Here is a 72,089-nt window from a genome sequence, read left to right as displayed (position 1 = left end):
GAGTTTGATGGATGAATGTGTACAGAGACTGACAGAAGTATGTGTATAGAGAGTAACAAATGAGAGTGAATATAGACTGAAGCAGCCTGATGGACGAATATCTACAGGGACAGAAGGATGATCTACTTTGCATCTTTCCTCCCACCCATGTCTGGCCATCCGTTCCTTGGCGCAGACATGCTCATATAGCTGTTCCCTAACCCTCAGAACCTCAGGTGCCCTCGGTGGGGGAGAAGCAATAGGCACTGTCTCCTTTAGCGCACTTCCTGCCTCCCTCGTTTGCTGCTTGTGCACCGGTGCACGAGTGTAGGCACTGTCACCTTCAGCGCCCCTCCTGCCGCCCTAGTGTGCTGCTTGTGCACTGGTGCACAAATGTGGTTGGTGTGGGCACTGTCACCTTCAGCGCCCCTCCTGCCGCCCTAGTGTGCTCCAAAGGTAAGCCCGTCTACGCCCGTCCGCGCCGAGACCGCGCCTAGCGCCAGACCCCCTGGTCCACGCAATGCCCAGCCCTCCCGAATTACATACAAAGCAACCACCCTCATAGCCCTTAACCCCGGCCGCCACCCCAACTGCGCACAAGCCGCTCCTGGACTCACCCATGGACCCTTCTCCTGCTACTCCTGCAAGTTCGACGGCACCAAGAACAACTCCTCATCCTCGAACACACAACAGATAGCTGATTCCAACCACCTAAAATGCATCCTGCTGAACACCCGCTCAATCCACAGACACGCCATCGACCTCTGGAATCTACTTGACACCATCTCTCCCGATGTCGCCTTCCTAACAGAAACATGGATGAACGCCTCATCAGCCTCAGACATCACCATTGCCATCCCGGAAGGATACAAGATCATCCGTAAGGACCGCACCGATCAAACTGGAGGAGGCATCGCCATCATCGATAAGAACTCCATCCGCATCTCTACCAGCTCAGACGTCAACCTTGCCAGCGCCGAACACCTTCACTTCCAGATCCACACCGACCCCAAGACCACACTCAGAGGCACCCTCCTCTACCGACCTCCAGGATCCCGCGCACAATTCAGTGACGACATCACCTACTTTATCACCCCACACGCCCTCCCCTCCGAGGAATACATTCTACTGGGAGACCTCAACTTTCACCTGGAAAATAGCAATGACAGCAACGCCACCACCCTTTTGGACAATCTCGCCAACCTCGGACTCAAACAACTTGTTAATACCCCCACCCACATCGCAGGTCACACACTCGACCCTATCTTCTCCTCCAGCAAACATATCTCCTTCAGTCACACCACAACTCTACATTGGTCGGACCACAGCTGCGTTCACTTTACCTACAATAAGGCCACAACTCACAACCTTCCTCAACCTACTCTACGAAGAAACTGGAACAAAATCACCGTCGACCAGATCTCCCCATCGCTGCTTCAAAACCCCTTGTCCACTCCTCAAACCCCGACCAAGCAGCCATTAACCTCAGCGCCGACATCCTAGCACCGTTGAAAAAACGTCAAACCATACTCGGCAGCAAAAACGCCTCCTGGTTCAACGATGATCTTAAGAAATCGAAGAAACTCTGTCGCTCCCTCGAGAAGGCCTGGAAAAAAGACCCAAACACTAGCACCAGGGACGCCTTCAAAAACGCCACCCGCATACACCACCAACTGATCCGGACTGCAAAGAAAGCCGCACTCAGAGACCGACTAGATAACAACGCCCACAACAGCAAGGAATTATTCAACATCGTCAAAGAGTTTACCAACCCCTCAGCTAACTCCAACGACATCACCCCCTCTCAAGCCCTCTGCGACTCCCTAGCTTCGTTCTTCCACAACAAAATCGCAGACATCCACAACAGCTTCGACAACCAATCCAGAGACCAACCCACCCAACCCTCTACAGGACCTTCACCCCCCTTGAATATCCTTAATGACTGGAACCCAATCTCCACTGAGGCCACCATCCGCCTGATGAACTCCATCCACTCAGGATCCCCCACAGACCCATGCCCTCACCACATCTTCAACAAAGCTGATTCCATCATAGCACCACACCTCCGAGACGTCATCAACTGCTCCCTCAACTCCGCCACCTTCCCAGAAAGCTGGAAACACGCCGAACTCAGCGCCCTTCTGAAAAAACCCACCGCTGACCCCACCGAACTCAAAAACTACCGACCCATCTCGCTCCTACCATTCCCGGCCAAAGTCATCGAGAAAGCCGTCAACAACCTTCAAATGGTCGAAACCAACAAATCCCTCGACCCCTCACAGTCCGGCTTCCGAGCCAAACACAGCACGGAGACCGCCCTCATCGCCGCAACAGACGACATTCGAACTCTACTGGACAATGGAGACACAGTCGCCCTCATCCTCCTCGACCTCTCCGCAGCCTTCGACACAGTCTGCCATAACACCCTTCTACAGCGCCTCAGAAACATCGGAATCCAAGGAAAAGCACTGGAATGGATCACCTCGTTCCTCACCGGAAGAACCCAGAGAGTCCTCCTCCCACCATTCAAGTCAGAGGCCACTGAAGTCATCTGCGGCGTACCACAAGGATCCTCACTCAGCCCCACCCTCTTCAACGTATACATGAGCCCCCTCGCAGCCATCGCACGCCAACACAACCTCAACATCATCTCCTACGCTGATGACACCCAACTGATCCTCTCACTCACCAAAGACCCTAATACCGCCAAAACCAACCTACATGAAGGAATGAAAGAAGTAGCCGAATGGATGAAGCATAGCCGCCTAAAACTTAACTCAGACAAAACAGAAGTCCTTATCTTAGGAACCTCCCCCTCCGCCTGGGATGACTCCTGGTGGCCAGAGGCTCTTGGAAATGCACCCATCCCGACGGATCACGGACGGAACCTGGGCGTCATCCTAGACTCCTCACTCTCGATGTCCAGACAGGTCAGCGCCGTCTCATCATCTTGCTTCAACATTCTTCGCATGCTCAAAAAAAATATTTCGCTGGATCCCCACCGAAACCAGAAAAACGGTCACCCATGCACTGGTTACAAGCTGCCTGGACTACGGAAACACCCTATACGCCGGTACCACCGTAAAACTCCAGAAAAAACTCCAACGCATCCAGAACGCATCAGCCAGACTCATACTAGACATCCCGCGTAAAGACCACATCTCCAGTCACCTGAAAAAACTCCACTGGCTCCCCGTCAATAAGAGGATTACTTTCCGCCTCCTAACCCACGCACACAAAGCACTTTACGAACTCGGACCCGATTGCCTCAACACACGACTTTCCTTCTACACCCCCCCCGCCAGCTGCGATCCTCCAACCAAGCCCTTGCTACCGTACCTCGCATCAATAAAACCACCATGGGAGGTAGATCCTTCTCCTACCTGGCAGCTAAAACCTGGAACTCACTCCCCACTCACCTTCGTCTCACTCAGAACCACCTAGCATTCAGAAAGCAACTTAAAACTTGGATATTTGACAAGTAATTCCCCACCCTTCCTCAAGCGCCTTGAGACCCTCTGGGTATGTAGCGCGCTATATAAATCCATTTGACTTGACTTGACTTGACTGACGCCCTCGTGGTGCACAAGTGTGGGTGGTGTGAGCACTGTCACCTTCAGAACGCCTCCTGCCGCCCCAGCCGCCCTCGTGTGCTGCAGGTGCATGAGTGTGGTTAGTGTGGGCATCATCACTTTCAGTGCACCTCCTGGCGCCTTTATGTGCTGCGTTGGCACCAGTACACAAGTGCAGGTGGTGTGGGCACTGTCACCTTCAGCGCGTCTCCTGTCGCCCTTGTGTGCTGCTTGCGCACCAGTACACAAGTGCAGGTGGTGTGGGCATTGTCACCTTCAGCATGCCTACTTCCACCATTGTGTGCTGCTTGTGTACCGGTGCATGAGTGTGGGTGGTGTGGGTACCGTCACCTTCAGCGCGCCTCCTGTTGACCTTGTGTGCTGCTTGTGCACTGTACACAAGTGTGGGTGGTGTGGGCACTTTCACCTTCAGCGCACCTACTGTTGCCTTTGTGTGCTGCTTGGGCACCGGTACATGAGTGCAGGTGGTGTGAGGACTGTCACCTTCAGGGCGCCACCTGTTGCCCTTGTGTGCTGCTTGTGCACCAGTGCATGACTGTGGGTGGTGTGGGTATGTCACCTTCAGCACACCTCCTGCCGCCCTCTTATGCTGCTTCTGCACCGGTGCACAAGTGTAGGTGATGTGAGCACTGTCACCTTCAGTGCGCCTCCTGCTGCCCTTGTGTGCTGATTGTGCACCAGTGCACAAGTGTGGGTGATGTGGGCACTGTCACCTTCAACATGCCCCCCGCTGCCCCTGCCACTCTCGTGTGCTGCTGGTGAATGAGTGTGGGTGGTGTGGGCACCGTCACCTTCAGCGCACCTCCTGTCACCCTAGTGTGGTGCTTGTGCACCAGGACACAAGTGTGGGCGGGGTGGGCACTGTCACTTTCAGCGCACCTCCTGCCGCCCTTGTGTGCTGCTTGTACACCAGTGCACAACTGGGTGGTGAGAGCACCGTCACCTTCAGCACACCTCCGGTCGCCCTTGTGTGCTGCTTGTGCATCAGTACACATGTGTGGGCACTGTCACCTTCAGTGTGCTGCTTGTGCACTGGTGCAAGAGTGTGGCTAATGTAGGCACTGTCACCTTCAGCATGCCTCCTGCCGCCCTTGTGTGCTGCTTGTGCACCAGTACATGAGTGCGGGTGGTGTGGGCACTGTCACCTTCAGCGTACCTCCTGCTGCTCTTGTGTGTTGCTTGTGCACTGGTGCACAAGTATGGGTAGGGTGGGCGTGGTCTCCTTCAAGGTGTGCGCCTCCTGCCACCTTTGTGTGCTGCTTGTGCACCAGTACATGAGTGCGGGTGGTGTGGGCACTGTCACCTTCAGCATGCCTCCTGCTGCTCTTGTGTGTTGCTTGTGCACTGGTGCACGAATGTGTGCGGGGTGGGCACTGTCTCCTTCAGCGCGCCTCCTGCACCCTTGTGTGCTGCTTGTGCACCAGTACAAGAGTGCGGGTGGTGTGGGCACTTTCATCTTCAGCACGCCTCCTGTCGTCCTTGTGTGCTGCTTGTGCACCGATACACGAGTGTGGATTGTGTGGGCAGTGTCAAATTTAGCGTGCTTCTTTTGCCCTTGTGCGCTGCTTGTACACTTTTGCTTTTCACACTTGGGTGTTGTAGGAGAGTAGGGTCTGCAATCCTATGATCACCCAGATTTTTTGCTTTTGTTTCACTGGTTTACGACTTTCTCTGGCTGTGGGCCTGCCAATCAGACCCACAGCCTGGCTGTTCTCTCTCTAAATTATGACATGTACCCTAGGTGCATTTACCAATTGGTACTGGGCCACCTTATCAGACCCTGTAACTCAGGGCATAGGTGTACCTAGGGCCTACCAGGGGCTGAAGCATGTATTATGCCACCCCTGGCTGGCCTCCTAAATTTGACACAACTGGCTGCATGACAGCTGGGGCAAAGTCGTGTAGTCACCCTTTGCTATAGATATAGTATACCTATATCTAACCCTAGAAATGGACACACAGATTCCTATCAGTCACTCCTATGGCAGGCCTTGACAATCCTGAAGGCAGAGTGCTTTGAATCGTGTGAAATGGTGCTCTGGCATGAGCTGAGCCCGTTTGCAGCTTGCGGAACCAAGTCCTAATAGCTGTTCAATGATAACGCATACCATATACTCTTAAGTGCATTATAATCCTCGCGGTTAAATGCTATCTTTGGTATTGCTTTATCAAAACATGTCGAGTAAGGTGTCATACGAATTGGAATACTAACCCCTCGCCAATTCTGGCGACGGGGTTAGCATTCCACCCTTCTAGAGGGACACGACATGTATGTAACTGTGAACCCCGGTTAAAGTTAAACGAAGCCTCAGCTCCACAAAATGGATGCTGCCACCACAGACACGAGTCTGACCTCCTGCTGCTGGGAGTCCTTCCAGCGAGGAGAGCTTGGACAAAGGGTTTCCTGTCCGGGGTGGTGCTAGCACCATCCCAGACAGGGTTTTGTGTATCCTGGGTAGGCAGGGCTTTACAGGAAGGTGACTGCTGAGTGGCATCCCGGTGCTCACTACGCATAGGCCGGTCAGAACCAGTTCCAGGGGCACACCAGCCCCGGGCCTGGGGAAAGTCCGGCATGGGAGAGGGGTGTAACCACCCCCCTTCCTAGTCCCACCCATAGGCAGGACCTAGTCACCGGGTCAGCCCCTTTTCTTAGTATAAAGATAGGAGCGGGCCCCCTGTTCAAATTAGATCATCTTTGGAATCAAGACACGACTTTCTGCGAAAGGACATCAAGATTTCTTCTTCAAGATTCTCCCTTGTGACTAAGGAGTAGTCACCCTGCATCCGCAGGCACCATCTTAAGAACACTGCGGTCTGCTGCAAGTCCTTCCTCAGGAATCCGACGACACAGCTCGACGAGACCCGGCTTCCCTGGCACCTCTGACCTCTACTCACATCTACAGCCAAGCTGAGAACCGTGAGTGCGACGAGACCTCGAGGGACCGACGATCGCCAAGACTGCACGACTTCTTTACAGCAAGCCCACCGAGTGTTCCACTGGTGAGTGCTTTGGGGTCCGAGAAGCCCCAACCCTGAGCAGCTCCAGCACCGAAGATCAGCCCTCCAGCATCTCCACGATCTGCGTGGGGCCCTTCTGCTTTCTGCTGCTCACCGCGTTGTTTGGCTACTAGCCGGCTGGCTTGTGGCCTTCTTCACGACGCCCGACGACATCACTGCTGCTGGTCTGGTTGCTCCAGACTGGCCCTTGCTTCCTTCCAAAAGAGAAGCGTCCCGGACCCTCCTGGTCCACTCCAGACGCCATTTTAGGTCCACCGCGTGGGCTTGAATTTGCCAAGGCTTTGTTGCCCAATCCTGGGTCCAGCGACGCCTACAGCTTCATCCATCGTGGGACAGCTCGCTCCTCCATCCTGGTCGCCGACAACGCCTCCTGGTCCGTGAGATCTGTAGAGCACAGCGTCACCCACTCACCTAGTCGAGGTGACTACCATCCGGTGCCCTCCTGGTGCCACCTGACTACTGGCTAGTAGTCACGAACTTGGTCCCCTCTGTTTTCAGGTGTCATCTCTCTTCAAGATCCAGGCTTGGATCACTTCGAACTCTCTTCACTGGTCGCCTGCCAGCATCTTTCTTCCAGGCTCCTGGTCCGTCTACGAGGATTCCCGACGTCTTTTGAGACATATGCAGCTGCAGCCCCTGGGCTAGGTAACTTCGGCATTTCGGTGCCCCAGCATAGCCTCACTATCCAAGGGTCAGAATCCACTTTCGTTTTCCTCCTACCAGGTCGGGTTCGCCCGAGAACACTAACATTGTCTTTACTAGCTACCATAGACTTTGTCCCGCATCCCGCGTGAGAGTGCACACACTGCACCCGAGTCCCCTAGGCCTCCTAGAAGTAATCTGAAGATTCTAAAGTCAAGACCTAGCGATTCCAAAGCCTATTAGTACTGTACTTACCTGCTAGTAATTTCGCATTCCACTTTCAGAGTATATGGTTTTCCGTGCCCCTCAAGCATTTGTATATACTGTGCTAACTTAAGTATTTTCATAAGAGTTTTGTGTTGTGCTTAGTACCCTGTCCTCATAAAGAGTACAGGGCTGTTGTGATTCTAATAAATACACTGTTTATTTTCATAACACTTGTGTGGTGTCCTTTCACTTGGTGTTCAAGGGGTATATGTGTTGTATAACAGCTGGCTTAACACGCCCTCTCGAGTCTTTAGCCTTAGACTGCTCGTATCCACGCTACTAGGATAGCTGGTCTATAAGGTTGACTTACAACCAATCATCAATAAGGGTTGTCTGGACTGATACATAGTGTTCACTAGAATAGTGAGCACTGCATAGCAGGCCAACTTCTCACATTGGTGAGCAGCGGTTGGGATTTGAGCTTGCTGTTGTTTTACCACACGTATCCTAAGAATATCTTGTTGAAAGATCACATAAGTACTTTAGGTACATATAACTTAGCTTAGAATACTCTGAGTTCTACAGAACCAGCTGTTGCAGCTCCTCAAGGCTTAGCACACCTTGGCTGCAACTCTTAGCAAGGGATCAGTAGGCAAACACATAGTGTAGGTAGGTGCATCACTTACACCACACTAGAAGCATGTCTAACCTCGGAGAGTCTACTGAGACCCCTCTGGTGTTTGAGGACCCTCCACAGGCCTCTTCTAGATATGCAGCCCTTAGCTTCCAGGAGATGAGACAAGTGTGTACCTCCAGGAAGCTAAAACAGGGGTCTAACCCCACAATCCCATTTCTGATTGGTCTCTTAGAGACTTATGATGCCAGAAAAGCTGAGAAACTTCTTAGCTCTTCTCATCCAGAAGGGGACATGCCAGCCCTAGAAGGAACCAGGGGTGACCCAGATCTCATCCATCTCTCAGGCGAGGAGGATGATGATCAGGAGACATCTGGGGATGAGGCAGACAAAGGTCCAGAAATAGTTAGTCAGCTAACTAGGGACAACTTAAGCAGGCATGAGAATGGTACTAGGAGACCCCTGGGACCCCTCTCAGGCCAGCTTAACATTGGGAGTGGACGAGTTAGGTCTCTATCAAGAGGCTCTAACAGATCCATTCAAACCAATGGCTCTCATGCATCTGCTCTGAGGAGGATGACCTCCCCTCAGAGGAGAGTCTATGAAGCCAAGGAAAGGGAAGTCAATCTGAGGATTGCAAGGGAAGAACTTGCCCTGGCCAAAGAAAGACTTGCCTTTGCTAGAGAGCAAGAATTGAGTGGGTCAAAACCCACTGGTGGCAGCATTATACCTAGCAATAGGGAAAGGAGTTTTGATACAAAGCACCTGAATAAGATAGTGCCCCCCTTTAAGCAAGGGGATGACATCCACAAATGGATTACTGCTTTGGAGAGGGCCTGCACTGTACAGTGTGTCCCCCAGAGTCAGTGGGCAGCTATCTTGTGGCTCTCCTTTGAAGGTAAAGGTAGAGATAAGCTCCTCACTACTAGAGTGGAGGATGCTAACAATTACCAAGTCCTGAAGAATACACTGATTGATGGGTTTGGCCTAACCACTGAGCAGTACAGGTTGCTGTTCAGGGATACCCAGAAAACTCAGTCTCAGGATTGGTCTGATTTTGTAGATTGTGCCACTAAGGCTTTGGAGGGCTGGTTGCTGGGCAGTAAGGTACTGATTACACAGGATTGTACAATTTGATCATGAGAGAACAAATTTTAAACAATTGTCAGAACCAGTTGTTGCATCAGCATCTTGTTGACTCAGATCTGACCTCTCCCCAAGAATTGGGAAAGAAGGCAGACAGATGGGTCAGAACAAGAGTTAAGCAGAACCAGGGCCAGAACCAGGGTGGTCAGAAGAAAGCAAACCAGAAGGGTAAAGATTCTAAGGGGGAACAAAATGACCACAAGTCTTCGTCAGGTCCCCAACAACCCAAAGAGGGTGGGGGTCAGGCTCCCCAGAAAAAGAAGAATCAAGAAGGCCAGTCAAAAAGGTGGTGCCAATACTGTAAAAGTAAAACTCAATGGTTTAGTGAGTGCACCAAGAAAGGAGGAGGGCAGACTCCTGCCACTGCAGCCCCTAAGGAACCTGTGCCCCCTAGTACAGTCAGCAGTGGTAGTGCACCTCCCAAGGGTTTGGTTGGGTTAACCTTGGGTTCTGAGGGGTGTGACAACTTAGTTGGCACACTCACTCAGGCTGTTCTTGTCTGTACAGGGGATGTGGATATGTCCCCTGATGTCAGTCCCAATACTTTGGGCAAATACAGACAGACACCTTTAATAAATGGAAGAATGGCTCAGGCCTATAGGGACACTTGTGCCAGTGTCACAATGGTGACACCTAACTTTGTGGACCCTGGACAGATCATGCCAGGTACAGATTTCCTGGTGACCAATGCAAGCAATGTCACTACCAGTCATAGTATGGCAATTGTTGCTTTCTCCTGGGGAGGGGTAAATGGCCAAAAGAAGGTTGTTGTTAGTTCAGACCTCCCAGTGGATTGTTTGTTGGGCAATGATTTGGAGTCATCACAATGGTCAGAAGTGGAGCAGAGGACTCACATGGAAATGTTAGGCTTGCCAGCACATGTGCTTGCTGTGACTAGGTCACAGGTCAGAAGATGCCCCACTGAACAGGTGCTGGATCCTGGAACAATGGACCAGACACCTCCCAAGAAGAAGAGCAGTAGGGTTAAGGCTGTGCCTTCCCCCTTGCCCCAGGTTGTGGATCAAGTCTCAGAGGAGGCTGACCTACAGGAATTGAGGGAAACTGAGCCTAAAGAGTTTGAACTTGATCAAGTTGAATTCCTGGGCTCAGGGGGACCCTCAAGGGAGGACCTGGGGAAGGAACAATTAGACTGCCCTTCCCTTGAACCCCTCAGACAGCAGGCTGCTGCTGAGGCTGCTGGGAACGCCACAGGTACCCACAAGGTATACTGGGATGATGGACTCCTGTACACTGAGGCAAGAGACCCCAAGCCTGGCATGACCAGGAGGCTGGTTGTACCCTTGACTCAGAGAGGTTTCCTTCTAACCTTGGCCCATGAGATTTCCTTAGCAGTTCACTTAGTCCAGACAAAGACTTAGGACAGGCTTGTCTCACACTTTCACTGGCCTCACATGAATGAGGATACCAAGGAGTTTTGTCGCTCCTGTGTCACTTGCCAAGCCAGTGGTAAGTCAGGTGGCACAACAAAGGCCCCCCTTATACCAATGCCTGTGGTGGGGGTGCCCTTTGAAAGAGTGGGGATTGACATTGTTGGTCCAATGGAACCCCAGACAGCATCAGGGCACAAGTTTATACTGGTGGTAGTGGATCATGCCACCAGGTATCCTGAAGCTATTCCACTTAGGACCACTACAGCACCTGTAGTGGCAAGGGCCCTAGTTGGAGTGTTCTCCAGAGTGGGCTTCCCTAAGGAGGTTGTCTCTGACAGAGGTGCAAACTTCATGTCAAGCAACTTAACTGCTATGTGGAAGGAATGTGGTGTCAACTACAAGTTCACTACACCCTATCATCCACAATGCAATGGGCTTGTTGAAAGGTTCAACAGGACCCTAAAAGGGATGATTCATGGACTACCTGAAAAGCTCAGGCGTAGATGGGATGTCCTGATACCCTGCCTTCTGTTTGCTTACAGAGAGGTCCCACAAAAGGGGGTTGGCTACAGCCCTTTTGAACTTTTGTATGGGCATCCTGTGAGAGGCCCCCTGTGTTTGGTGAAGGAAGGATGGGAGAGACCTCTCAAAAAGCCTGCAACCAACATAGTGGACTATGTACTTGGTCTCCGCTCCAGGATGGCTGAGTATATGGAGAAGGCATCTGAAAACCTTAAGGCCAGTCAAGAACTTCAAAAAGCTTGGCATGACCAAAAGGCTGTCCTGACTGTTTACCAGACTGGACAGAAGGTGTGGGTGTTGGAGCCAGTGGCCCCAGCAGCACTCAAAGACAAATGGTCTGGGCCCCACACAATTCTTGAGCAAAAGCGAGAGGTCACCTACCTGGTGGACCTTGGAACTCCCAGGAGCCCCCACAGGGTACTCCATGTCAACAGACTCAAAGCATATGTCGACAGGAAGGACATGAGCTTGCACATGGCCATTGATGAGGGACAGGAGGAAGAGAGTGACCCTCTCCCAGACCTGCTCACTCAGAATCCTGATGATGGATCAGTGGATGGTGTTGTCTTTTGTGGCAGCCTCTCTGAACATCAACAGAAAGACTTTAAACAGGTTCTTCAGTCTTTCAGACATATGTTCTCTCTAACACCCAGTCAGACCAATTGGTGTACCCATGAGGTTGACACTGGTGACAGCTTGCCAGTTAAGAGTAAAATCTACAGGCAGCCTGATCATGTTAGAGACTGCATCAAAACTGAAGTGCAGAAAATGTTGGAGTTGGGAGTCATTGAACCCTCAGATAGCCCTTGGGCTAGTCCAGTAGTTCTAGTGCCAAAACCTCCCACCCAGGGTGGTAAGAAAGAGATGAGTTTCTGCGTAGACTACAGGGGTCTCAATGCAGTCACTAAGACTGATGCCCACCCAATACCAAGGGCAGATGAACTTATAGATAGATGGGCTTCTGCCAACTACTTAAGTACATTTGACCTGACAGCTGGGTATTGGCAAATCAGGTTAGCTGAGGATGCCAAGCCCAAGACAGCATTTTCAACCCCTGGTGGGCATTATCAATTTGTGGTAATGCCCTTTGGTCTGAGAAATGCACCTGCCACCTTCCAAAGGTTGGTGAATCATGTTCTCACTGGGCTGGATGACTTCTGTGCAGCATATCTAGATGATATTGCTGTCTTTAGCTCCACCTGGGAGGATCACCTGGTCCACCTGAGGAAAGTGTTAGAGGCTCTGCAAGAAGCAGGCCTCACTATCAAGGCCACCAAGTGCCAGATAGGGCAGACACAGGTTGTATACCTGGGCCACCTTGTGGGTGGAGGCCAGGTTCAGCCACTGGAGAGCAAAATACAGTCAATCAGGGACTGGGCTCCTCCAACCACCCAGACTCAGGTTCGAGCTTTCTTGGGCCTGACTGGTTACTACAGAAAGTTTGTCAGGAACTATGGATCAATTGTGACTCCATTAAATGAACTGACAAGTAAGAAAATGCCAAAAAAGGTTCAGTGGACAGCAGGCTGTCAAAAAGCATTCGATGACCTAAAGCAGGCCATGTGCACAGCACCTATCCTCAAGAGTCCAGACTACTCCAAACCATTCATTGTCCAAACAGATGCTTCTGAGTTGGGTGTGGGAGCTGTTCTATCTCAACTGAATTTTGATGGTCAAGACCAGCCCATTGCTTTTATAAGCTGAAGGCTGACCCCCAGAGAGAAGAATTGGTCAGCTATTGAGAGGGAGGCCTTTGCTGTGGTTTGGGCCCTGAAGAAGCTGAGGCCATACTTGTTTGGCACTCACTTCAAGATTCAGACCGACCATAAGCCCCTCTTGTGGCTAAATCAGATGAAGGGTGAAAACCCCAAACTGCTTAGGTGGTCCATTTCCCTACAGATATTTCCACTTAGAACAAGAAGACTCACCTGGTCAAGGTTAGCTTATTGTCCCAAAGTTTGGGGGGGGGGGGTCATGTAGGAGAGTAGGGTCTGCAATCCTATGATCACCCAGATTTTTTGCTTTTGTTTCACTGGTTTACGACTTTCTCTGGCTGTGGGCCTGCCAATCAGACCCACAGCCTGGCTGTTCTCTCTCTAAATTACGACATGTACCCTAGGTGCATTTACCAATTGGTACTGGGCCACCTTATCAGACCCTGTAACTCAGGGCATAGGTGTACCCAGGGCCTACCAGGGGCTGAAGCATGTATTATGCCACCCCTGGCTGGCCTCCTAAATTTGACACAACTGGCTGCATGACAGCTGGGGCAAAGTCGTGTAGTCACCCTTTGCTATAGATATAGTATACCTATATCTAACCCTAGAAATGGACACACAGATTCCTATCAGTCACTCCTATGGCAGGCCTTGATAATCCTGAAGGCAGAGTGCTTGGAATCGTGTGAAATGGTGCTCTGGCATGAGCTGAGCCCGTTTGCAGCTTGCGGAACCAAGTCCTAATAGCTGTTCCATGATAACGCATACCATATACTCTTAAGTGCATTATAATCCTCGCGGTTAAATGCTATCTTTGGTATTGCTTTATCAAAACATGTCGAGTAAGGTGTCATACGAATTGGAATACTAACCCCTCGCCAATTCTGGTGACGGGGTTAGCATTCCACCCTTCTAGAGGGACACGACATGTATGTAACTGTGAACCCCGGTTAAAGTTAAACGAAGCCTCAGCTCCACAAAATGGATGCTGCCACCACAGACACGAGTCTGACCTCCTGCTGCTGGGAGTCCTTCCAGCGAGGAGAGCTTGGACAAAGGGTTTCCTGTCCGGGGCGGTGCTAGCACCATCCCAGACAGGGTTTTGTGTATCCTGGGTAGGCAGGGCTTTACAGGAAGGTGACTGCTGAGTGGCACCCCGGTGCTCACTACGCATAGGCCGGTCAGAACCAGTTCCAGGGGCACACCAGCCCCTGGCCTGGGGAAAGTCCGGCATGGGAGAGGGGTGTAACCACCCCCCTTCCTAGTCCCACCCATAGGCAGGACCTAGTCACCGGGTCAGCCCCTTTTCTTAGTATAAAGATAGGAGCGGGCCCCCTGTTCAAATTAGATCATCTTTGGAATCAAGACACGACTTTCTGCGAAAGGACATCAAGATTTCCTCTTCAAGATTCTCCCTTGTGACTAAGGAGTAGTCACCCTGCATCCGCAGGCACCATCTTAAGAACACTGCGGTCTGCTGCAAGTCCTTCCTCAGGAATCCGATGACACAGCTCGACGAGACCCGGCTTCCCTGGCACCTCTGACATCTACTCACCTCTACAGCCAAGCTGAGAACCGTGAGTGAAACGAGACCTCGAGGGACCGACGATCGCCAAGACTGCACGACTTCTTTACAGCAAGCCCACTGAGTGTTCCACTGGTGAGTGCTTTGGGGTCCGAGAAGCCCCGACCCTGAGCAGCTCCAGCACCGAAGATCAGCCCTCCAGCATCTCCACGATCTGCGTGGGGCCCTTCTGCTTTCTGCTGCTCACCGCGTTGTTTGGCTACTAGCCGGCTGGCTTGTGGCCTTCTTCACGACGCCCGACGACATCACTGCTGCTGGTCTGGTTGCTCCAGACTGGCCCTTGCTTCCTTCCAAAAGAGAAGCACCCCGGACCCTCCTGGTCCACTCCAGACGCCATTTTAGGTCCACCGCGTGGGCTTGAATTTGCCAAGGCTATGTTGCCCAATCCTGGGTCCAGCGACGCCGTCAGCTTCATCCATCGTGGGACAGCTCGCTCCTCCATCCTGGTTGCCGACAACGCCTCCTGGTCCGTGAGATCTGCAGAGCACAGCGTCACCCACTCACCTAGTCGAGGTGACTACCATCCGGTGCCCTCCTGGTGCCACCTGACTACTGGCTAGTAGTCACGAACTTGGTCCCCTCTGCTTTCAGGTGTCATCTCTCTTCAAGATCCAGGCTTGGATCACTTCGAACTCTCTTCACTGGTCGCCTGCCAGCATCTTTCTTCCAGGCTCCTGGTCCGTCTACGAGGATTCCCGACGTCTTTTGAGACATATGCAGCTGCAGCCCCTGGGCTAGGTAACTTCGGCATTTCGGTGCCCCAGCATAGCCTCACTATCCAAGGGTCAGAATCCACTTTCGTTTTCCTCCTACCAGGTCGGGTTCGCCCGAGAACACTAACTTTGTCTTTATTAGCTACCATAGATTTTGTCCCGCATCCCGTGTGAGAGTGCACACACTGCACCCGAGTCCCCTAGGCCTCCTAGAAGTAATCTGAAGATTCTATAGTCAAGACCTAGCGATTCCAAAGCCTATTAGTACTGTACTTACCTGCTAGTAATTTCGCATTCCACTTTCAGAGTATATGGTTTTCCGTGCCCCTCGGGCATTTGTATATACTATGCTAACTTAAGTATTTTCGTAAGAGTTTTGTGTTGTGCTTAGTACCCTGTCCTCATAAAGAGTACAGGGCTGTTGTGATTCTAATAAATACACTGTTTATTTTCATAACACTTGTGTGGTGTCCTTTCACTTGGTGTTCAAGGGGTATGTGTGTGGTATAACAGCTGGCTTAACACGCCCTCTCGAGTCTTTAGCCTTAGACTGCTCGTATCCACACTACTAGGATAGCTGGTCTATAAGGTTGACTTACAACCAATCATCAATAAGGGTTGTCTGGACTGATACATAGTGTTCACTAGAATAGTGAGCACTGCATATCAGGCCAACTTCTCACAGGTGTTACAATAACTTTGTCGGTTAAATGCGAGACACACCATGGCAATGAGGTTTTCTGGTATTGTTTTCTAGATGACCAGTCTGGCTTGTTCTGAACGTGAGCTATATCTTTGTTAGTATGAGGGGTTGTTGTTTACCAACCGATTACGACATGCTCACTGGATTGTTTTATTTCTCACTAGATTATCATTGGGTCTGATTCGGGAGACATGTGAGTAATTCACAGTCTATATCTTATACTCATATGGACTTTTTATGGAGTTTTTGGAATCAGGTTTTTGATAAATTATGTTTTGGTGTGAATCCTGCTCGTTATTGGTGATGTGGTGATTGGTATATTCAGTAGGCAGTGGCTTAACTAGCTGTATGACGCTTTTATGGCATTATGTTGTCTTTATGTTGTGAGCCGACTACATCATTCTCCTTGTACCTTAGCGTATTATTTATGTATTTGTTGTTATGTTTATATTAGATATTCCTGTGCAACCGTTTTGTCCTGAAGATGGTCCTAAGTATCGGTTAGACCAACGAGGACCGAAACGTCGACGCACAACGCCTTTTTTGCATAAAGCTCCAAATTCATTTTGAATATAATTTGTGAATTTTATTGTGCTAGTTCACGTGAATGTGGTTGTATGATTTGTCAACATTGTATGCGAAAGGTGTTTTCTATACTACCACTGTATCTACTGTCATTATTTTGGTAGTAGTTTTGTTGCCAGACTTTTATCTTTGAGAAAAGCTACCTATGTATTGAGAATTAAAGAATGTATATATTTTTGATACAATCAAAGTGTTTTCATTGAATCCCTAGGGTTACAATAATTAGGTGTTCACGTTTGTGACAATAATAACAGTGAATTAATACTTAAATGGTTCCTTCCTGGGCATTTTTCTTCTATTGCTTATACACTGGTGCACAAGTGTGGGTACTGTCACCTTCAGCACACCTCCTGCTGCCCTTGTGTGCTGCTTGTGCACCGGTGCATGAGTGTGGGTGGTGTGGGCACTGTCACATTCAGCGTGCCTCCTGCTGCTCTCGTGTGTTGCTTGTGCACTGGTGCACAAGTATGGGTGGGGTGGGCGCTGTCTCCTTCAAGGTGTGCGCCTCCTGCCACCCTTGTGTGCTGCTTGTGCACCAGTACAAGAGTGCGGGTGGTGTGGCCGCACTGTCAAATTCTGCGCACCCTCTGCCACCCTTCTATGCTGCTTGTGCACTAGTGCATGAGCGCGGGTGGTGTGGGCACCATCACCTTCAGTGTGCCTTTTGCCGTCCTCATCTGCTGCTTGTGCACTGGTGCATGGGTGTTGGTGATGTGGGCACTGTCACCTTCAGCGCGCCTCCTGAAGCACTTGTGTCCTGCTTGTGCACCGGTGATCGAGGGTGGGTGATGTGGGCGCTGTCACCTTCAGCGAGCCTCCTGCCTACCTCATGTGCTGCTTGTGCACTGGTGTACGAGTGTGGGTGATGTGTGCACTGTCACCTTCTGCGCACCTCCTGCTGCCCCTGTCACCTACGTGTGCTGCTGGTTCACATGTGTGGGTGGTGTGGGCACCATCACCTTCAGCGCACCTCCTGCCGCTCTCATGTGTTGTTTGTGCACTGGTGCACGAGTGTGGGCAGGGTGGGCACTGTCTCCTTCAGCGAGCATCCTGCCGCCCTTGTGTGCTGCTTGCGCACCGGTAGATGAGTGCGGTTGGTGTGGGCACTGTCACCTTCAGCACGCTTCCTGCCACCCTAGTGTTCTGATTGTGCACCAGTGCACAAGTGTGGGCCCTTTCATCTTCAGCAAGCCTCCTGCTGCCTCTTCCGCCCTCGGGGCCTGCTGGTGCATGAGTGTGGGTGGTGTGGACACCATCACCTTCAGCACACCCCCTGTCACCCTTGTGTGCTGGTTGTGCACCGGTACAAGAGTGCGGGTGGTGTGGGCTCTGACTTCTTCCGAGTGCCTCCTGCCGCTCTCATGTATTGCTTGTGCACTGGTTCACGAGTGTGGGTTGTGTGGGAAGTGTCACATTCTGTGCGCCTCCTGTCACCCTGTGTGCTGCTTGTGCAGCGGTGTATCAGTGCGGTGGTGTGGGAAGTGTTACATTCTCTGTGCCTCCTGTCGCCCTGTGTGCTGCTTGTTCACTGGTATACGAGTGTGGGTGATGTGGGCACTGTCATATTCAGCGCACCCTCTGCGACTTTCCTGTGCTTCTTGTCCACCGGTGCACGAGCATGGGTGATGAGGGCATGGTCACCTTCAGCGCGCCCCCGGTCGTCCTTGTGTGCTGCTTGTGCACCAGTGCACGAGCGTGGGTGATGTGGGCACTGTCACCTTCAGCGCGCCTCCTGTTGGCCTTGTGTGCTGATTTGCACCGGTACACAAGCGTGGGTGATGTGGGCAAGGTCACCTTCAGCACGCCTCCTGTCGCCCTTGTGTGCTGATTGTGCACCGGTACACGAGCGTGGGTGATGTGGGCACTGTCACCTTCAGCGTGCCTCCTGTCGCCCTTGTGTGCTGCTTGTGCACCGGTGCACCAGCGTGGGTGATGTGGGCACTGTCACCTTCAGCGTGCCTCCTGTCGCCGTTGTGTACTGCTTGTGCACCGGTGCACGAGCGTGGGTGATATGGGCACTGTCACCTTCAGCACGCCTCCTATCGCCCTTGTTGTTTGGCTTGTGCACCGTTGCACGAGCGTGGGTGATGTGGGCACTGTCACCTTCAGCGCGCCTCCTGTCGGCCTTGTGTGCTGATTTGCACCGGTACACAAGCGTGGGTGATATGGGCACTTTCATCTTCAGCGTGCCTCCTGTCACCCTTGTGTAATGCTTGTGCACTGGTGCACGAGCGTGGGTGATGTGGGCACTGTCACCTTCAGCGCGCCTCCTGTCGCCCTTGTGTGCTGCTTGTGCACCGGTGCACGAGCGTGGGTGATGTGGGCACTGTCAAATTCAGCGTGCCTCCTGTCGCCCTTGTGTACTTCTTGTGCACCGGTGCACGAGCGTGGGTGATGTGGGCACTTTCACCTTCAGGGCACCTCGTGCCACTCTTGTGTGCTGCTTGTGCACCGGTGCACGAGCGTGGGTAATGTTGGCAGTGGGACGGAGGGCCTGTCATTCAGGTGACATTCGTATTGTTTGCAGAAAGATCACGTGACCCGCACAGGGCTCACAGGTGTGATAGGGCGGCGGGCTCGGCCTGGCTCTGTGTCCTTCCGAGCCCCACAGGAGACTGCAGAAGTCAGCCCTGTTGCCAGAAGCGGAGGGTAGGCTGTGCGCCCTTCATCCGAGGCTGCGGTTGGGCGAGGTGAGGACACAGCTGTGGGCTGTGAGGGTTGAAGCGTCACTGGGCTGAGGGCCGTGATGTCCCGGTTCTGTGTGTGAAGGTGGCTTTCAATGCTATTGTGCAGGCTGTCCCTGCACTGCAGGATGGTGTTGCTTAGATATGTCTGTTTGTCTGTCTGCAGGGGCGGTGTAAGGATGGTCTCTTTCCCTGCACATTACCTCTTCTGTGTGTGAAGGTAGCTTGCACTGCTGATGTACAGGCTGTACCTCCTCTGTGAGATGGGGGTTCTTTGGGTTTGCATGTGTTTGTTTGTGCCAAGGGGTGGTGGAAGGATTCCATCCAGCTGCCTGCACATTACCTCTTCTGTGTGTGATAGTAGCTTGCACTGTTGATGTACAGGCCCGACTTGTTCTAAAAGGGGTTGCTTTGTCTTCTTCTGGTGTTGTGTGTGTCTTTGTGTGAGGCAACAGGGGAAGCTTCTGCTGCTACTGCTCTGCTCGGACTTTTTCTATGAGGCAGGGTAGCTTCTTCTGCTGCTGCCGTGCTATGCCTGTCTCGTGAATCAGGGAAGCTTGCACTGCTGCTGCCATGCTGTGCCTGTCTCATGAGTCAGGGAAGCTTGCACTGCTGCTGCCGTGCTATGCCTGTCTCGTGAATCAGGGAAGCGTGCACTGCTGCTGTCGTGCTGTGCCTGTCTCGTGAATCAGGGAAGCTTGCGCTGCTGCTGTTGTTCTGTGCCTGTCTCATGAGTCAGGGAAGCTTGCACGGCTGCTGTCATGCTGTGCCTGTCTTGTGAATCAGGGAAGCTTGCACTGCTGCTGTCGTGCTGTGCCTGTCTTAGGATTCAGGGACGCTTGCACTGCTGCTGTTGTGCTGTGCCTGTCTCGCAAGTCAGGGAAGCTTGCAGAGCTGCTGTCGTGCTGTGCCTGTCTTTTGAGTCAGGGAAGCGTGCACTGCTTCTGTTGTGCTGTGCCTGTCTTTTGAGTCAGGGAAGCTTGCACGGCTGCTGTTGTGCTGTGCCTGTCTTTTGAGTCAGGGAAGCTTGCACTGCTGCTGTCGTGCTGTGCCTGTCTTAGGATTCAGGGACGCTTGCACTGCTGCTGTTGTGCTGTGCCTGTCTCGCAAGTCAGGGAAGCTTGCAGAGCTGCTGTCGTGCTGTGCCTGTCTTTTGAGTCAGGGAAGCGTGCACTGCTTCTGTTGTGCTGTGCCTGTCTTTTGAGTCAGGGAAGCTTGCACGGCTGCTGTTGTGCTGTGCCTGTCTTTTGAGTCAGGGAAGCTTGCACTGCTGCTGTCGTGCTGTGCCTGTCTTTTGAGTCAGGGAAGCGTGCACTGCTTCTGTTGTGCTGTGCCTGTCTTTTGAGTCAGGGAAGCTTGCACGGCTGCTGTTGTTCTGTGCCTGTCTTTTGAGTCAGGGAAGCTAGCAAGGCTGCTGTTGTGCTGTGTCTGTCTTTTGAGTCAGGGAAGCGTGCACTGCTGCTGTCGTGCTGTGCCGGTCTCGTGAGTCATGGATGCTTGCACTAAAGCAGCAGTGGTTTCACTTTTTCCTGAGAGGTCGGATAGCATGTGCTGCTGCTCCATGCTGTGCCTGTCTTCTGAGCCAGGAACGCTTGCAGTGCTGCTTATGTGCTTTGTCTGTATTGTGAGTCAGGTCAGCTTGTTCTGCTGCTGATGTGCCGTGCCTCCCTTGTGAGGGACAGTAGCTTGAAATGCTGCTTCTGTGCTCTGTCTGTTTTGAGTGGCAGGGAAGCTTGCACTGCTGTTGTTGTGATTTCACTTTTTCTGAGATGTAGGATCACTTGTGCTGCTTATTCTCTGCTATTCCTATTTTGTGTGAGAGGAAAGCTTGCACTGCAGTGCCTGTTTTGTGAGCCAGGGAAGACTGCACACCCTGCTGCTGTGTTTTTTTTTTGTTTTTTTTTAAAATATATTTTTATTGCAGGAATCAGTAAATTTTTACAAAGCGGACCAGCATTATAAGTTCAATCAAAAGTAGTAGAATACATCCCTTCGTCCCCCAGCAGGATGAACCATTACACAGCCATTTAGCCCACAACCCAAGGGTCGGGCGGCGATACCCAATGGGGACTCAACAGGAAGTCGAAGCCGGTCCGGATGATCCACTATCCGTCATCTGCTTTTCTAAACCATCCTACAAAAAAGGCCAAAAGAAACCCCCCCCCTCAAAACACTATGAACCAAACCAAACCCCCCCCAACCCCGCCATCAGTGCACGGTAACAGCCGTAATAGGATCTGTGAGAGGACCCACGAGGAAAGCAACAGACATGTAAAGTGCAATCGTTTATCGGGACTCAGGGCGAGCTGCATCCTCACAATCGCTGGGAGCGCAATAATCCCTGAGGGCCTGCACTAATGTCTCCCATTCTAGAGCTGCCTCCTGCGCCTTCTCGTTGTGTTGTCTCCTAGCTAACTGGTACCGCAGCATGCTTTCCCCCGCCGCCCATTTCAAGAGTTCGCTGTGCCATCGGGCCCCCGTTGGTCCAACCCGTGCCTTCCAGTTCCTGGTCACCTCCCGTTTAGCAAGGAGAAGCCCCAGATCAATGAATTTACTAGTGATTTTATTTTTGGGGGTATGTGGGAACCAGTGCAGGAGCCCCACTGCCGCATCAACCGATAAGGATCTCCCCGTTACCTCCTCCAGGGTATCCCCCACTTCCAGCCAGTAGGAGGACAGTCCCGGGCAGGACCACAACATGTGGAGAAGGTCTGCATCAGGCGCCTGGCACCTGGGGCAGTCCGCGGAGTCCATGGCAAAATATTGTTGGATCTTCGCCGGGGTCAAGTATGCCCTATGGAGTACATAGTAGTGGACCAATTGAAAGCGGGCGTGGCGCGTGCCCTTCCAGGCCCACCTCATGAGTTGGGACCAGGTCGTCTCCGGGATCTCCTTCCCTATGTCTTCCTCCCAACGGGTTCTTAAGGTAGTGAGGGGGGCCAACCCCTCATTGAGCAGTCTGCCGTATAGGCAAGTGACCGCCTTAACCGTTCCCGCAGACATCATGACGTACTGGCACACCGGAGATATAGGAGGTTCCTCCTGCCCGTGCTTCCAGTGCGCCTGAATCGCTCGGACCAGGGCCGGGTGCAAAAGAAAATCGCCGCGAGGAACCTCGAAGCGATCAATGAGCTCCTGAAAGGGCAAAAGCGCCCCGTCCTCGTAAAGGTCACCCACCAACTGTAGGCCCGCGTCCTCCCAGTCCGCTAATCGTGACCAATCACCGCCATGAGGCAGGGCCGTCAGCATGCCCAGAGGTATTTCAGGTGGATACGGTATCCGCAACTGGCCCCGGGCATGGGCCCGGTTCCAGCACAAGCGAATGGTCTTCTCCTCAAGCGTCAAGTCCTGCAAGGCCAAACGCTGTCGCAGCGCTATGAAGGAGAGAACATGCCTAGCCATCCCTGTGCCCCTCCTGTCCTCTGGGCCTCGGAATTCCCTGGCGACCTCCTGGGTGAAAGTCTGCAGCTGCGCTGCCAAGTAATACTTTTCAAAGTCCGGCACCGCAAGCCCACCCTCAGCTTTCGGCCTCGTCAGGGTCTTGAGGGCCACTCTTCGGCGGCCCGAACCCCAGAGGAATCCGACCACCATTGACCGTAACAGTCGAAATGTGGCTGGCGGGACCCAAATCGGCAGCGCCCGGAAATAATACAGCAACCGGGGGAGCGCCACCATTTTAAGCAAAGCGATCCGTCCTGCTACCGAGAGCGGTAGAGTAGCCCAGAAGTCCATGCTACCACGCAGCGCGCGAGTGCTGCGAGCTATGTTCCCATCCAGGAGGTCAGACGGTTCATGGTAGACGTACACCCCCAGGTACTTAAAGCAGTCAGGTTCCCACCTAATCTCTCTACTGATATCAGGGCTAGGTGTACCCTTGCGAACCGGGAAAAGACAGGTCTTAGCCCAATTCACCCGAAGGCCCGAGACCTCCCCAAACGCCGTGAGCGCCATCGCAGCTCCATTCAGGGCAGCAACCGGGTCCTCAAGGAAGAGCAACAGGTCATCAGCGTACAGCGAGATATAATGTGGGCCCGAAGGTGTCCATAAGCCATTATAGTGGGCCCCCGACCGGAGTAGCAGCGCCAGTGGCTCCACCGCTAACGCGAAGAGGAGCGGGGATAATGAACAACCCTGTCTCGTGCCTCTCTCCACCGAGTATTGCGAGGAGATCAGCGGGCCTGCCCGTACCCTGGCCGACGCCGAGGCATACAGTACCGTGGTCCATCTGACGAAACCCTCACCGAGGCCGACTCGCAGTAATACAGTGCGCAGGTAGTCCCATTCCAGGCTGTCAAAAGCCTTCTCCAAATCTACCGAGAGGACACCGGGCATGGGGCGTCCACGAGCGGTTCTCCCAGCAAGCGGAACAGCCTACGGATGATCATGGTCGTGTTTCGCTTGGGGATGAACCCAGCCTGGTCCTCATGTACCAGAGAGCTCATGTGACCTAGCAATCTCGATGCCAAGATGCTGCTCAGTATTTTATAATCGACCGTCAACATTGATAAAGGACGGTAGGACGCCGGATCGGACGAGTCCCTTCCCGGCTTGAGGAGGGGAACCACTAAGGCCTCGCACATCGAGCCGGGGAGCCGACCAAGCCGCTTCGCCTCTCTGTAAACTATCAGCAACCTCGGTGCCAGGAGATCAGCATAAGCGGCATAAAATTCATCCGGAAGGCCGTCCAGTCCCGGGGTCTTATTCCTCGCCATCTTTTTAATGGTGCTGCGAATCTCCCCCAGTTCAATGTCGGAACCCAGGGCTTTCGCAACGTCAGGCTCCACTATTGGTAGCTCTAGGGGTCGCAGGTAGTCAACGAGCAGGTCGGGGTCTCTGGCAGAGCGACTGCGGTACAAGCGTTCATAGTAGTGCAGGTAACAGCTCAGAATCTCAGGCTGAGTGTGCACTTCGGTCCCATCCGCCGTACGCATGGACGTCGGTAGAGAGGTCTGGCGCGTAGGATTAGCTAGCCACGCCAGCAATGCGCTCGATCTATCCCCCTCTGCGAGGGACCTAACAGTATAGGCCTTATAGTGGAAACAGCGCAGCCATTCGACCTCCGCCGCTACCGCCTCCTTCGCCGCTGCCGTGCGTTCCTGGAGTTCAGGGCGCCCGGGGCGGCGGAGTTCCAACTCACGGAGTTTCCGATCGGCCATATCTAAATCGTCGAGGATGATTCGCCTCATGCCCACCTTTTTGGAAATGCAGAAGCCCCTGACCACCACCTTAAAAGCCTCCCATTCCAGCGCCCTCGAACCCGCAGTGCCCCCGTTGGACGCGAAGTATTCCGAGATCTTATCTTCTAGGTCCGCTTTGAATACAATGTCCTCTAAGATATCGGGACGCAGCTTCCAGGTGGGCACAGCAGGCACCCCAGGAAACCAGCGAAGGTCCAGCAGGAGAGGGTTATGATCTGAGATGGTCCTGGTCAAATATTCAGACCGGACCGCCGCTGAAACCAATTCTGCCGAGCCCAGAAACCCGTCCAGTCGGGCGTGTAACTCGTGCAAGCCTGAGAAGTAGGAATAGTCCCTAGTGTCGGGGTGCTGTGCCCTCCAGATATCCCTCAGACCCCAGTGCGTCTGCCAGTCCCTCCTACCTTTATCCACACGGCTAACCGGAGAGTCAGGGAGGGGGGGATGTGAGCGGTCATTCTCCACATCTACTACTGAATTGAAATCCCCACCGAGCAGGAGGGGCCCGGAAAAGAAGTGGGCCAACGAGCCCGATAACCTGGAAAGGAAGGCAAGCTGGTCCACATTGGGCGCATAAACACAGCAAACGTTTAGGTCCCCCCCCCCCAGAGTGCCCGAAATGGCCACGTAGCGACCCTCCGGATCCACCACTGATTTCGTAACCTGAAAAGGAACCCCAGCTCTGATCCAAATTAGCGCTCCCCTGGCATACGCGGAGTACGAAGTGCAAAAGACCTGCCCTCTCCACCTACGCTGTAGCGCCGCCCCTTCCGCCTTGTTAAGATGGGTCTCCTGCAGCAGCGCCATTTGTACCCCTCTACGCACTAAATAAGCGTGGTCTTTGTGACGTCTAGACATAGTGTGAAGCCCCCGTACATTCCAAGTAATGCATTTCACATTAGCAACATCAGCCATTGTCCCATATTGTTCGTGCAAAGTCTCCCCATCCGGGTCCCAACAAAGAAAGAGCAACAATCAACCCAGCACTGATGGCGGCCATTTTCCCCAACCAAAACACAACAACCCCGGTTCGACCAAAACCCTTGCCCACCCTCCCCAGAACAGGACCCAAATAGTACCATCTAGTTCCCATCCAAACCATACCCCCAGCAAACCCTCTGTCCCCAACTAATCCTGCAGTCGCCACCGCAGGAAGGCCTTAAGGGCCAGGTGCGGGCTGGGCGTTGGCAATGGGCCCTCGATGCTCAGGCTACCGAGACTAAAGTGAGCCCAAAACAATAAGAGAAAACCCTCATGGCACGAGCAGGGCACCCCATCTCCACTTCCCCGGGGTTTAAGAGCAATCGCCTACCCCCGCCACCCCCGCTGCGGGCCCCCACCCAAATGGACGCAGCTCACCCCGTCAACCCTGTCCATCCAGAAGGTCCTCAACCGAGTTCGGAGTGATCACCGGCGTGTGGACACTGTCGGTCACCGATTCCTCTGAGTCCGTTGGTACCCCCTCGTCACCAAGGTCCGCCTCCTCTTCAATGGTACCGTCCCGTGAGCCAGACAGCGCAGACAACACCTCCAACACTCCCTTCCGCTCCGTCGACGTCTCCGCAGTCGAGGGTCCGCCTGACCGGCCACGGCGACTCCGAATTCTTTTGGACCGCCGCCGCTGTCCAGGCTCCACTGCTAGTTGAGATGAGGAGCCAAAGCCATCCTTTCCGGCTCTATAGAGTTCGAGCCAGTTACAGACATCCTCCGGGGAATCAAAGAACTGAGTCTTGTCATCGACGATTATGCGGAGCCTTGCAGGAAACAGGAGCGAGTATTGGATGCCATCGCTCCGGAGCTCGCGCTTGACCGCCAGGAATGAGAACCGCCTGCGCTGGGTCTCATAGGTGTAGTCCGGGAAGATATTCACCTGGCTATTCACCACCTTGAAGGGGCCATTATGTCTGGCGGCATTAAGGATGAAGTCTCTGTCCCGAAAGTGCAATAACCGTGCCACCACCGGTCGCGGGGCACGGCCCTGTTGTGGCGGCCTCGCTGGGACTCTGTGTGCTCGCTCCAGGGTGTAGAAGGAGGATAGACCCTCCGGGGCCACCGTGTCCCGTAGCCAGGCTTCCAAGTAGGCCACCATGTCGCCATCTTCAATCTTCTCCGGCAGGCCCACCACTCGAATGTTATTTCGCCTATTACGACCTTCCGCGTCTTCCGCTCGTCGCTCCAGGGCATCAATCGGGGACAGGGCATCCTTCATCGTCGCGGCCAGGGTTCTCTGTGCCGGCTCCAAGGTTTTTATCGAGCCCTCCACCTCCTTGACCCTATCTGAAAGCTTGCCGTGGTCCGCTCTAAGGAGGCCCAGACTCGTCGCCACCTGGGCAATGTCCTGCTGGAGGGCCGAGCGTGTGGTCGCGATCGCCTCCAGGACCCGGTCAAATTGTTGCTGCAATGGCGCGCCACCAGAACTCTCCGGGTCCCCACGTTCTTCTTTGTCCGGGGCCTCCGAGTCTGAGGCGGCTGGGGTGGTCCCCTTGGCTCTCCTCGGTTTCCCCATGGCGCAGGAGTCACACGGTGGAGAGCCAGTCAGAGGCGCCACCAAGTGCGGGCGTCGGCTATGTCTCTCTCGGCTAGTGGCCTTTGGGCCGAGGGCCGGCGATCTCCGTCTCCAGGGCCTGTTGGACCTCCACAACATCGGGCCGCGCCACCACCACATCGTCGGAGGGCACTGAGGAGGAGGCGGGGACAATCGGCGCCAGGTCGGGCAGGCCCGTTTGGCCGATGAGGACCTGGAACGAGGGACACCAACACCACCGGAGACTTTGTGGCGCCAAGGCGCCGTGCTGCCCATGGAAGTCAGTCGCTCGGGGGGATGCAGCCAGGTACGGCTCAGGGGGTCGGCACCGCAGCCAGGGCCGCCAGGCTTCCGTAAGTCGAGGTCCACTATAGTGTGGGCATCCGATCATCCAGGAGCGATCACCGTGTTCAAAGTCCGATCAGAACGACACCCAGACCATCACATCACAGGGAGATAAAAAGGTGGAGGGTGCGCTGTAGCTAACGACGCTCCTCCAGACTAAAGGTCCCGACCAAGGGGACAAAGAGGTCCGGGCGCCATGTTGGGCCGCACTCCGCGGGTCCACAAACTTCGATTTTCCGTCGGATCAACTCATGTTCGAGTTACACCAGGTGCCTCGAAGGTCCCAATCGGTCTGATCAACGGTTTGCGGGGACTAGGGTGCCCCACGGCCTCCGATCTGCAGGATAATCACGGGCTCAGTCCCGGAGCCGAGCTCTCAGGCGACCATCGCCATCGGCGTCCAAGCCACGCCCCCCTGCTGCTGTGTTGTGCCTGTTTTCTGAAGGATGGTAGCTTGCACTGCTGCTGCAATGCTTTAACTTTTTCTTTGAGGGAGAAAATCTTGCACTGCTGCTGCTGCGTTGTGTCTGTTTTATGAGGGAGGGAAGCTTGCACTGCTGCTGCCCTGACGTGTCTGTTTTATGTGGGAGGGAAGCTTGCACTGTTGCTGCTGTGTTTTGTCTGTTTTATGAGGGAGGGAAGCTTGCACTGCTGCTGCGTTGTGTCTGTTTTATGAGGGAGGGAATCTTGCACTGATGCTGCCCTTATGTGTCTGTTTTATGAGGGAGGGAAGCTTGCACTGCTGCTGCTGCGCTGTGTCTGTTTTATGAGGGAGGGAAGCTCGCACTGCTGCTGCCCTGATGTGTCTGTTTTATGAGGGAGGAAAGCTTGCACTGCTGCTGCTGTGTTGTGTCTGTTTTATGAGGGAGGGAAGCTTGCACTGCTGCTGCCCTGATGTGTCTGTTTTATGAGGGAGGAAAGCTTGCACTGCTGCTGATGTGTTGTGTCTGTTTTATGAGGGAGGGAAGCTTGTACTGCTGCTGATGTGTTGTGTCTATTTTATGAGGGAGGGAAGCTTGCACTGCTGCTGCCCTGATGTGTCTGTTTTATGAGGGAGGAAAGCTTGCACTGCTGCTGATGTGTTGTGTCTATTTTATGAGGGAGGGAAGCTTGCACTGCTGCTGCTGTGTTGTGTCTGTTTTATGAGGGAGGGAAGCTTGCACTGCTGCTGCCCTGATGTGTCTGTTTTATGAGGGAGGAAAGCTTGCACTGCTGCTGATGTGTTGTGTCTGTTTTGTGAGGGAGGGAAGCTTACACTGCTGCTGATGTGTTGTGTCTATTTTATGAGGGAGGGAAGCTTGCACTGCTGCTGCTGTGTTGTGTCTGTTTTATGAGGGAGGGAAGCTTGCACTGCTGCTGCTGTGTTGCGTCTGTTTTATCAGGGAGGGAAGCTTGCACTGCTGCTGATGTGTTATGTCTATTTTATGAGGGAGGGAAGCTTGCACTGCTGCTGCTGTGTTGTGTCTTTGTATGAGGGAGGGAGGGAAGCTTGAACTGCTGCTGCCCTGATGTGTCTGTTTTATGAGGGAGGGAAGCTTGCACGGCTGCTGCTGTGTTGTGTCTATTTAATGAGGGAGGGAAGTTTGCACTGCTGCTGCTGTGTTGTGTCAGTTTTATGAGGGAGGGATGCTTGCACTGCTGCTGCTGTGTTGTGTCTGTTTTATGAGGGAGGGAAGCTTACACTGCTGTTGCCCTGATGTGTCTGTTTTATGAGGGAGGGAAGCTTGCACTGCTGTTGATGTGTTGTGTCTATTTTATGAGGGTGGGAAGCTTGCACTGCTGCTGCTGTGTTGTGTCTGTTTTATGAGGGAGGGAAGCTTGCACTGGTGCTGCTGTGTTGTGTCTGTTTTATGAGGGAGGGAAGCTTGCACTGCTGCTGCTGTGTTGTGTCTGTTTTATGAGGGAGGAAACCTTGCACTGCTGCTGCTGTGTTGTGTCTGTTTTATGAGGGAGGGAAGCTTGCACTGCTGCTGCTGCTGTGTTATGTCTGTTTTGTATGTATGACGTTACAGCGCACACTTTTACAACGCATACCTTTACAACGCACTTTTTACAACGCAACATCCATTACAACGCATTCCATTACAATGCATGCCGTTACAACTAAATTTTAAAAACTAAATTTACAACGCATTCCATTACAACGCATACTACCTTTACAACGCATACCATTACAACGCATTACATTACATTGCATGTTTGGTAATTATTGGATAGTGTAGGGGTAACATTTACTATTCTAACTGCAGGGGGTGCAACAGTAGGGTAAGTGTTGGATAGTATAGGGGTAAAAATTACTATTCTAACTCCAGGGGGTGCAACAGTAGGGTAAGTGTTGGATAGTGTAGGGGTAAAAATTACTATTCTAACTCCAGGGGGTGCAACAGTAGGGTAAGTGTTGGATAGTGTAGGGGTAAAAATTACTATTCTAACACCAGGGCGTGCAACATTAGGGTAAGTGTTGGATAGTATAGGGGTAAAAATTACTATTCTAACTCCAGGGGGTGCAACAGTAGGGTAAGTGTTGGATAGTGTAGGGGTAAAAATTACTATTCTAACTCCAGGGGGTGTGTTGGACAGGCCACATGAAGGGCCACTCTCCCCCGGCCCGACCAGGCCCGAGCCCGGTCACGCAGGTACCACCCACCACCATTACCCGTCCTCCGGGACCCCTACCCTCGAACACATCGACCTCGTGGGCCTGACCCACTGCCGGCCTGCGCGCCCATCCTGGGCGCCATCTTGGACACTCCACCACGAGGTCGCCTGGCCCCCGATCGACCTCAACCCTGGGCCTGGCCAGGCCTTAGACTTCCCGGCACCACCATCCACCCAGGAGGTGAGCAGGCTACTTGGCAAGTCAATGGGAGAAAGAGGTGTCGATGGCTCTCCCCCGCCAGGTGCCGCTCGCCCATCACCTCCCCGAGCGCTGGCTCCACCCCCCTGCTGGGTGTCTGGACACCCTCATCCCGGACCTCCCGACCTCCAAGTGCGAGGGTCCGGACATCAAAGAACACCAGCCCTATAACTGGGGCAGCTCCGGAGCAGGAAGGCAGTTGTATCTTGGAGTCGAGAGACGCAAAGAAGAACTCATCCTTGACGGACTATTTGGCGCTGCCATAGCTCTGTCTCGTGCACCATCGTCTTGCCTGCTGGCGCTGCCGCAACCTTCGCAACCTTCATATCCTTCATCGTCGTCGGGACCTGCTGGCGTGGCCGCGGACCGTTTGTAACCGTCATCTTCACCGGGACCTGCTGGCTCCGCCGCGGCCCGTCGCCATCTTCGATCATCTCGGGACCTGCTGGCTCCGCCGCGGCCCGATCATCTAGAACGCCGAGCTCGAGGATTGAGAGCTATTCATCTACCCGAGTGGTAACAAGACTGTCCCGCTACCCCCTTTCCCAACCAGAGACTAGAACCGAGGGGACCCCTGAGTCCAGACCTCCTTGTACCATCCTACCGTACTCTAAGAATTGCTGATAAAGTATCGTTGAACCTTATTCCTGTGTGGTGTCCGTCTGTGGGGGGGAAGTTACTTGTCTGTACGATCGCTGGAGACGGCTCTCCCCGGAGACCTCTCCCCTCATACTCGGCCGACCCTCCCGGTCCGTCTAACATTGGTGGGCAGCGGCGCGATCCGAAACACCGCATAACCGTACAGAAAGTAGCTCACCCCACAGCGAATCACGATGTCAACTAAAGAAAACGGATCAGCGGAGAAACTCCAGATGGAGAAATTAGACGAATACAGCCATCGTGAACTAAAGCAGTTCTGCATCGAACTAGGTATCGCTACCACCGGTCTCAGTACCAAAGACGATTTTAAGCAGGCCCTAGAATCTTGGGCAGAAAATGGGGTGGCCGGAACCCCCGATCAAAGCATCACAGAAAAAACCTTCACGGCCCCTGAAGAGCGGAGAACGAGTCTCTCGCAAGATGAGATCCAGGAACGAGAGAAAACCCGACTACACGAGCTGGAAATGGCCCGGCTCAAAATGGACATTGAACTTAAATTGGCCGAACAAAAAATAAACTTAGAGCACCTGCGTCTCCGAGAAGAAAGAGAGGAGAAACAGAGACAAAGGGAGCTCGAGGAAAAGAAAATGGCATACGAGCATGAGCGGAACCTAGCTGAGATCGACCTACGCAAGAATAAAGTCGGAGGGGTGTCCGAGCAACCATACACCCCAGGGGCGACAGAGAAAAAGGTACACATCCCCAAGGATGTCGTTCGAGAGTACTTCCGAGAGGACGACATCCAGCAATGGTTTAAGGCTTATGAAATCGCTATGACTGCACACCGGATCGATAAAAGCGATTGGGGAGCCGGTCTATGGGGGAGATTCCTCAATGAGGGCCGCGACGCCCTGCTGCAACTCCCGGACCACCAGATGACCTCCTATGACCATATGAAAGCTGCACTCCTCACCCGCTATGGCCTCACACCGAGATGTACCGTCAGAGGTTCCGAGACTGCACCCGCATCCCGGGTACAACTTGGGTGGACTATGTAAACTACTTTAGCCGAGCCTTCGAAGGCTGGATCAAAGGGAGCAAGGTCACAACCTACGAACAACTGTTCAATCTTATGGTCTGGGAGCATCTGTCGAACAATTGCTTCATTGAACTCCGCCAACACCTCCTCGACAGCAAGTTAACAGATCCCCGGCAGCTGGCAGCCGAAGCTGACCGGTGGGAAATCACCAGAGTAGGCCGAAACGGGTCCTACGAACAAAACCGGAACAACAATGGTCAACACCGTCCCCGAGGAGGAGGAGGAGGAGGCCAAGGACGCGGAAGGGACAACGCGCCAGTCACCCCCGCTCCAAGCACCACCCCCCCGGCCAACCGGGGCAGCACCCCGGCGCGTCCGGGATATCGAGCCAATGTTACGTGCCATCGATGCCAACGAATTGGACACTATGCGAATGACCCAAACTGCCCCCAGTATCAGAGCCCAAGACCCCGCCAAGTAGCCGCTGCAGCTCTAGGGGAGGAACAGATCTCAGAGGAACAGGAGGAATACGAACAGGAGCACCACGAATGGGAGCCAGCCGCCATGGCTCTAGCCTGCTTAGGGGGGAGAGACATGGTCCCGCGGGTCCCCCTACCCGCTAACACCCAGAAGTACAGTCAATGGGTGAGCATCAATGGACACCGGGCCGAAGCCCTTCGTGACACTGGGGCCAGTGTAACGGCCGTCCGCTGTCACCTGGTGACCCCAGAACAATATTTACCGAACATTCTCTGCCCGGTACGGACAGCCGATAACTCAGAAAGTCTGTGTCGGATGGCCTGCGTCCCCTTCGAATGGGGAGGGGTCTCCGGCATGTTGAAGGTAACGGTCCGAGATGATGCCCCCGTAGACTGCCTCCTGGGGAATGACCTCGAAAGCTCCCCGTGGGCAGCCGTAGAACGGAGAGAACACCTGGGGATGTTAGGCGTCCCGGACTGGGCGTGCGTCACCACCCGGTGCCTTGAGACCCTACGGGTATGTAGCGCGCTTTATAAATGTCACTGATTGATTGATTGATTGATTGACCCGGTCCATGGCCGCCCGTGCCAACCCCAGCCCAGAGGAACCCGAATGGCCGGCGCCACCACCTCCGGTCGCCCCAGCCGAAACCACCGACCGTGACGTCCCCCCAGCACCAGCTCAACTTCCAGACCTCGCTGGCCTCGACCAGTGGCCTCAAGAGGGGGGACCCACGCAAGAACAATTTCGCCAAGAACAGAAGACCTGTCCCTCCCTCGAGGGACTCCGCCAACAAGCACTCGCCCAAAGCGCAGGCGATACCTCCGGCACGCACTGGGTCTACTGGGACAATGATCTGCTGTACAGTGAGCAAAGGATTGCGGAGCTGGGGGCTAGCCGAGTACTGGTGGTGCCCCTCCGTTTTAGAGACTTCCTGCTAAACCTGGCACACGATGTCCCCCTGGCGGGACACCTGGGTCAAGATAAAACCTACAGTCGCCTGGTGACCCACTTTTTCTGGCCCAAGATGAGGAACGATGTACACCAGCATTGCCGATCTTGCCCCACGTGCCAAGCCAGTGGAAAGAGCGGCCGCAAACTAAAAGCCCCCCTGCAACCTTTTCCTGTGGTCACCACCCCGTTCGAGAGGGTCGGGATAGACATCGTGGGGCCCCTGGACCCACGCACCAAACAAGGCCATCGATTCATCCTGGTGCTTGTGGACCACGCCACCCGCTACCCTGAGGCTGTTCCCCTGCGAACTGTGACAGCCCCGGTAGTCGGCCGGGCCTTGATGGGGATCTTCTCCCGGGTGGGCTTCCCCCGAGAAGTCGTCAGCGACAGAGGCACGAACTTTATTTCTAAATATATGAAGTCCCTCTGGCAACAGTGCGGGGTTACCTACCGATTCACGACCCCCTATCACCCTCAAGGAAACGGACTCGTTGAGCGGTTCAACCGCACGCTCAAAGGGATGATCGGGGGGTTGGAAGAGCCCCACCGTCGCCAGTGGGACGTGCTGCTACCGTGCCTCCTCTTCGCTTATCGAGAGGTTCCCCAAAAGTCCCTGGGCTTCAGCCCGTTTGAACTTCTATATGGACACCCAGTGCGGGGGCCGCTCAGCCTAGTCAAGGAAGGCTGGGAGTTGCCCCCTCTAAAGAACCCACCGGATGTCTTCCGGTACCTCCTAACACTCCGCAACCAGACCCGGCGGTTCAGTGAACTGGCAAAAGCCAACCTAGAGGCCAGTCAAGAGGACATGAAAAAGTGGTATGACCAGAATGCCTCCTCCATCGAATTTGAACCTGGGCAGCAGGTGTGGGTGCTGTCCCCCACCGAACCCTGCGCCCTGCAAGACAAGTGGACGGGGCCCTTCAAAGTAGTCGAGCGCAAGGGTCCTGCCACCTATCTCATCGACATGGAATCTTCCCGGAACCCCCTCCGGGTCCTCCACACCAACAGACTGAAGCCTCACTTTGCACGTTCAGAACTCAGCCTGCTGATGGCCACAGACAATGGGGCCGAAGAGGACTCAGAGCCCCTCCCTGACCTCCTACGGACGCAGGAGAAAGACGGCTCCGTGGATGGGGTCCGGCTCTCGAAGGCCCTCACCCGAGAACAACGCCAGGAGTGTCGAGTCCTCCTGTCACAGTTCGCCAGCCTGTTCTCCCTCACCCCAGGCGTCACTTCCTGGTGTGTGCACGATGTGGATACAGGGGACAGCCCCCCTATCCGCCACCGGGCCTACCGCGTGCCAGATCGGGTACGGGCCTGCATCCAGGAAGAGGTAGCCAGAATGCTCACGCTCGGGGTCATCGAGCCCTCCGATAGCCCCTGGGCCAGTCCGGTAGTACTGGTCCCCAAAGCAGCCGCCCCTGGCACCACGCCGGAACTCCGGTTCTGTGTCGACTACCGGGGCTTAAACGCGGTCACCAGAACAGACGCACATCCCATCCCCCGGGCAGATGAACTAATTGACCGCATGGGAGCCGCCCGATACCTCAGTATCTTCGACCTAACGGCGGGCTACTTGCAGATCGGCCTCACACCCCGGGCCCAAGAACGTTCTGCCTTTTCCACCCCCGACGGCCATTACCATTTCAAGGTCATGCCCTTCGGCATGAAGAATGCCCCAGCGACCTTTCAGCGGCTCGTCAATCAGGTCCTGGCGGGGCTCGAAGGGTTCAGCGCCGCCTACCTAGACGACATCGCTGTATACAGCCACCAGGGGACCGAGCACCTCCACCACCTCCGAGCAGTGCTACAAGCCCTTCAGCGAGCTGGCCTCACGATCAAGGCCAGCAAATGTCAAATCGGGCAAGGGTCAGTGACATACCTCGGACACCAGGTGGGAAGCGGACTGGTCGCCCCTCTGCAGCTCAAAATCGCCGCCATCCAGGCCTGGCAACCCCCCATCACCCAGACCGAGGTACGAGCCTTCCTGGGCCTCACGGGCTACTACCGAAGGTTCGTGAAAGACTACGGTACCATAGTGGGTCCCCTCACGGAACTCACGTCAAGGAACCAACCCCAGAAAGTCAACTGGACCCCAGAGTGCCAAGCAGCATTCGAACAATTGAAGGACGCCATGTGTTCCGCCCCGGTGCTCCAGGCCCCTGACTACAGCCGGGAGTTCGTCGTCCAGACGGATGCTTCCGACCAAGGCATCGGGGCCGTCCTGTCTCAAGTGAACACCGAAGGCCTTGATCAGCCAGTGGCCTTCCTCAGCAGGCGACTCCTACCACGAGAACAACGCTGGAGCACCATTGAGAGGGAGGCCTTTGCCGTGGTATGGGCTCTCAAAAAACTCCGGCCCTACCTCTTTGGCACTCACTTTCGGGTGCAGACCGACCACCGACCCCTGCAATGGCTGATGCAGATGCGGGGAGAAAACCCGAAGTTACTACGCTGGTCTATCTCCCTCCAGGGGATGGACTTCACCGTTGAACATCGGCCTGGGCCAGACCACGCCAACGCGGATGGCCTGTCACGCTTTTTCCGCCTCGACGAGGAGAGTCCCCAAGAGGATGGGTGACTCTCCCCGCCTTCAGCTGGGGGGGACGCATGTTGGACAGGCCACATGAAGGGCCACTCTCCCCCGGCCCGACCAGGCCTGAGCCCGGTCACGCAGGTACCACCCACCACCATTACCCGTCCTCCGGGACCCCTACCCTCGAACACATCGACCTCGTGGGCCTGACCCACTGCCGGCCTGCGCGCCCATCCTGGGCGCCATCTTGGACACTCCACCACGAGGTCGCCTGGCCCCCGATCGACCTCAACCCTGGAACTGGCCAGGCCTTAGACTTCCCGGCACCACCATCCACCCAGGAGGTGAGCAGGCTACTTGGCAAGTCAATGGGAGAAAGAGGTGTCGATGGCTCTCCCCCGCCAGGTGCCGCTCGCCCATCACCTCCCCGAGCGCTGGCTCCACCCCCCTGCTGGGTGTCTGGACACCCTCATCCCGGACCTCCCGACCTCCAAGTGCGAGGGTCCGGACATCAAAGAACACCAGCCCTATAACTGGGGCAGCTCCGGAGCAGGAAGGCAGTTGTATCTTGGAGTCGAGAGACGCAAAGAAGAACTCATCCTTGACGGACTATTTGGCGCTGCCATAGCTCTGTCTCGTGCACCATCGTCTTGCCTGCTGGCGCTGCCGCAACCTTCGCAACCTTCATATCCTTCATCGTCGTCGGGACCTGCTGGCGTGGCCGCGGACCGTTTGTAACCGTCATCTTCACCGGGACCTGCTGGCTCCGCCGCGGCCCGTCGCCATCTTCGATCATCTCGGGACCTGCTGGCTCCGCCGCGGCCCGATCATCTAGAACGCCGAGCTCGAGGATTGAGAGCTATTCATCTACCCGAGTGGTAACAAGACTGTCCCGCTACCCCCTTTCCCAACCAGAGACTAGAACCGAGGGGACCCCTGAGTCCAGACCTCCTTGTACCATCCTACCGTACTCTAAGAATTGCTGATAAAGTATCGTTGAACCTTATTCCTGTGTGGTGTCCGTCTGTGGGGGGGAAGTTACTTGTCTGTACGATCGCTGGAGACGGCTCTCCCCGGAGACCTCTCCCCTCATACTCGGCCGACCCTCCCGGTCCGTCTAACAGGGTGCAACAGTAGGGTAAGTGTTGGATAGTGTAGGGGTAAAAATTACTATTCTAACACCAGGGCGTGCAACATTAGGGTAAGTGTTGGATAGTATAGGGGTAAAAATTACTATTCTAACTCCAGGGGGTGCAACAGTAGGGTAAGTGTTGGACAGTGTAGGGGTAAAAATTACTATTCTAACTCCAGGGGGTGCAACAGTAGGGTAAGTGTTGGATGGTAATGTTATGCGTTGTAATGGTATGCGTTGTAATGACTGAGTTGTAATGACATGCGTTGTAGTGGTGTGCGTTGTAGTGTCATGCGTTGTAATGGTTGCGTTGTAAAAGCATGCGTTGTAATGGATGTTGCGTTGTAAAAGTTTCGTTGTAATGGTAGCGCGTTGTAAAAGTTGTGTTGTAAAGGTTGTTTCCCGTCTGTTTTATGAGGGAGGGAAGCTTGCACTGCTGCTGTGTTGTGTCTGTTTTATGAGAGAGTGAGGGAAGCTTGAACAGCTGCTCACGTGCTGTGTCTGTTTTATGAGAGAGGGAGGGAAGCTTGAACTGCTGTGTTGTGAAGGAGGGAAGCTTGCACACCTGCTGCTATGATTTCACTTTCTCTAAGCGATAAGATAGCTTGTGCTGTTGATTCCATGTTGTTCCTATTTTATGAGGGAGGGAAGCCTGGACTGCTGCTGCTGTATTGTGCCTGTTTTTTGAGGGACTGTAGCTTGCATTGCTGCTACTGTGCTTTAACTTCTTATTTGAGGGAGGGAATCTTGCACTGCTGCTTCCATGCTTTGATTGTTTTGTGTGGAGGGAAGCTTGCACTGCTGCTGCCATGATGTGCCTGTCTTGTGAGTGAGAGGAAGCTTGCACTGCTGCTTCTGTGTTGCATCTGTTTTGTGAGTGAGGGAAGCTTGCACTGCTGTTACTCCATCAGAGCTTACATGTGGATCATGTACCATTGAATAGTTACCCATGCCTGTTTCAGGGTATTGTTTCAGTTATTTGAGTCCCTGTTTATGGTTGGTAATGTTCATGGGATGTTGTAGAGGTTATTGCTGTTCCTTGCCTGCTGTTGAATGGTTCTTTACTTCCCTATCCTATAGGAAAGCCTTCGGCTGCCCTTCGTGTGTCCTAAAGCAGACAGTGACATGAGTGAGGGGTTCCACTCTGGGTCACCCCTTTGCACCGACATACTCCTTTTGTTGTAGGGGGATTGCTGCTTTCACTCATGTCCCACTAGGAGTTTCTTATCCCTTCTGCACCACTCAGTGCTTCCTATCACTCCTGTCACACTCAGTTACCCTGTTACTTTTTTTCTTTACAGCTTTAAAGCCACTCTACTCCTGTCTGAAGGATGTATAGGGTCAGTCCTGCAACATCAGTCGATGAGCCTTTCCAGAACTTTTTTCCCCACCCACCGTCCACCCACCCTCCCTTTGTCACCCCACCACATCAGCTTTGAACCGACTTTAACCAATCACAACCGTTCCTCTGTCACCAAACCCCATCAACCCCCACCTACATCTCATGCCAACCCACACACTTCCACCAGACCACCCATCAGATCCTATCCTATCGACGCCACCACACCACATAACTGAGACCAATCTGCACAGTTTCAGACTCCTCACACCATATCACACTTCACCACACACACATCCTGTTTGGGTTATCTCACCTGTCACACCCCAACAATCCTACACCCTCTACCACACCCAATTCACTCCACCTCAGCAACCACATCTCATGCTAACAACACAATTTCCACCCCAAATCTACTACTGTCAACACATCACATACCATCCCACCGACCCACACCACACCACACCAAGCCCATCCCACTCCACCGAACCATAGCAAAACTCAGCTGACAACAAATTAAACTCACCACATTCCAACTCATGCTCCAAATGCTATAACACCACCCACAACACCGCCACCCCGCCCATCACCACCACCTCACAAATGTGTACCTCTATACAACCCTAATAAACCACCCCACACCATCACACCTCATCATATCCCTGAATATCCTTGCCCATCTGATTTCAACAACACAGCATCCCACCCACTGTACTGCACAGAACCCATTCCAACCCACCAAACACTGTGCCACCCTGCCCACGATGCACTCTGCCATCCCACCCCAAACCATTCCACCTATGCCAGTTTCATCCTTGGAAAAGATGTGCTGCTGAAGTGAGTCTCTTTTCCCATGGACGGTGCTTAATGACCAGAATTTGCTATATAGAAAGGTAGATACCCTACTGGGGCCTGCCACAGGCTGGCAGCGCCTCCCTCTGCCACCCGGTTGTAGCCCTTGGAGAAGGAATGGGGTGGGGGCCCACTGCAATGCTATTGTTCATAAAATTTATTGTACCGATGGTATATATTTTGGATATGTATCAGGAGCAGCAAGGCCTGTGGCCCCATTGTTAACGAATGTTTACAATGCCAGTGCAGAGACAGGCCCCCCACATCATGAACATCTTCACTCACAATCCCAATTTCGAAAAATGGCCATAAATCCCTTCCACAAAATTATCGGCCCATATCTATGTTAGATGCCACTGCACAAGTTGTGGGGCTTAGGGGCTTATACTACTCAACAGATTGGAAGATTGGGCTCTTGCTAATAATATGCTAGCGGATAACCAATTTGGATTTTAAAAAAAAGGCTGAGTACAGCCCACAAATGTTTGAATTAACCCCTTCGCTGTGGGGGTAATTCACCCACGGTGCGGGGGGAGGGGCGGCGGGTGGTGAGCATGGCGCTGGGGTGCTCGTGACAAGCCCAGCTCGTCATGAGTCACAGTGGAGCTGTGCTCATGACGAGCTGGGCTCGTCACTACTCCGCCCACTGATTAATTCGCCCGCACTGGCGGGGAATTAATCGCACGTGGGCGGAGCGCAGCCGTTATGACGAGCCCAGCTCATCATCAGGCGCACAACACCCATTGGCCTCAAAGGGCTTCAGCACCCCCCCCTCGTGTGTGGCAAGCCGGGGATGAGACACTTCCCGGGCCCGCTCACAGCCGCACCCGAGCACTTCACAGGTCTTTAAAAGACCTTGTGCATGTTAATGGGGCTTTGTTGCTGTTTCAACCCTTCTAAGAGCCCCTGCAGCTCGACTCTGCCGATTGCCTTAAGATTCAGCCCCCCCGAAATTTTTTCTTAGCCCCCACCGAAATTTGACTCTAGTTGCGCCTCTACTCATCATGAGCACAGCTCCACTGTGACTCATGACGAGCTGGGCTCGTCACGAGCACCGAAGGAGTTAATTATCATCATTGGGAAGTATACAGCCACTTGAAGGGACCGCTACATCTATCCTTCCTGGATTTGTCAGCAGACTCCGACTGAGTTTCGCCCTCAAGTCTGTGGAAAATTATGGAGGATCCAACTGTTGAGACAGGAATTATCTCTCTCATTGGGCAGCTCTCCTCGGAAGCTAACGCCCGTGTGTGTTATGGAAGGGATGTTGACGTTTCGGGCAGTTTGACCATCAGAAGAGGGGTTAGGCAGGGCTGCGTCCTGGCCCCTTCCTGTTCTCTGTATACATGAACCGGGTTGAATCAGCCCTAAGTATATCTGCCGGGGTAACAGCGATGACAGGTTTGCGCCCCCTCCCAATTTATACTTTATGCAGATGATGCTGTATTAATTGCCAGAACTGGGAGGGGGTTGCAGGGTCTAATTGATGATTATATTGCCTTTATGTCGGGTCTGGTCCTGGGAGTAAGTGGCACCAAAACAGACATTATGACCTACGGGATCAAATCCAGGGTAAAACCTTCGCTCTATGCGGAAGGGAACAAATTGAGTGAATCACATACTTTCTGCTACTTAGGGATACTCATTGACAGTAAAAAGCCTTGGTCCCCCATGATAACAAATAGGAGTTCCCAAACGGGGAAATCCATGAACCGGATATCTTCCTTTATAAAGAAGTTGCTTTTTAAGGCACTAAGGGAACTCCTGTCCATATATGCGAGTAAGACTGTGGCAGTGGCCTCATATGGTGGGGGTTCTAGGGAATGGCCAACACTCAGAATATTCAAAATGTTGAAGACCTCTTTCTTAAACAGATTCTAGCATTCGTCCAAGGTGCTTGAACCACATAGCCCATTCTGAACTGGGAACCCCGTATATATCTGCCAGGACGAAGGTGGCTCCGATTATGCTCTGGCGTTCAATTTGGTCGCGAGAGGATGTTGGGCGGAATAAGTCAATCCTCAGGCCCACCTTGAACCTAGATCATGCAACAGAGATCCCTTGCCTGAAACACATAAAGTCTCTGTTTGAGGAGATTGGCTTGGTGGAGCTGTTTAATAAACCAGACCCCCTTGCAGAACGCTAGCCAAGGATAAGCTGGCACATTGTGTCCAGAACAAGGCCGTGGGGGGGAGATGGATGGGAGAAAGAGTTAAACCAACTGTGTTTGTTTACAGTATGATGGCCCACCAGGAGGACCTGAAATTCTACCTGCTCCTGGTACAAAACGATCTACAGAGGTTTATCCTCACCAGATTCAGGGCAAATATGTTGCCTCTGAGGGTGGAGTTTCCTGGTGGGTGCCATTCGCTGTCAGAGCTAGCACTGTGTCGTTATGATAGTGAGTCGCCCATAACAAATTTGCACATTGTATTTTTCTGTCCATATTATGAAATTCCCAGGAAAAGATTTGTATTGCCTATATTTAAAACATATATTTATTTTTACACAGTAGAGACCAGCTCTTCAAATTTTACAGCAATTAAATACTCCGCTTGTGTGTTGTGTAATGGCCTCACATTTATGGCAGGCATTGAAAATTTAGAAAAACCTGCGGTTCCCTAAGCAAGGCATAATTTTCCCATGAATATCGTAAAATTGTTTTGCTATATGGAATCTTATAAGGATCAATTTTAGAAAGTGAGATGTCTGTAACAACTGTAAAGTTTGGTGATTTAATTAATTTTATAAGTGAAATGTATGTATGGAAATTATTGTGTACAATCTCATTTGTAATCTTTTATTGAGGTGGAAGTTTTTATTATTCTTGTCTTTCATATATCTGCATACTTTATTGTTACTGAAAAGAATTGAACAAAGTTATTACTGATTAATATATATATATAATATACACGTATATATGCATTATATATATCGTTCTATCTATCTATCTATCTATCTATCTATCTATCTATCTATCTATCTATCTATCTATCTATCTATCTATATAGATAGATAGATAGATAGATAGATAGATAGATAGATAGATAGATAGATAGATAGATAGATAGATAGATAGATAGATAGATAGATAGATAGATAGATAGATAGATAGATAGATAGATAGATAGATAGATAGATGCATATAGTCTTTCACTTATTGATATGGGATATAGCGAAACATTGAGAAAGAAAGAGAGAGAATCGAGACAAAGGACTGAGATAGAAACAGAAAGAATAGAAAACAAGCATTGGTAATGCATTATTTTTGCCTATGTGATGAATAAAGTACTGTTTTTATCATCGTCTGTGAGAAGGATAGATCTCCCTGACAAATAACACGGGAGAGGAGAGGATGTGGTGCAGTAGCCAGAGCTGCTGACTCGAGAGCTGGGGATCCCCTTGTTTGAGACTCAGCGGCAGCAACATCCTGTGATACTATGCAAATCACTGAGGGGCAGATTTACAATAAGTGGCGCATCCTTGCATATCAGCAGTGATGTGCCACTTATTGTGCGTTATGCCTCCGCCACCATGGATGCGCCGCATTTATAATGCGGCGCACCATGGGGCAAAAATGGCACAGATGTGTCACGCATCTGTGCCATAAAAGTGGCGCGTTGCTGGAGTTGCGTCGCAAGCGCGACGCAGCTCCAGCAATGCTCTGGAGGGCCCTATTCTTACAATGCTGTGTCAATCCTAACGCCTGCTTCAAGCAGGCGCAGGGTTTTGACGCAGCATGGGCCCCAAAGTGACTGAGTGAAATCTTGTAGATTTCACTCGGCCACTTTTAGGAGACGCCCCCCCCCCTGCGCAGGAATGCCTCCTTCTGGTGCAGGGCCTTACAACGTGATGCATCTCCCAGATGCGTCACGTTGGAAATACCCCACACCAATGCGCATCATTTGCGCCGCCGCTGCGTCACAAAAGTGATGCAACGGCGGCGTAAAAGAGGCACAGGGGATTGTAAATCTGCCCCTAAATCTCCTTGGTGATACATTGTTATCTAAATATGTTGCAACAGTAAAGCAGAAAAGAGGAAAAACGTAATGAAACAATTGTTCCACGAAAGTGGATGTTAACAGTATTTCGGCGATAGGAAACCAATAAAAAAGATAGACGGAGAACAAGCACTGGTAAATGCAGGAAAATATGTAAAAAGCCAAAAGAAATGGAGGAAAAGTAAGTAGCATGCACGGGAACCAATGAGAAGCCAGGAAACAAAGGAAGTGGGATCAAAGTCCCTTTTAAGTTTATGTTAAAAACAATGGATATCCCAAGCACAGCGAAAGCTCTGTGCAGGCACAACCTAAAAATAGAGATTGAACAGAGATAAAGGCAGAGAAAAGAAACATTTGTGTTAGAGGCAAGGTCAGAATAAGAGCGGTGAAATAGGCTTAACACCAGAGAGAGAGCGATGGGATAGAGAGAAGAGCTGAGATAGAAAGAGAAGGGATAGAAAAGAGCGCATATAAATAGGAGTTGGGGCAGAGAGAGAGTGAGAGATGGAGTTATGGGACAGATTTGAAGCAGAGAGTGATGACATATATAGAAGGGGTCTGAGAAAGAAAGAGATGTGTCTGAGGCAAAAACCAAGAAAAAAAGATAAGGACATGGGGTGCAGGCAAAGGCAGAGGAAGAAAAAGGTGGGATAGAGATAAACGCAGAGAGAGCAAGAGATGGATGTGATATAGAGAATATATAAAGAGGTGGGGGAAACACAGACGCCAAAAAATATAGATGGACTGGGACACAGGGAGACAGGGAGAGAAAGAGAGTTGGTAGAGACTTGAAGGCAGAGAGAGAGAGAGAGAGAGCAATAGGAAAGAGAGAACGGTTGAGGAAAAAACAAAAGGGGTAGGAGACAACGGCACAGAAAAAAGAGGTGAAGAGACAAAACCATGAAAAAAGTTATTGGACAGATCTGAAGTCAGAGAAATATCAAAGTGGGATTGCGATGAGGCCAGAGGAAGAAAGAGGTGGGATTGGCATGAGGGCAGAGAAAGCAAGAGGAGGGATAGACACAAGGGCAGAGGAAGAATATGGTGGATTAGACACAAGGGCAGAAGAAGAATGAGAAGGGCTAGAGATGAGGCCAGAGGAAGAGTGAGGTGGGATAGGCGCAAGGGCAGCGAATGAATGCATTGGGATTGAGGCAAGGGCAGAGGAAGAATGATATGAGATGGACACAAGGGGGGAGGAAAAATGAGGTGAGATTGACACATTAGGCAGAGAAAGAATGAGGTAGGATTGACACAAGGACATGGGAAGATTGAACTGGATTGAGACATGGACGGAGGAAGATTGAATTGGGATTGAGACAAGAGCAGTGGAAAAATGAGATGGGATGGATACAAGGGCAGAGGAAGAATGAGGTGGGATGGACACAAGGACAAAGGAAGAATGAGATGGGCTAGAGATGAGACCAGAGGAGGAATTAGGTGGGATAGGCACAAGGGCAGAGGAATAGTAATATGTAATTGGCATACGGGCAGAGTACGATTGAATTTGGATTGAGGCCAGGTTAGAGGAAGAATGAGGTGGGAATGGCATAAGGGCAGAGGAAGAATAAGATGGGATGGACACAAGGACAAAGGAAGAATAAGGTGGGATATACACAATGGCAGAGGAGGAATGAGATGGGAAGGACACAAGGGCTGAGGAAGAATAATATGTGATTGACATACGGGCAGAGGACGATTGAATTGGGGTCGAGACAAGGTCAGAGAAAGAATGAGGTGAGATAGACACAGCGCAGAGGAAGAATGAGGTAGGATTGACACACAGGCAGAGGAAGAATGAGATGGGATGGACTCAAGGGCATAGGGAGAATAAAATGGGATTATCTCAAAGGCAGTGGAAGAATAAGGTGGGATTGTAACAAGAGCACAATAACAAAGAGGTGGGATAGATGTAAAGGTAGAGAGAGATTATGCAGAAGTAAAGGCTGACAAAGAAGAGGTGGGAAAGACACAAGGACAGAGGAAACATGAGGTGGGATAGACACAAGAACGAAGGATGCATGAGGTGGGATTGATAAAAGGGCATAGGAAGAATGAGGTAGGATAGATTAAAGGGCAGAGGAAGAATGAGGTAGGATTGACACACAGGCAGAGGAAGAATGAGATGGGATGGACTCAAGGGCATAGGGAGAATAAAATGGGATTATCTCAAAGGCAGTGGAAGAATGAGGTGGGATTGTAACAAGAGCACAATAACAAAGAGGTGGGATAGATGTAAAGGTAGAGAGAGATTATGCAGAAGTAAAGGCTGACAAAGAAGAGGTAGGAAAGACACAAGGACAGAGGAAACATGAGGTGGGATAGACACAAGGACAGAGGATGCATGACGTGGGATAGACACAAGGACAGAGGATGCATGACGTGGGATTGATAAAAGGGCAGAGGAAGAATGAGGTGGGATAGATAAAAGGGCAGAGGAAGATTGAATTGGGTTTGAGACAAGGACGGAGGAAGAATGAGATGGGATGACAACAAGGACAATGGAAAAATAATTTGGGATGGACACAAAGGCAGAGGAAGAAGAGATGGAATAGTCCCAAAGACAGAGAAAGAATGTGGTGAGATTGACACGAGGACAGAGGAAGAATTAGGTGGGGTGGACACAAGGGCACAGTAGCAAAGATGTGCGATAGACGTAACGGTAGAGAGAGACTGTGCAGAAAGAAGGGCTGACAAACAAGAGGTGGGATTGACACAAGGGCAGAGGAAAAATGAGGTGGGGCAGAGGAAAAATGAGTTGGGGTGGACATAAAGGCAGAGGAAGAAAGATGTGGGATAAAATTAAGGCAGAGAAAAGGAGATGAGCTGACAAAAAGACAAGGGACAGAGTTAAATGCAGTGAAAGAAAGAAGTGGGTTAAGGTAAAAGGTAACTACAGAAAGAGATGGGAGACTGGCAAGGGCAGAGAAAGGGAGAGAGATTAAACAGATAACAGGCAGGTAAAATAAAAAAGGTGAAATAGAGACGATGCCAGAGAAAGTGAAGTGTGATAGACTTAAAGGCAGATAAAGAAATAAAGAGATGTGGTAGCATTAACGGCAGAGAGAGAGAGAGTGGGAGAGAGAGAGAGAGATGTGGGATAGAGACAAGGACAGGAAATAAATAGACGGAGACAATGCCATAAGACAGAAGAAATGCAAATGTAGATATAAGGGCATATTGATAGAGGTGGGAATGGAGAATAGGACTGAGAGCTCTGTTTCATGAGCTTGGCCTTGCCAAATGAGCAGAGGCCAGGGGAGGGAAAATGTGAAGAGGCCAGAAGAGAGCATAAATATAGAGTGCATGGGAGGTCATGGGAGAGCAACTGTACAGCGGCCATGGGAGAGCAAATGTGCAGAGGCCATGGGAGAGCAAATGCACAGAGGCCATATGAGTGCAAATGCGCAGAGGTGTGGGAGAACATGTGTAGAGAAGCCATGGGAGAGCAAATGGACAGAGGTGGGGGGAGAACATGTGTAGAGAAGCCATGGGTGAGCAAATGGACAGAGGCCATTGAAAAGCAAGTCTACAGAGACCACAGGAGAGCAAATACTCTTAGATTGAAACTTGAGATAGGCATAAAGGAGAAAGGAGAGGAGGAAAATGGGAAAGAGGAAAAAGTCCTTGTGGGAAGGTAAAACTCTACCTTATCTCTCTTCCTTTCTGTGAAGAGTTTACCCAAGCAAACCTCAAGTGATTTAGAGTCTTTGAAATGCCCTCTGCTGTTCTGCCAGGGGTGATTGCAGCTATTATCCCTTCGAGAGAGACCAGAGATGACCTTATTAGTCCGAAACTTCCACTTTATATGGTATGATCTACAGTGTGATCGGCCCCACAAGAAAGCAAGGACACAATTCGTTCCGGTACACGAATTGTTACCCACCAAGGTGGTTTTGCCCCTCACCGGGCGGCAGCGCAAGGCCTAGGGGACTCCCCAGCGGGGGCTCTTTAGTCAGGATATTTTCACTGCTCGTGTTAAGTTCTTATGTATCAATGATAAGAGCGGGTGTAGTGTCAGATGGATTAGAGAATTAAAATTGTCTACAGCACCCCACAGGACCTTTATTTATCGGAACGGAGGACCTATGGCAAGATTAAAAAAAAGAGAATGAGTTGAACCCGAGGTGTTCTGTGGTCCCTTTCGTATGGTCAACATGTTTCATGCCCTATTGCTTCATATAGTCAAGTGGTACCTACTATATACGATCAGAGCCTAAACCTATATCTGGGTTATTACTCTGATCCACACAGTAATATATGTGTCTTATCAGATTGGTCCTTCCTATTTAACACCAGGAGTGACTTGTTGCTGACTAAAGACCCCCCTATTAAGTGGCAGACTGGGCATTGCACTGCCTGCCTAGTGTGGAGCAGAACCCTGTGATGAAGCATGCCATCTTGGTGGGTGACGATTCTTGTCCCTGAAAGAATTTTGTCCTTGCTTTCCTGTGGGGTCGATCACATTGTAGATCATACTATAGGGCCCCATCCAACAGCGCGCCAGGAGAAGCATTTGCAGAGTGGTGGAGAAAGGGGGCATGGCCTGTGTCCACCTCTCAGCAATACCACTGTGTGGAGCTTACTAGAGGCAAATGGTAGGCTAGTTGGCTCCTAAGGACCTCCAGCAGCGAAGGGGACTTCAATACCCACCCAGGAGCGTGCCAGGGAGCGCATTGGCAGAGTGGTGGGAAAAAGGGGCGTGACCTGCTACGAGAACTTAGCAATCCTCCTGTGTGGGACTGATTGGAAGTAATAGGAGGGGTAGTTGGCCCCTCTTTCTGCAACTCTCTTACCTCTTTCTGTAGTTTTCTTGCCTCCTTTTCCTCCTTTGTTGTTTCTTTCTGCACTTCTCTTGCCTCTTTCTGCACCCCTCTTGCCTGTTTCTGCACCTCACTTGCCTCTTTCTGTACCTCTCTTGCCTCTTTCTATACTTCTCTTACCTCTTACTGTACCTCACTTGCCTCTTTCTGCATTTCTCTTGCTTTTTTCTGCACCTCTATTGTTTCTTTCTGCAACTCTGTTGTCTCTTTCATCACTTCTCTTGCTTCTTTCTACACTCTGTTACATTCAGCACTTCTGTTGCCTTTTTCTGCACCTGTCTTGCCTCTTTCTGTACCACTGTTGCCCCTTTCTGTACCTCACTTGCTTCTTTGTGCACCCCTCTTGCCTCTTTATGCACCCCTCTTGTCTTTTTCAGTACCTCTGTTGCTTCTGTCTGCAGTTCTCTTGCCTCTTTCTGTACCCCTCTTCCCTCTTTCTGCACCTCTGTTGATTCTTTCAGCACTCCTCTTGCTTCTTTTTTCACCTCTCCTGTTTCTTTCTGCATCCCTCTTGCCTCTTTCTGCACCTTTCTTCTCTCTGTCTGCACTTCTCTTGCCTCTTTCTGCACCTCTCTTACCTCTTTCTGCAACTCTCTTGCCTCTTTCTACAGTTCTCTTGCCTCCTTCTGCACCTCTGTTGCTTCTGTCTACACTTATCGTGCCTCTTTCTGCATCCCTCTTCCTTCTTTCAACACCAGTTGCTTCTTTCAGTACTTCTCTTGCTTCCTTTTGCACCTCTCTTGCTTCTTTCTGCACCCTTCTTGCCTCTTTCTGCACCCTTCTTCCCTCTTTCTGCACCTCTATTACCTCTTTCTGCACCTCTCTTCTTTCTGCACCTCTATTACCAACTCTCTTGCCTATTTCTGCAGTTCTCTTGCCTCCTTCTGCACCTCTGTTGTGTCTTTCTGCACTTCTCTTGTCTCTTTCTGCACCCCTCTTGCCTCTTTCTGCACCTCTCTCGCCTCTATCTGTACTTCTCTTGCTTCTTTCTGCACCTCACTTGCCTCTTTCTGCACTTCCCTTGCTTTTTTCTGCACCTCTCCTGCTTCTTTCTGCATCTCTCTTGCCTCTTTCTGCACATTTCTTCTCTCTGTCTGCACTTCTCTTGCCTCTTTCTGCACCTCTCTTGCCTCTTTGTGTAACTCTTTTGTCTCTTTCATCATTTCTCTTGCTTCTTTCTACCCCTCTGTTGCTTCTTTCAGCACTTCTCTTGCTTCTTTCTGCAAGTCTCTTGCCTCTTTCTGTACCTGTCTTGCCTCTTTCTACCCCACTGTTGCCTTTTTCTGTACCTAACTTGCTTCTTTCTGCACCCTTTTCCCTCTTTCTGCACCCCTCTACCCTCTTTCTGTACCTCTCTTTTCTCTTTCTGCACCCCTGTTCCCTCTTTCTGCACCTCTCCTGCCTGTTTCCGCACCTCTATTTCCTCTTTCTGCACTTCTCTTGCCTCTTTCTGCACCCCTCTTCCCTCTGTCTGCCCTCAGTTGCATCTTTCTGAACTTCTCTTGCTTCTTTCTGCACCAATCTTACTTCTTTCTGCACCCCTCTTGCATTTTTATGCACCCTTCTTCCTTCTTTGTGCACCTCACTTACCTCTTTCTGCACCTCTCTCGCCTCTATCTGCACTTCTCTTGCCTCTTTCTGCACCTCACTTGCCTCTTTCTGCACTTCCCTTGCTTTTTTCTGCACCTCTCCTGCTTCTTTCTGCATCTCTCTTGCCTCTTTCTGCACATTTCTCCCCTCTGTCTGCACTTCTCTTGCCTCTTTCTGCACCTCTCTTGCCTCTTTCTGTAACTCTCTTGTCTTGCCTCTTTCTGTACCACTGTTGCCTCTTTCTGTACCTCACTTGCTTCTTTGTGCACCCCTCTTGCCTCTTTATGCACCCCTCTTGTCTTTTTCAGTACCTCTGTTGCTTCTGTCTGCAGTTCTCTTGCCTCTTTCTGTACCCCTCTTCCCTCTTTCTGCACCTCTGTTGATTCTTTCAGCACTCCTCTTGCTTCTTTTTTCACCTCTCCTGTTTCTTTCTGCATCCCTCTTGCCTCTTTCTGCACCTTTCTTCTCTCTGTCTGCACTTCTCTTGCCTCTTTCTGCACCTCTCTTACCTCTTTCTGCAACTCTCTTGCCTCTTTCTACAGTTCTCTTGCCTCCTTCTGCACCTCTATTGCTTCTGTCTACACTTATCATGCCTCTTTCTGCATCCCTCTTCCTTCTTTCTACACCAGTTGCTTCTTTCAGTACTTCTCTTGCTTCCTTTTGCACCTCTCTTGCTTCTTTCTGCACCCTTCTGGCCTCTTTCTGCACCCTTCTTCCCTCTTTCTGCACCTCTTTCTGCACCTCTCTTCTTTCTGCACCTCTATTACCAACTCTCTTGCCTATTTCTGCAGTTCTCTTGCCTCCTTCTGCACCTCTGTTGTGTCTTTCTGCACTTCTATTGTCTCTTTCTGCACCCCTCTTGCCTGTTTCTGCACCTCACTTACCTCTTTCTGCACCTCTCTCGCCTCTATCTGCACTTCTCTTACCTCTTTCTGCACTTCCCTTGCTTTTTTCTGCACCTCTCCTGCTTCTTTCTGCATCTCTCTTGCCTCTTTCTGCACATTTCTTCCCTTTGTCTGCACTTCTCTTGCATCTTTCTGCACCTTTCTTGCCTCTTTCTGTAACTCTCTTGTCTCTTTCATCATTTCTCTTGCTTCTTTCTACCCCTCTGTTGCTTCTTTCAGCACTTCTCTTGCTTCTTTCTGCAAGTCTCTTGCCTCTTTCTGTACCTGTCTTGCCTCTTTCTACCCCACTGTTGCCTTTTTCTGTACCTAACTTGCTTCTTTCTGCACCCTTTTCCCTCTTTCTGCACCCCTCTACCCTCTTTCTGTACCTCTCTTTTCTCTTTCTGCACCCCTGTTCCCTCTGTCTGCACCTCTCCTGCCTGTTTCCGCACCTCTATTTCCTCTTTCTGCACTTCTCTTGCCTCTTTCTGCACCCCTCTTCCCTCTTTCTGCCCTCAGTTGCATCTTTCTGAACTTCTCTTGCTTCTTTCTGCACCAATCTTACTTCTTTCTGCACCCCTCTTGCATCTTTATGCACCCTTCTTCCTTCTTTGTGCACCTCTCTTGCTTCTTTCTGCACCTCTCTTTCCTCTTTCTTCAGTTCTTTTGCCACTTTCTGCAACTCTTTTGCATTTCTGTTGCCTCTTTCTGCATCCCTCTTGCCTCTTTCTGCATACCTGTTGCTCTTTCTGCACTGCTCTTGCTTCTTTTTACACCTCTCTTGCCAATTGTTACACCCCTCTTGCATCTTTCTGCACCCCTCTTCCCTCTTTCTGCACCTCTCTTGCCTCTGTCTGCAACCTTTATCTCTCTTTCTGCATCTCTTTTGCCTGTTCCTGCAACTCTCTTGCCTATTTTTGTAGTTCTCTTGCCTCTTTCTGCACCCCCTTTGCCTCTTTCTGCACCTCTGTTGGTTTTTCTGCACTTATCTTGCTTTCTTCTGCATCGCTTCTGCTTCTTTCTGCACCCCTCTTATCTCTTTCTGCACTTCTCTTATATTCTTCTACACCTCTCCTGCCTGTTTCTGTACCTCACTTGCCTCTTTATGCACCTCTCTTGCCTCTTTGTGCCCTTCTCTTACCTCTTTCTGCACCTCATTTGCCTCTTTCTGCACGTCTCTTGCTTTTGTATGCATCTGTCTTGTTTCTTTCTGCAATTTTCTTGTCTCTTTCATTACTTGTCTTGCTTCTTTCTACACCTCTGTTGCTTTTTTTCAGCACTTCTCTTGCCCCTTTCTGCACTTCTCTTGCCCGTTTCTGTTCCTGCCTTGCCTCTTTCTGCACCACTGTTGCCTTTTTCTGCACCCTCTCCCCTTTTTCTGTACCTCTGTTGCTTCTTTTTGTACTTCTCTTACTTCTTCCTTGCACCACTATTGCTTCTTTCTGCACCCCTCTTGCCTCTTTCTGCACAATTCATCCCTCTTTCTGCACCTCTCTTTCCTCTTTCTGCACCTCTCCTGTATATTTCTGCACCACTCGTTTGTCTTTCTGCATCCCTCTTCCCTATTTCTGCACCTCAGTTGCTTCTTTCTGTACTTCTCTTGCTTCTACCTTTTTGTACACACATTTACAGAGTATGATGTTTGAAACACAGGTGTTCTGTATGTTTTTTTTGTAACATGTCACTAGGTAAAAGCAAAGACACATGCATGCATACCTTCACAAACTTGGTCAGACTTACAACAGTGATATGGTTAGGATTGCTGTTTTACATTTGATAGGCCTAACATTCTGAGCAGTCGATGATTAGTGAACCTTCAAAAGAAAAGTAAGGTTTAAGACATCTTGGGCGAAGGATTAGTGATTAGGCTACTTTGTATAAGTCTGTGGAAAGGTACAGTTAAAGTAGGCCTCTTTCTGCACCGCTGTTGCTTCTTTCTGCACCTCTCTTGATATTTCTGCACTTCTCTTGCTTCTTTCTGGACCTTTCTTACTCTTTCTGCAAATGTCCTACCAATGTAGGCATAGTTATAAATTAGCATTTAAAAAACCTTAGAAATTCACTGAAAAAAACTGAGGATTCACGGACGTAATAGTTAGGAATTAGCATTTAAAAAACCTTAGAAATTCACTGAAAAAACACAGGTTTCAGGGACGTTATAGTTAGGAATTAGCATTTAACCCCTCCCCTGCTGGTGACGGAACCACTCCGTCATCAGCCGCGGTCGCGCTGTGCTGATGACGGAGTGGTTCCGTCACGGCCCGGTCGGAATGCCTGCGCGGCGCAGATTCCGCGCCTCTGCTGAACGTTCTATTGAGCGGGCGGGCCGTGACGGGACCGCTCCATCATGAGCACAACGCAACCGCGGCTGGTGACGGAGCGGTTCCGTCACCAGCATGCACCCGCCGCTCTTCCGCCCCGCCCCCTTAGCACTGCGGCGGAATAGCCGCCGCAGTGAAGGGGTTAAAAAACCTTCGATATTTACTGAAAAAAACACAAGTTTCAGGGATGTTATGGTTAGGCTGGCATTTTACGCAAAAGCAGAGAAATCCAGCCATTATAGTTAGCTGAGCTAACTATAAATTGTGCCCCCGCAATGCACTGCTGATGACATCACATATTACATCACTCATGACATGGTCAGTGACATCACTGATGACATCACTGACAACATCTCAAATGACATCATTGATGACATCATCCACTTAATATCAGACGGGTGTGCAGTTCCTGACAGGACGTGAGGGGAAATAGGGTCTTTCTTCGTGATGCTCTCGCACACCCCGGAGGATGTCATGCTTCATCATTGGGCCTTGCTCCTCGTCGGGCCGGCGATGCAATGCTAATGGTCTCCCGTAAATGGGGCTCTTTGTCGGAGATTTTTTTGAAGAAGCCGTTGGGTGCGTGCGGGTGTGAGGTAGGGGCGGGGTAGTGCACGGGTTGGTGAGATAAAACAGGTCAAGAGCAATCCTACTCTGGTATGACTTTAATGTTGAGGTAGTTCAAGGCTTATTAAAAGGTGTGGGTGCCCTATGCGGATGTAATGTTCCTAAAGGGCTAACAAAGTGAAGTAGGTCAACATGTTTCATGCCCCATTTGACCCTATTGGGTCAAGTGGCACTTCATCAGGACCGAAAACTAAAGTGTAAATGGTGCACTACCGTCTGGTACTACAAAGTGTTTTTGACTAGTTGCCAGACACAGTAGGGAGTACCCTAGAAGGCTTGTACTGGGGTATTGTAAACCCCTAGTGCTGGAGCCTAGGGTTGACAGGGGAGGCGGAGCACGTCGTTGCTCTAGAGATATGAAGGCAGATGACTCACGTTCATCCTACCCTTAGCTCTGGTGACCAGGTGTCCCGGATTTGCCCGGAGGGTCACGTTTTCCTCCAGCTGTCCCAGCAGATATCATGAAATTAAGCGCATGTCCCAGTTTTAGAGGGGGTCGGCTAAAAATGGTGGGAGTTATCTTTTTATGTTTTGCAAAGCAGGGATAGTTAGGAGCTGTTATAAGAAAGCAACGTAATTAACAGGCATGCTACTGGCTCTAAAAATGGCATTTTATGTATGTTCTTACTGCCTCTTCTGTAATTCTCTGCTAAGGAGCACTGTCATTCTTGGTGTTGGGTTGAAGTAAAATTGTAGTACTTTTTCTGTTTTTGGGAAATGTCCTGGTTTTTGGCTTTAAAATTCTGGTCACCCTACCTAAGGCCCTCATTCTTATTACCTCGGCAAACATATAAGATTTGCAATTTTATTTAAAAAAACATATTTTGGTCGACCTCGAAGCCGGGGAACAAGGTTCAAGTTTCGGCACCGACGCTTAATATCCTGTGATTCTGGGCAAATCACTTAATTGATCTCCCTGTGCCTAACAAAATGAATGTTTCCGCTGTAACGCAACTGGTACTATGTAAAGTGCTTTGATACCTTCGGGTCGAGCTTGCGCTACATATTTCACCAATAAAAAACCCCAGCCAATTATATTTATCACTGTTCTTCATGAAAGAAATACCAGCAGCGTTTGATTATTTCATTCCAGCTCCATTCGCCACGGGCCACACAAGGGCGCTCAGTAGGCGTGAGCGTTCGCTTCTGTGGTAACCGAGGCTCTTCATTGCCTCTACGCAGCAGCTTTCTTGTTATTTTTAATTCATCCACTGGGTGGCAGTCTTTCTGTCCTTATTCATGTGTAGTCCTCTGAGAAGTTTTGAACATATTCAGCTGTAAACCTGCAACGCGGAGACAGCAGAACTCGAAACACATACATGATACATGCCGACATGTAGGTAAAAATCGAGGGGAAATAACTGTTTACACATTGATTACATTGACGCGGAGTATGTTATTAGTCGGGGAAACTTCAAATAAAGCCGTTTTGGCTTAAAAAATCGTTACTTTTTTCGGAAGGCTTTAAGTGGGATGTGGTGCAAGGGGCTTGTAAATCTGCCCCTGGGGGTCTTTCAAAGGGGGTTGCTAGTGCAATTTGGGCATGGCTTAAGAACACATAAGCTAAAAATCTGTGCTTAGCATAGTGTGCCACCCCACTGGTATTTTGCTGCTTCTGTCATTGCATCCAGACATATAATACAATAAGTAACATTATACTTACAACAAGCTAGGACTATTGGCTTTGTCAATGGTTGTTAGTTGCATAAGATAAATGAGCTACAACTATCCCTTTGTTGTATACAGTGTTTGAAGTGGGCAGGATCGGCAGGGCACAGCTGGCACCTACTTCTTTAATTACATAGATTCCGTTCCCCTACTTTTTTTAGTTTTGAGCATGCGTCCCAGGACGGCAGAAATAGCCAAGGCCCATAGAAAAGGCTCAGCGTTTGTGGCCGTTCAGGGACGGGCGGGGCGGGCAGAGGAGGAAAAGGACTCTGTCTTTTCCTTCTTGCCGAGAGAATACAACAGTGTCTACTTCTGCTCTGGCGCTTAAGCTGCCCCCCTCTTTATTTCTTCCTCTTCTTCCCTCTCTTTCTGTCTAGCTCCTCTTCCCTTTTGAAAACCGTTTCTTTCCATCTTTCTTTTATTTGTTCCTCTATGAAATGGATCCAAAATAGAAAAACACTTTTGCTAGAAATGTTTTTTTCTGATATTTTTCTATTCTAAAGTGCAGCCTCTGGAATAAAATTATCAAAATATAAACAATAAATAAATAACTAAATAAAGCAAGACAGAGTGGTAGCAAAGTGGCCAGATTCATTTTATTCACACCCAAACACATTAGCGCAGAGTTTGCCAGTGAAGCATTACTTTTGTTTTCTTGTCTTGCATGCCTGGCCCCGTGGCCTGTCTGTACCTAAAGCACCTATCTCTGAGCAAGTACCAAATAGACAGAGCCGACTGCACACATGTACACTTGCCAACAAAAACAGGGCAATTAGCAAACAGAAGAGGTCAAAAGGAAAGAGTTACTCACCTGGACACTGCAGTGTACACTGACATCAGGAAAACACATGCCAAATAATCAAGTGGATCCAAGTGCAGGGTTGTAAACCGTGATCCATCACCATAGTCAAAAGAGTCAGCAAGGGAAATGAGCAAAAACACAAACAGATTGACAGCATATACAGATACACAAGGAAGGACAGGCATTAAACTTCAAAAGCAGATACAGGTGAGAATGGCAATTGTAGGAAAGTAGGATCTACTTCTATGGTTACCCCCACTTTTTGCTTGATGTGATGCTGTTTTTGACTAGTCTGACTGGGATCCTGATAATCAGGACCCCAGTCTATCTGCTTTCTCCCTAAATTGTTGTGTTCAGTACTTAGTTACATCCCAGATTGAATACTGGGGTACCCTTATAAGTCCCTAGTGTATGGTACCCATGTACCTAGGGCATAGGTACCCCAGAGGCCTCCATGGGCTGAAGCATTCACAATGAAACTACAGACCTGCCATTGCAGCCTGTGTGAGTTGGTGCATGCACCATTAACTAAAGATATTAGTTTACTATATCTAAGGGTCACTGCACTTAAAACCTATAAGTCACCCCTATAGCAGGCCTTTGCAATCCTGAAGGCAGGGTGCTTGGTTCTAAGTGAAAGGGTGCCCATGCATGAGCAAGAACCCCCTGCATCCTACACAGTCCATTCCCCCGTCAGTGAAGCAGCCGTATATTATATAGAGGGGCACCCCGCAATTACGCGATGACCATCTCGATAACGGCGGCTACAAATCCTATCATGTTTGGTATCAAACATGTTGGAATCATACCTCCACACTGTAAGCGGTGTGGGAGGTATGATTCCAAGCACTGGAAGAGCCCTCTGTTAGGCTCTCAGTGTTCCCGGCACAAGCCTTCTTGACCCGGACAGCACAAAATGGTAGCTGCCGACCAGAGACACATTTTTGCCCTCCTGCTGCTGAGCCAAGCTTGAGCAGGGGAAGGCTGACCAATAGGCCTCCTGTCACAGGCAAGTGTGACCACCTCATAGACAGGATTTAGTGTATTAGGGCTGGGTGGGTGCACTTGCCAGCACAAGAAAGTCTGCATGAGGGGTACATTTGGTGTCCCTGTCCATAGTCCACCAGTCCTGGGAGTTATTGGCTCCCTCTCTGGCACGAAACAGGACAAAGGACATGGGAGTAACCTCCCCCATGTCCAGACCCTCCCCTTGGAGAGTCCCCTGAATCTTCCCAACCCTTTCCCGAGGGTACTTAAGGGCTTACCTGGGTGTAGGTCCCTAGATTCGTTGTGGAATAAGATTCAGATCAGACACCACTGCACTGCTACCATCTGGGCAAGCTGGACTTCGCTGGACTTGGTTTGGGCCTGACTTAATCTCCCTTCCAATCTGTGCATCATACAGGAACCTTCCATGGCCGGTGAAGTGTCAAAGACACCTGAGGTAATCTCCCTTGGAATAAAGGAGTCACTCCCATGCATTTGCAGGCACCGCAACTAAGTCGACTGTTCTGCAGATCCTGAGCTCCTCCAGACTCAGTGGGCTCTGCAACACAGTTGGGGGTTTTCCACAGCTCCTGAGGCCTGGCCTGCCCTCTCACCAAGCTTGAGGCCAGTATCTCTTGTAGGGGTTGCAATAACTGAACCCCTGTGCACAGCGGGCAACTTGCAGTTGCAAAGGCTTGTTGGCTTCTTTGCAAAAAGATCTTCGGGCTCCAAGTAGCCCCCACCTCGAGCACCTCCAGTGACCAGAATCTTCAGCCGCACCCCGTGGCCTGTATCTTTTGGTGAGCTGCGTGAGGTCCTCTTGCGACTTCAGTGGCGCCAGCCTGTGGGTCCACTTGAAGGTCACCGTTGTTTCTTTTGGGCTCCCCTGATTGCTCGGGCTAGTCCTGACTCACTGCCTTGTGGTGGGTCCCCTGGACCTTGCTGGTCCCAACTTTGCACCTTCTCGACTGCTTGCATGGGTTACATTTGCCAAGGCTTGTTGTTGCTCCTGCCGGACACCGACCCCTCAGCACTCAACATTCTTCATATGAGAGCTTGTACCCGGGTCCTGGTCTTCCTCAGTGTCGCCTGGTCCTCACAGCTGCAGAATCAAGGTTATCAACATCTTCCCTGAAGCACCTGACATCGGAGGACATTCATCCTCCAAGTCTCCTGGTCACTCCTGAGTGACATAGACTCTGTCCCCTCTGCTTTCAGGTACTCCTCCTCAAGAATCCACATTTGGGTTCCCACAGGCACTTTCTCCTCTTCCAGCAGTAGCAATTTCCTGAAGTCCTCCATTGGGTTTGACTGCGGTTTACGACACCACTTCACACATATGCACCCGGCTTCCCTGGTGTAGGTAACATGGGTACTAGGGTATCCACGGGTGGTGTCGGTCTCCAACCTTCTGTCTTCCAAGGGATTCCTCCAGGGTCCACTGGGAAGGGTCCTTAATCTTTAAAAATCCAACCTCCCCTTGCACATAGACTTGTGCGGAGCACGCGGATGTATTCGCACACTGCACACGCTCTCCGTAGGATCCCTGTCTAGTTAGCTTGGGTGGTTCTGTGGGTCCCCAGCAATTCAACGTTCTCTCGACATTATCCTGACTCAAGTCGTGGTTCTTATACCACTTTTTTAGTATATGGTTTGCCCCGGGCCACTGTGTATTTCGTGCTATTTACTGTGTTATTTTGCTGAAGTATTGTGTGCATTGTGTTTATCTCCATGTTGGAGATATTGGAATGTACTAGAGAGTATTATAGAATAAATACATATTTTTATAAATACTTGGTGTTGTTCTTTTTCACTTAATCTATACTATAAGATTGCATTCTGGTGAAAAAACCTGCTTTACACTCCTTATGGACTAAGCCTGAAGGCTACTCTCCACAGCTACCACATAGAGAGCTTTCTAAGGTTGTCTAAGACCTCTTTAATCACCATAAGGGTTGTCTGGACTGGTGCAAGGTACCAACTTACATTAGTGGACATCATATACCAAGCCAGCTTTTCACAGGTGAGATAAACCATTTCTATGAAAGGGACATCCTAGCCTATGATCGAAAATGGAGACAGCGGATTGTGCATTTGGAGAACTATTTTTCTGCCACAGGGAAAAAGTCATATGATGCTATTGTAATGTCCCTCCTGTTACACCTGGCAAGAATAAAATGTGTTCTCATGCACGATCGCAGTTCACCCTAAGATCAGATGATCGTCCGCCTTTGGGATAGCACTGCCAAGTTATGTCTAAGTAGCCGAATGCATTTTTACACTTTTGTCAATCTGCTAACTGTTGGATTGCTATGAACATCATCCTACATGGACAGTGTGTGGCAACATATAATCCGAAGCTTATTGCAATAGTGCCCCAGCTGTCGATGACAGCCAGCAACAACTGTTTTTCACATCAAGGAGGACTGGATGCCTGAACTGGTGCTGATGTTACAGCTGAGACAGATGCTACAAGTGAGGTGGCTGCTGGATCCACCAGAGACCGAAGACGTTATGTAGTTCATTACATGGGTCCCAGCAAAGATTGGTGGTTCACATGCTCAGGGCATTCTTTGAAGCTGGCTTTCTCTTTCTTTATAGGTGAAGTGTATGTGCCGTGCTGAGCCCTACTGAAGATCTTTGTTTTCTTGACCACACAGTGATGCTGCGTTACCTTAAACGATACATCTATAACTTCTGTAGTTCGCATTCTGGTGCTGTACCCTGCTTTAAACCCAATAAAGAATTATTTTAAAAACTTCGTAAACTGTTTAAAGTGATTCCCAAGATAGGATCCCCATCACCAGTGCAACACCTGTGCAGCATTGAACATGTATTTGCAATCCATGGTTATCCCAGACGATGAGAGGTTCTGACTACACAAGGCAGTGCGAAGGGATAATGAATTATTTCATACTTTTCACGTCACATTAAATATTGCGAAGCTTGTCAATTTTAAATGATGCATATAGTGAAATCTATGTGCAGTTAATTCAATGTGTGCTGCTTCACCAAACTAGGAGGCTAATGCTAAGAGATCCATGGGTCTTTCTCAATAGCATAGTAATGTGCTGCTGCTATCCAAAGTCCTTGAGTGTTCAGAGCCTACTGGAAAATGCAGTTCATCGTCAGACTTTTTTCTCACAATGGGGCCTGATTCACAAAGGTAATCTGAGACAAAATCCTAACTTTACGACTTTCGGTATTCACAAAGCACATTTAGTAGTAGTAAAATTAGGATTTTGTCTCAGTTACACTCAAGTTTTGGTCTTAAGTTTTACTTAAAACCAAAACTTAGGTTTAACTGAGACAAAGTTTTGGTCTTAAGTTTAAGTTTTGGTCTGAGACAAAATCCTAACTTCACTACTCCTAAATGCCCTTTGTGAATACCTAAAGTTGTATAGTTAGGATTTTGTCTCAGATTACTTTTGTGAATCGAGCCCAAAATTTGCATCTAACATCTTATGTGCTTCTTACTGACTTTCACCATTGACCTGAATTGTCAATGGATGTGAAGCAAGATGTGTTTTTGTGGAACAAGGTTCCAACAAAGATGCGTAAAAAACTAGGTGGTTGCTCATAGACTGAGGCAATTTAAACAATACAGCGTCTGTTCCATCACCAATGGACTTATAATCTTAGGTTGCAATTTAGAAGATTGTATTCAGATATACGTTTTTTGTAACTGTGCTTTCACAGCTACAACATTTTGGGATTCCAGACTTTTCTTACAATCAGCATAGAATTTAAAGGTATGCTTTGCTTTTTCCAATGCTTTCTGTGCCGAATATCTGTTAACTCAGTTATACATATAAAGGGAAGGTCCCGTAGCAAAACAATCTGTAAAATATGTATCATAAATGTGGTCCTGTAGAACATTTGTATGACTCAGTACAATAAAATACGACATATTCACACATAACAAAATATGAAAATAAACATAGTGCATATACCAAAACCTAAATTACTAAAACTAACAAAACTACAACCCAATATAAAGAATAACAAGTCAAAATTTTACAAATAAAACAATATAGAGCAGAGGACATTGTAATCTAAGATAATAAAACAATACAGAAAATATGAAATCATATTGTATGATAATATGGAATACAGACGATGACTGTTCTGTGTTGCCAAAACTCTCTTAGGTTGTAAGACTAGCACTAACAGATCATTACCTATGATAATAAAACAAATATATAAAATAACAAACAGTCTGACATAATGACACAGACTATATAACATAAATTGCCATCATCTAACTTAACACAAAATCAATACATAGGAACTCAGGACAAAATATTATAAAACAAAGGGACACTTGCATACAATATGACACTAATCATAACGTGGTACACATAACTATAAAACATAAAATACAAACATTACATAAAAGAGAACAGATAAAAATATAGCATAAACAACTTAGAAATTAAATATTAATATGATATAAAATCTAACAAAATAGAAACATAACAAAACAGAACACACAATAAGCCATACCATTGAACATGGCAACAGAAAATATAACATACAAGACGTACGTACTATAATGTAAAACTTAACATATATTGTTGTGCATAACATGAAGCATAGTGTAAGACAATAATGAAAGGTTGACCAAATAGACAACAGTACATAATATAACATCTGCAACCAAACATAACTTATTTAAAGGCACATGTTGGCGACTGTGAAAAATGCTACTGTTTTTGCGAATGTTTTTTATTTTTCTTTACAGATTCACCACCTAAGTCAGCTAAATATTTCCATGATATCATAACACTCGTAAAAAACAGCGTTTTATTAAGGTTTTCTAGACTACCTTCTTACACAACTGTATCTATTATTCCATATGTCTCATAGTGTGAAACATGTTCTTTTACTCTCACAGACTGGGACTCTTCCTCTTAATACCTTGATGGGCAGGTGGAGAGGCCAGGCCAGGAAATCTGAGATTTACAATCTATTTCAACAGGCCCTCAAAATCTGTTTCACATATTTCATCTATGCCCAGCTCTAACTGATACTAGAAAGCGATTTCTGTCTCCTTTAGTAGTACGGTTTGACATTATATTTCCCATCAAGATTTAATGCATCCTGTGACAAACCTCCATCTGTACTAATATGTGATATGATATTTACATTTTTTATGAGATTTTTGCTGATATTTTACATGAATTTATTTTCCTCATATTCTGATGAATTGTTATTTTCACTGCATTTCTATCTATGAGAGGCTGTCTTAATGAACTGCTTTAGGATTTTCCCATGTGTTGTTATTGTATTACATTGCTGACCTGAGTACAGGTCTAAATCAATTTAAAAAATAAACTTGAAACATGACTAACTTCTCTAGTGTCAGTCACCAGTGTAATCTGAGATTGGTTCTCTAAAGTCCATGTCAATTTTTTTGTCTCTTTTGGTTTAGTGTGGAGACAAGAAGAAACCTCAAAAAAGCAGATATGGCACTCTTTGGTAAAGTCCTGGAGCCAGCGGGCTACATGCAGTCCATGAAGTCGGTGGTTCTGGGAATCGAAGCCTACATCCAAGGCGTTGCAAAGCCGGAGGAAATAGAGTTTGTGAAGAAGAACTTGGACGCCATCAACAAGGAGCTGGTGGCAGTAAAAGGTCTGATGCATGACTCGGATGTGGTATACTGTGAGGATAACATCACTGTGGTGTACTACCAGCTAGACACAGTGGTTCGGGCTGACAAGCAGTTCACCAAGAAAGAAACTGAGGTCTTCATGCAGTACATTGGCGACTATAAAATCGAGAGACAGCTAAATGCTTTATACAACCGCCTGCTTGGCGTGTCGGTCTTGGCCAAACAGACAACCCTACTTGAGCAGGTCATTCTGGACCACAAGCCGCGCCGGTGGGAGATGATGGTCTTCTGCGAGAAGATTAACTTTGTCATTGGAATTGGCCTCCTCTGCCTCTTCACACATGCTTCCCTCACTGGCCGGGATGGGGCTCTCATGATGGCCCGTTGGTCTGACAAGATGGCGGCCCTGTATCAGCGGATGAAGGTAGCATCTAAAGAGTGTTTCCACTACTTCAAGGAGCAGGCAAAGAGCGACATTGAGAAGTTTATGGAGGCAAAAGGGAAGATGAAGAATGATGAGATTGCTTCTGGGATACTGAAGACCCTGGAGAAAAACTACGACTGGCTGAGGTGGGCGGTAATGGTGTCCGACTCCTCCGCTGAAAGCTCAGATGAGGTTCTGGTGAGAGGCAATTTCATCTCAGTGAAGCAAGGATGTGGCCTGCAGGTGGTTGTCTGCTACAGCGAGAGCCCCTCCTCCCTGGATAAGAACAAGACCCACCATCTGATTGGTGAGCTAGAGTGGAAGCTACCCAACCCACCACCAGAGGTGTACGCCAACATTGAAGCCGACCCCAATTACGCCAAGACTTACCTGGCTCAGAGGATGCTGCAGAAGCTAGAGGAAGGTCTCGGGGAAGGTGTCACCATTCACGTGGTCCCCGGGAAGCTGGTGATGAAAGGAAACTTCCCACAAGCATCCTCTGTCCTCTATGAATACAAGCATCGCCTGGCCACAGGCACTGTGTGCATCTTTGGATAATGTAATTGTTCTGGAAAAGTAGATGTGATCCAACCATTTCACCCATCAAGCTCTCGGGGACCTATGTTTCGCACTTCTTTAAATTATAAGAAGTTTTGAGCTTGAAGTATGTCAATGCTAGGCCAAGGTCACATGGTACTGAAGTCTTAATAATGAAATTGTATTTTTAACTAAATCAATAAAGTCTCTGTACCTTAATAATTGGTAGTATTCTTTGTATGGATGTGTTGAAACAGTTCTTCAGTTTCTTACTGAATTGTAGAGAGTCAGTTTTGAAGAGCCCTCTTCATGGGATGATCAACCCTAGGGCTCATATAGGAAAGGAAAAAAACGCATATTTATAATATATGAGATACTTTTTCTTGCTAAGTGCAGCCATCTTCTTAAGAAAGACCCTTGTTGTGTATCTCTTGAGTTCTGATCACATTTGTAAGTATCGAGGTACGGTCTAAAGGCAGTTTAGGGATCTAAGGAGTTAGATGTTTTTGAGTCACTTTTCCATAATGCAATTACTCCCAGTCGTAAAGCCTGTCTCACCCTAATATATCAATATACTTGGAGAAATCGTTGCACTAGGAGTCCCTGGTTCAATGACAGGTACGGGACATTTGTAGTTGGTTCCTTTGGCTTGTGTTGTTTACTGTCTGGTGAATCTTCACCATCACCATCAACACAAGTCGTAAAACCGCAAGCTATTGGTCCGCCATTATGTTATATCTGGTTATACGTTTGTATTTGTCTACATGAATATGCCTTATTGTGTGCTGAACTACATGGAGCAGTCTGATGATCTAGCCTACCAAAAAATAAAAGAGTGTGCCTATCTTGGCATATCCTGTATAATTATGAATCTCCCCTCTTTAGGGACAATCGTAATTCGTTACCTCAGTTCCCAGGAATCCTTTTCTAATCATGGGGGCACATGTTCCTAAATCAGCCTGACCTTTGGGTCTGAGTCCTGTCTGCCCACCTCCTCAGTCAAAGGTACAATGGTTACATTTCAATGATTCTACAGAGAAAATGTGTGAATTTATTATTACAATTGGTGGTGAGAGTCATATTCGATGGTTTAAGGGACTCAGTGTACCATGGTATCTCCCCTCTAGGTACCCACAACTTACATCACTACTGCTGTTGATTGATTACAGTATCTTTAAGATGTTTGTGCAGCGACTGTTTTATCCAACAAAACTTACCTTTGGAAAATAATTCTGAATGTCCTTGTTAATTCTGAACCATTGTCCAGGAGTGGCCCATGAAGGTAATAACGGTGAGGCAGGGTGGCGGGAGTCAACAGATGACGATGAGGGAAAATTAAATTAAAAAAACCAAAACCACTTACTTTGCGCACCCTGCATCACCGAGTCGGCGATTAGGTTAGAGCAAGGTAAGTGGTTTTCTTTGCTTTAATTTAACTTTCCCTCTTCATTGTGTGTCAACTTCCCCCCCACCTGGACCCACAGCTCTTACCTGCACGGGCCGCTCCTGCCGTTGTCTCGTATTTGCCAGCATACTGGGGTACTTGATGCTTTAAATACCCAATTACTATTTTACTGATAAATTCATAGTGACCGAATATGTCAATAAGTGAGTGAGTGAGCGAGTCAGAGAGTGAATGAGTGAGTGAGTCAGTCAGTGAAGCTATATATGCAGCATTAATTACTAGAAAGTGACCATCTCAGCTCGCTCTCCACCTGCACACTGAGTAACTACCAAGAAGACAACTAAGACATGAGTGAACGGGAAGAAAGGAGGATCCTTCAGACCATCTCTGAAGAAGAGTTTGTGGCTTTGCCTTTTGGTTCTCCTTTCAACCACTGGTGTTGATGACCTCCAGCTATCATCTTGTCGGCTCTTTGAAGATCTTCAGCTATCATCTTGTCTGCCCTTTGAAGATCTTCAGCTATCATCTTGTCGGCTCTTTGAAGATCTTCAGCTATCATCTTGTCGGCTCTTTGAAGATCTTCAGCTATCATCTTGTCGGCTCTTTGAAGATCTTCAGCTATCATCTTGTCGGCTCATTGAAGATCTTCAGCTATCATCTTGTCAGCTCTTTGAAGATCTTCAGCTATCATCTTGTCAGCTCTTTGAAGATCTTCAGCTATCATCTTGTCGGCTCTTTGAAGATCTTTAGCTATCATCTTGTCGGCTCTTTGAAGATCTTCAGCTATCATCTTGCCGGCCCTTTGAAGATCTTCAGCTATCATCTTGTCGGCTCTTTGAAGATCTTCAGCTATCATCTTGTCTGCCCTTTGAAGATCTTCAGCTATCATCTTGTCAGCTCTTTGAAGATCTTCAGCTATCATCTTGTCAGCTCTTTGAAGATCTTCAGCTATCATCTTGTCGGCTCATTGAAGTTCTTCAGCTATCATCTTGTCGGCTCTTTGAAGATCTTCAGCTATCATCTTGTCAGCTCTTTGAAGATCTTCAGCTATCATCTTGTCGGCTCATTGAAAATCTTCAGCTATCATCTTGCCGGCTCTTTGAAGATCTTCAGCTATCATCTTGTCGGCTCATTGAAGATCTTCAGCTATCATCTTGTCGGCTCTTTGAAGATCTTCAGCTATCATCTTGTCTGCTCATTGAAGATCTTCAGCTTTCATCCTGTCGGCTCTTTGAAGATCTTCAGCTATCATCTTGTCGGCTCTTTGAAGATCTTCAGCTATCATCTTGTCGGCTCTTTGAAGATCTTCAGCTATCATCTTGTCGGCTCTTCGAAGATCTTCAGCTATCATCTTGTCGGCTCTTTGTAGATCTTCAGCTATCATCTTGTCGGCTCTTTGAAGATCTTCAGCTATCATCTTGTCGGCTCAGTTGCATAAGTAGGAAGAAGGGAGGCTCCGGCTGGAATGCACAGAGTAGGCGTTATGGCTGGTGCTTGCCAAGGAAAGAACGGTTGGCTTCTGAAGTTCAGATATTGCACCATTATTTTGGGATTTGCTTCTGTAATTGGACCATCAGTTTATAAAATCTCCTTTTCTCATTGGGACCATGGAGGGCTGGAATCCGCTTACGTTTGTTTGAGTATATTTCAAAGCATGCATGAAGAAGGTGGAGTGGGAGGGCATATCATCCCAAAGTGAAGTGTTTACTCTAAATTAAGGGCCTGATTTAGATCTCGGTAGACGGGTTATTCCATCACAAAGGTGACAGATATCCCATTGCTGAAATATAAATCCCATAGGATATAGTGGGATTTATATTTCGGCGGACGAGTGACCCCTCACTGTTGTGACGGAGTAACCCGTCCTCCTAGATCTAAATCAGACCACAAGTAATTTTCACTCTGGAAAGTATTTGTCTCGTGTCACATAAAAAGTATTTCTTGTATTTTGTTTACGGACAGATCTTCTCCTTGCAGGAGTAGGTAGACAAGAATAACAATGAGAATATTTTTTTTGTTTTTCATCTGTCCATTAAGAGATACGTCCTTGTTGGCATCAATGCGTTCACCCATTCTTTTACACTCATGAATCGTTTGGTCCATCTACACACCCACCTAAATCCATCGATCCATCGATCCAACCATTCATCCATCCATCCCTCCTTCCTTCGCTCCACCCATTCATTAATCGTCCTGTGAATGAATTGTGCCTGTCACTGTATGTGTCCACGTATGTGGGTCTCTGCCATCTGATCTATGTGCATGGGTGTCTCTCTTAGTGTTGGTTATGTGTGCATTACTGCAGTTGAAGTGTGCCTTGTATGTGAGGGTTTGCATGTGTGTGTATCTCTGTATGGTACATGTATCTTTGTGCATTCGCTATTCAAAATGCTGAACCTGTTAGTCCTGTCAATGATTGTTTGAAAAGTATGAGGTGTATATACTCACCTACGAGAATACTTCCTGCTTTAGGTATTAGGTATTCTGGGTCCATAGCAGCCATGGTTATATGTGAGAGGCATTCATAGATCTGGCTTCGGAAAGCTTTAGATATCTGCATGATCCAGTGTTAAATTTGTTTAAAAAAAAAAAAAGTGCCAGGGCACTCGCCAGGAGGCCACTGCAGCTTGAACCACACATTGCCCCGCCATACTGCCAGTGGCAGCAGCAACACAATTACTAATCAGCACACTCCTACAAGTGTGGCAATTCAGCATATTCCAGGCACCCAAAGCTATAAGGATGGCTTGGGCGTCAGTCAACGGTAATTTTTAATGTACATAAACTTATTAAACAACTGCTGTTGTATTTATATTTAACCCGTTGCGTGCTCGGGTCGGCCGTTGGCCGACGCAAGCACTACCTCCCGGGTGCTGCGCACGATCAACGGCCGCCGCAGCCCCGCCCACTGTGTCGAACGCCCGCACCACGGCGGAATGTCCGCTGCGGTAAACGGGTTAAATTAGACAGACAGCGCCACCATGTGCCAGACTGTTACAAGCCTGGTGTTGACAATTAAGGGCTGGTGCCGAGTACCGGAAATAGCTGGCTCAAATTAAGCACAGGTATGAGCTCATGTTAGTACTACAGTGAGAGAGTGGACTTTGGGTCAGCCCCTTCAGTCATTGGCCTTCATGTGTTTTTCATGCTTTGCTATTGCTATGATGGTCTGTCCACCAAGTTGTTTCAGGACAGTTACAGGGGGCCCTTCATGCTCCTTTTTCAGGTTCTGGTGATGGGGCCATCAAGTAGTCCTTTTGTTAGACTGCAGGTGAAAAATGTGCCTTGAGAGAGCCAACATATGTTCTTTGTTGAAAGGATGACTTAATAATTGCTGATTTATGGTTTTTTTACTTGATCTTTGAACTGAATGGTCTCTTTTAAAGCCCCGGTGCTATTCACAAATTGCCCCCTGTTTCATTCGTATCACATTGCTGTATTAACATGATGGTTTGACGTATTTTTTGTTCAATAAGTGAAGACGTGCCTGCACATGTGCTTCCATAAAGAAGCAGCGAAAATACTGTGCCTTCGAAGCTCACCACTCGCAACGAAAACGGAATCTTTGAACTCCTTTTCATCCTACTTTCTTTCACTTATATCTGCTAATGTAGTCTTTCTAACAAAGGGTCCCTACTACGAGCTTCTGTTATGTTCCTGGAGGTCCGCCCACGGCGCCCCGGGCGTGGGGCGCGCTGGTCATGTGACTCCTGATAATAAAAAGAGGTCTAGCACCCCTGTTTCATTCGTATCACATTGCTGTATTAACATGATGGTTTGACGTATTTTTTGTTCAATAAGTGAAGACGTGCCTGCACATGTGCTTCCATAAAGAAGCAGCGAAAATACTGTGCCTTCGAAGCTCACCACTCGCAACGAAAACGGAATCTTTGAACTCCTTTTCATCCTACTTTCTTTCACTTATATCTGCTAATGTAGTCTTTCTAACAAAGGGTCCCTACTACGAGCTTCTGTTATGTTCCTGGAGGTCCGCCCACGGCGCCCCGGGCGTGGGGCGCGCTGGTCATGTGACTCCTGATAATAAAAAGAGGTCTAGCACGTACACAGGCGTTCAGAGAGAGAGACGCGCAGACCGAGCAACAAAACTTATTCCCAGTGTCCGTCTGAGTTTATTCTAGGGCCACGTGTTAGGCCTAGTCAGGATTAGATGCCCCGGAGTGTAGGTCCCAGAGTGATCTCCCTAGGGCATTCACTTCCCCATCACAGGACACAACAATTGGCGACGAGGGTGGTTGCCGACCCCTCGCTCCGGGTGTGTGTGTGCCCCTTCCGGGGTGAGGCGGCTGCGGGTGCTCCCATTTGCCCGTGGTGCTCGTGCCTTGCTGCCACGCACACCCCCGCACGGCTCGCCTGGAGGAACGACTTCCACCCCTGGCTCTTTGCAGGTGAGCGGCGCTGCCTGGCACTCTCTTGCTGCGCATCGGAGCACGATTGGTCACGCGAGGCCATTCCTCTACTGATCCTCCAAGCCCGGTGCCGCACCGTGCTCGGTGGCACGTGCGTGAATCGCACCTCGGCACGCCTGGTGAGGCGATCCGGACGGCGCCCGGTCCTGCCCAGCTGCTCGAGGGGACGTGGTGCCGACTCATCCCAGGGCGCCACCCTGCCAACCGACTTTGGAGCGCTAGCCGCACGCCCTCCACTGCGGTTGCCGGGGGAATCTCAGCGGCCCTCATCTGCCCGGCCGGTGGGCATCGTCACGTCTGTGCGAAGCCCCTGCTCTCTCCGATCTGGTCGGAGTGCCTCTTCGGATCTCACCTCGGCTGGCCGCGGGCCTGATCCAGCACGTCCTGGGCGATGGCTACCATTCCGCCCATTGAACCGTTTGTGGTGGAGGGTGCGCCCTCCACTCTCGCACCGAAGTGGAAGGAGTGGGTGGACAGGCTCCTAATATTCTTCGAGGCCACCAAAGTCCATAAGGAGCAGAAGCGCGCCATGGTCCTCCATCTTGGTGGCAAAGATATCCACTCCATAGCTCGGACCCTTACGGAGGCGACCCCCAAAACCCATCATACCCTGATCAATGCCCTCAATGCGCACTTTGAGCCAATGGCGAACCAGGATTAGGAACGATTCATTTTTCGACAGGCACGGCAACTGCCGGATGAATCACTGGATGCATATCACTCCAGACTCAAGAAACTAGCACTGACGTGTGGATTCCAGGACGTTACAGAGGAGATCAGGGGCCAGATAATCCAAGGATGCGCCTCTGCAAAGTTGCGCGAGAGAATACTGGAAGAATCGGGGAAGCCTCTACCCGACATCCTCACACTTGGCCGCACAAAGGAGCTGTCCAAGGCCAGGGCGGCCCACATGGAAGCGGCACTACAAGCCAACATGAAAGTGGAACCGGTCAATAAGATACAGGTCCGGACACAGCCCAAATGGCCCAAAAGAACGACAACCCCTCAGGGTGGTGCATCAGCACAATCATGCGGTTACTGTGGAGGCCCGAGACACCCGGCGCCAGAGTGTCCGGCACGGGGCAAGAGATGCTCAGGATGTGGAAAAATGAATCACTTCGAAAAAGTATGCCGGTCCAAGAGGTTCAGTAAGCCCCGCCAGATGGTGCACACGGTCGCTGAGCACGAGGTTGCTGAAGGGGAGCCCAGCAACAGTGACATGGATGACGACGAGGAGGAGCGATCCGTACACAAGGTGCACATGATCGGCACCGCCACCAGACGCACCAGGACGCTGCCCCAGTGCCCCATCCAGGTGGCTGATCAGGACATCATGGCGACAGTAGACACCGGCGCATCGATAAACCTTATGAGTGCGTCCCTCTATAGTGACATGTCTACCCCTCCAAGACTCCGTTCCACCCCGATCACAGTATATGCCTACGGTCAAGATGTTCCACTCCGCATCCGTGGAAAGTTCAAAGCGGCAGTCCGACATGGGGATAAGATCACGAGAGCTAACATCTTTGTGTCGGAAGAGGGTCAAGGCATGCTCCTGAGCTGCCGGACGGCAGAAGACCTGGGGGTGGTCACATTCGCATTTGGTGTGCATGAAGAGTCGGTGCAACAGCTGATTATGGACTTTCCAGACCTATTTGAAGGAATTGGGTGTTTCAAGGGCCGTGAAATACATCTGCACGTGGACCCCACCGTACAACCTATGGCCCTGCGACACCGTCGATTTGCGTTCCACTTGCGACCACTAGTGGAGGAAGAACTGCAGAAGCTGGAAGCATCTGGAATAATCGAGAAGGTATCAGGCCCCACCCCCAGGGTGTCGCCCATCGTGGTCACGAGAAAACCGAAACAGCCTGGAGCGGTCCGGATCTGCGTGGACATGCGCCTACCCAATGCTGCCATCAAGAGGGAGCGCCATATCACCCCCACGATAGATGACTTAATTGGGGAAATGGCTGGAGCCTGCTGGTTTTCCAAATTGGACCTCCGGGCGGGGTATCACCAACTCGTACTTGACAAAGAGTCACGGAACATCACAACTTTCTCTACCCACATTGGACTTCGCAGATATACCAGACTTAGCTTTGGGATCTCCAGTGCTGCCGAAGTTTTCCAGAACGTCATCCAGGAGCTGATTGCTGGCATACCGGGAGTAATAAATGTCAGCGATGACATCATGGTGCATGCCCGAACGATCCCAGAGCACAATTAACGTTTGGCGCAAGTTTTTCGCAGACTCCGCAGTGCGGGGCTCACACTGCACCGAGACAAGTGCGAATTCTTGCGAACCAAACTGGGGTTCTTCGGGTATGTCTTCTCAGCTGACGGCGTCAACCCAGATCCTGATAAGGTTAAAGACATCAAGGATGCACCACCGCCCACGACAGTCACGGAAGCCAGGAGCTTTCTCGGCATGGTAAATTACTGTGGCCGTTTCATCAAGGACCTGGCCAACCTAACTCTCCCCCTGCGTGAACTCACTAAGGACTCCACCCCGTGGAGCTGGGGACCCGAACAGGAAAAGGCATTCCAGGACATCAAGAGCTCACTCTCCAGCAACACCACGCTGGCGTTCTTTGACCCGCGACACTCCACTCTCATTGCGGTGGATGCCGGACCGGCGGGGTTGGGGGCCGTCCTAATGCAGAGGGCAAGAGACGAGGTAGACTGGTCCCCCGTTGCCTTCGCCAGCAGGTCCCTCACGGACACGGAGCAGAGATACTCGCAAATTGAGAAAGAGGCCATCGCGATCCATTGGGGATGTCGCCACTTCCACTTGTATGTATATGGCAAGCCCTTCACGGTGGTGACAGACCACAAACCGCTGCTGGCTCTGTTCTCAGGAACTTCATCCAAGCCACCACCAAGAATAGAAAAATGGATCTTGCAACTGCAAGAATACAATTGCAATGTCGAGTACCAACCAGGGGCGAAGAATCCGGCGGATTACCTATCACGACATCCTAGGCCCGCAACTCCTGAAGAGAT

The 72,089-nt window shown here is 50.1% G+C and overlaps 1 protein-coding gene across 1 annotated transcript; it reads left to right on the top strand.

Annotated features, from left to right (window-relative positions):
* Positions 1-62,114: 62,114 nt before the first annotated feature.
* On the top strand, positions 62,115-63,471 carry LOC147693381 (uncharacterized). Its single transcript, XM_086933710.1, has one exon. The coding sequence runs from the start codon at positions 62,145-62,147 to the stop codon at positions 63,270-63,272; it is 1,128 nt and encodes a 375-aa protein (XP_086789836.1). The 5' UTR covers positions 62,115-62,144; the 3' UTR covers positions 63,273-63,471.
* Positions 63,472-72,089: the final 8,618 nt, after the last annotated feature.

The sequence above is a fragment of the Lissotriton vulgaris genome, chromosome 8 (genome assembly GCF_964263255.1).
Source record: "Lissotriton vulgaris chromosome 8, aLisVul1.2, whole genome shotgun sequence".
NCBI classification, from domain to species: domain Eukaryota; kingdom Metazoa; phylum Chordata; class Amphibia; order Caudata; family Salamandridae; genus Lissotriton; species Lissotriton vulgaris.
The sequence above is the reverse complement of the archived record's forward strand: the minus strand, read 5'-3'. Positions and strand labels throughout refer to the sequence as shown.

Coding starts and splice junctions, on each gene's coding strand:
- LOC147693381 (XM_086933710.1), top strand. CDS start 62,145: ATGGCACTCTTTGGTAAAGTCCTGGAGCCAGCGGGCTACATGCAGTCC.